This window comes from Anser cygnoides, chromosome 2, assembly GCF_040182565.1.
Source record: "Anser cygnoides isolate HZ-2024a breed goose chromosome 2, Taihu_goose_T2T_genome, whole genome shotgun sequence".
NCBI lineage: Eukaryota > Metazoa > Chordata > Aves > Anseriformes > Anatidae > Anser > Anser cygnoides.
Genome location: NC_089874.1, coordinates 145,059,868 through 145,131,956, shown reverse-complemented (window position 1 = coordinate 145,131,956; position 72,089 = coordinate 145,059,868). Strand labels below are relative to the sequence as shown.

Sequence of the window (72,089 nt, the reverse complement as noted above, 5' to 3'; positions counted from 1 at the left end):
AAATGGCAACAATAATAGAAATCAATTTTCCAGCCAAGGTGAGGTCTGCAGAATTAAACCTGAATTCACGTTAAACTATGAACAGAGTGTGGTGGTTTTACCGTGCTAGGCAGCTGAACACCACAACCGCTCTCTCACTCCCCCTCCTTAGATGAGGAGGGGAAGAAGTAAAGGAAGGAACAACTCATGGGTTGAGATAAGGATCATTTAATTAGAGGGAAGAAAAATAATTATTAAGGAAAGATTATTATTAATTAAACAATTTAACTAAACAATTAAACTAAACAATTAACAATTTAAATAAAGGGGAAAAAAAAGGAAAGGGGAAAAAGGAGGGGGAAAGGGAAAACTAAACAAAACAAATAAAGGTTATGTGGAAGTGCAGAGGAAAGAAATTACTCTCTACTTCCCACAAATGAGTGATGCTTGACCACGTCCTTGAAGCAGGGCCTCAACTCACGTAACCGGTGTTCGGGAGGAGGACAGACGTTTTCACAACGAGAGCCCACCCCTCCCCTCTTCTTCCTTTTTCCACCTTTTATTGCTGAGTGTGACATCATATGGTATGGAATATCCCTTTGGTTGGTTTAGGTCAGCTGCCCTGGTGATGTTTCTTTTCTCACATCTTTGCCCACCCCCAGGGGAATTAGGGAGAGTCCTGGTGCGGTGCCAGCACTGCTCAGCATCAGACACAACACTGGTGTGATACCACTGCTGTTCTAGCTACATGTGCAGAGCACAGCACTGCATGGGCTGCTGCAGGGAAAGTTAACATCCCAGCCCGACCCAGTACACAGAGTCACAAGATTCAAACGGTAATCCTTATGGCTCTTGGGAGGAAAGCAGTATTCCCACTGATTTTTGAAAACAGTAGATAATGTGTTTCTTTCAGATGACCATTTTACTATTCTAGTAAATTATTTTTTTACTAACAAAAATTCTACACTAGGAATTTTCAAAGTACTTCTGATTGTAAGGGTGTTCTCCAAAGACCTCATTAAACAACATTTTAACCTCATTGCAGAAATACTTATTTAGGACCATGGCTCTCTTCTGACTTCAGAACTCTTGTGATAGATGTTGACAACGTGTGAACGGTACGGATTCTCTTATGTTTTTCCAGATCCAATTAGACGGGTGGTATTTCAGCTTCTTAGTCTATGCAATATGAGGGATGTTAGCTCCAGTATATATGTACAAAAAAAAAAAAAAAAAGATGTGATCTATATGGGTATGGACATGAATCCATCATGTTAGAATGGGATCACTGAATTGAATACCAATTGTAGTCTGCTTTTCCTTTCCACTTATGTTCCTTTTACTCAGCATTGGTGAGACTGCACCTAGAACACTGTGTCCAGTTCCAGGCTCCCCCAGTACAAGAGAGACCTGGACAAACTGGAAAGAGTCCAATGTGGAGCCACCAAGATGAAGAAGGGACTGGAGAACCCCTCCCTTGAGGAGAGGCTGAGAGAGCTGGGACTGCTCAGCCTGGAGAAGAGGAGGCTCAGGGGGGGATCTCATCACTCTCTGTAAATACCTGAAAGGAGGGTGCAAAGAGGATGGAGCCAGGCTGTGTTTGGTGGTGGCACTGGGCACAAACTGGCCCCCAGGAGGCTCCCCCTGAGCACCAGGAGCCCTTCTGTGCTGTGCGGGTGACGGAGCCCTGGCACAGGCTGCCCAGAGGCTGTGGGGTCTCCTCCTTGGAGCCCTTCAGAAGCCGCCTGGACGTGGTGCTGGGCACCCTGCTCTGGGTGTCCCTGCTTGGGCACGGCTGGCACCGGGTGGCTCCAGAGGGCCCTGCCAGCCTCAGCCACTCTGTAATCCTGTAATTTGATAATATGCATATTTGAGAAGAGCCAGAAATTACATATCTGCACCCACAGTTGTATAATTTATTTAGTTGTTTCAGGATAAGTGTAAGGACAGACTTGAATTTTTGACCCTCATGGTTTATTGCTCACATTCAGGAAGACAAACTAATTTGCAATTGCTCAGGCTTGTTCCAACCCTTTTCAAAAATACAAAAATGTTTTCATGCCTAGGAAGATACAGTTGCACTAGAGCAGTAGATGTCTTCCAATTAGCTGAAAATTTTCATTAATTACATTTCAAAAGTCTAGCAAGAACAAACACTTATTATGAAATTAAAGAGAACTTTTGACATTAAATAAGTTAGAACTCATTTAATATACTTCACCTGCTTCTGGCTCCAAGGTCAGCTTTGCAGTTTTACACTTTTTTTTTTTTTAAATTATTATTATTATTTCATTTTTTAAACCTCTCAATGCACAAGAGTCAGGAAAGGGACAAGAAGACATTTGACTCATTCCCAGCCCTCATCTCTTTGGATGTGATTATACAGAGCACAGTGAAATGAAGAAAATAAACCTTTGGAAAGCAGGTTGCTCACACTCCAGCCTCTTGGTCATCCACTCACTGTTACACAGCATGTGCCATGTGGCTGTGACACAGGAGTGGAATTTCCTTGAGGAGTTAATGATCACTAAAAAATAGATGTTTTTGCCATCTGGTGCCTTCAGTGATGCTCTTGCTAAGTTAAAAACATGATCGTCATTGACCTCCTGAGTTTGCTTTAGTCTTTTTTTTTTTTTTGCTATTTTTGAAGTACTGCTAGAGAAGACTGAATCACTGGAAGAAGTACAAGGCTATGTTATTGCAGCAACTCTGGAGACAGTGATGGCAGAAAGAGCATCCTGTGTCAGAGGACAGAGTTCTGCCATCCCAATGGCTCACTGGTGGAAAGGGCCAGCCCCATGCCCTGCTGATGCTTTCCCTGCCCCAGCCTGCTCCGTGTGTGCAGCCTGGCTTTTTCCATCCCGTCCCTCCCCATCCTCTCACTGGGACTCTTGCCTGACATCTGAATAAGATGTCGAGCAGGAAAGTAATTTTTTATTTTTGGCTGAATCAGTTTTCTGTGGGCTGAGAGAGTCGAACACTTGCTGTGCAGTGAGATTCGAGATGAGAGAGGAGGCTGCAGTGCATGGTGGGGTCAGGGGGCAGCAACGGCTGGGGCTCAGCTGCACTGGGTAACTGCTGCTGAAGGAAGGATAAACTTTGTCAAAGCAGCGACTAAAGAGAGGCCAAAAGAAAGGAAGAAAAAGTTTACTTTTGCCTGATTCTTTTGTACTTAGGCAAACAAGATTTTTTTTGCATTTCTTGTGCACAGGCAGTATTACACCTAGGGAGAACTAGGATCTTGGTTCAGTTTCTTCCTCTAACAGAACAAATCTGCAGGATCCCAAATGTTTTCTGGCCTCTTGGGCTAGCAGGAAACTAAGAAAGTTTTCTGTGCTGTTTTCCTTTTCATGAAAAACTCTTTAAAACTCTTGGAGTTTTTTTTTTTTTTTTTACTCTGTTTTGTAGAGCATAGCATGGATGAATTTGTCAATGTTTCCAGGCTTTATAGCTATATGAATAAATAATAGAAGAGTGGTTCAGAAGATAAATTATCAAAATCTCAAGGAACGTATTTCTATGCTCTGGACTCTTTGCTTCAGCAAACATGAAATTGCACCCTCACTACCTCCAAAAGAAGAAAAGGATTTTTTCTTTAAATTGGTCTTTTCTTCCTTTCTTCCTTTCCTCCTTTCTTCTGTTCTTCCTTCCTTTCTCCCTTTCTTTCCTTTCTTTCCTTTCTTCCTTTTTCCTTTCTTCCTTTTTTCTTTTTTTTCTTTCCTCTTTTTTTTTTTTTTTTTTAATTGCAGCTATTTTTCATGTTTTTCGTGTTTAACTTCAATACAGATGCCTTTGAAGTTACATTTGTCTCTTTGCAAAGACCTACATGATTCTGGGTTTGGTATTAAATGTGGTGGCTCCTTCCAGCAGCTCCAATTCAGCAGGTTTGCTGTAGTTAGAGAATATGTGCATGTTCTGGAGAGGAAATACACACAGGTGGTTCCCAGCTCTCTGGGGTAGTTCACTTCCACTGCAGAGACCCAGAGCTGAGTGATCAGTTTGTAACAAACCCACCACACTTCATGCAGCTTAGTGGCACAGGTTCATTTAAATTTTACTTCACTATATTTAAAAACTGCTATTCAAGGTCCTCTATAAGATGGTCTGAACTTTTTGTTGTTTGTCCAGTGCAAAGTTAACAGATCACTCTTCTGTGCTCAGCAACAGCCTCCTCCTTCAACCTTATTGCAAGCAACAAGACTGTTGCTTAACATGACTACTGTCATGTCACAAAGCAAAGCAACATCGCAACTGCATTAGTACACACCTGAAGGATTTCTCTGGAATCAGTATGAGAGTTTGTTCATATGAATAATGGGATTTGAGGGTTTTCAGTCTGATTTCTTCTTTGGTTCTTTTTGTTGTTGCCTTTTTTTTTCTGTTGTTTTGTTTTGTGTGTGGTTTTTTATTTTATTTTTATTTTTATTTTTATTTTTATTTTTTTTTATTTTTATTTTTATTTTTTTTTATTTTTATTTTTATTTTTATTTTTATTTTTATTTTTATTTTTATTTTTATTTTTAATTTTTATTTTTAATTTTTATTTTTATTTTTATTTTTATTTTTTAATTTTTATTTTATTTTTATTTTTATTTTATTTTTATTTATTTTTATTTATTTATTTGGTTTTGGTTTTATGTTTTACCAGAAACCATTTTCATTTTACCAGAAACTACAGAGTCAATAGAAATATACAGAGATGCAGAGAGGGGGAAACTGCAAATGGAAATGGGATTAAAAAAAGACTTCTGAAGATGTGGGAATACCAAGGCTGCCCATGTTTAGGGGTGCCTGCAGAAAGGGGATCTAGCAGCCCCACCAGGTCCATCTGTCTGGAAACCTTCCCACTGTGCCTCTAAGCCAAGCAGCATAGACACGAAGGCTCGCTGTGGGAGATGCAGGCTTCCTTTTAAATGCAGCTCTTAAATGCTAAGCCTCTACACTACCTTTCTGGTTCAGCTGTCAACAGAGCTGCATTTATGAAGTCTCCCCCACCTTGCTGACAGTTATCACATGCTCACAGCCACTGTTTCTTTTTTTCTCCAAATCTCAATAAAAATGATTTCATCCAGTGGAATTTCACCAAATGAGGAATCTAAGTCCTGCACTGGCACTCCATTTTTATAATTCATCAATAAACAACAGGTCTTGCTAAATTTTTCAGCTTCCAGCCAGAAGAGTCAGAGGCCTCCTGTGGTGACAAATTTCAAGTCCCTCATCTTGCTCTTATATATGTTTCAAGTATTTGCTCATCAGCATTCAGCTCAGTATCACAGGAAGCATTGAAAAAGACATTGGAGAGGAGGGAAAGGAACAAAAATGGCAAACAGAAAAAAATAGTTTCTCAAATAAATTGTTTTTCTTCCGCTCTTACTGTGTCCTTTCATAAGAATCAAAAGAGATTGTGAGCACTGGTTTTGAACTTTTAAACAGTTTTATCTATTTTAATAATTTTCTACCATGCTTTGATAAGATGCTTCTGAAAATGAAGTAAAATAATAGTTTTTTTCTTATGAAGTGCTACTTATTCATACATACCACAAATTCCTGGTTTATATACCACATATTTTTTTCTCAGGAGGATAAGATAGACACGGTCATTATAATTTTCTGCTTCCCAGAACAGAGAAGCAGTGGCTGAAATACTGACTATTTCTTGCTTTAAGGGGAGAAGGGTGCTAATCACAAAAATGATATTTATGATAATGTCTGAAAATGTATGACTGCCCAGGACTATATCCCATTATGCCATACCAAACAGAAAATACTGATCTGCTAATCATGACACTTCTGGTCCAAATACTTATAATTTTATCATAATCATGCATCTCCCTAGATGATTACTCTAAAGAGAGCATTTATGGTAATTTGTGCATAAAGCTATTGGATAAGGCACTGGACTAAGAATTGAACCGGATCAATAAATGTTTATCCATATCATCCATCACCTAAGCAAATGATGCAGCTGGTCTGTGCCTTTGTCCCCAGCTGTAACTGGGGAAATTATGTCCTGCTTTTGGTCTGTGTTCTTTTTAGACCCCTGTCAGGCAGGGACCTTATTTTATGTTTGTAGAACACCAAGTGGGGTTCCTCTAAGAGTTAATCTAATGAATGAATAATAGACATGTGAGAAATACAAGTCTGCTAGTGAATTTTGCATTTGCTAATTGAACTATATTCTGGGGGGAGAGGAATGGACTGCATCTCTCTCTGCACTTTAAAAAAGCAAAGAGGTAGGGTAAAGCTACTCTACTCCCCTCTCTTGAAAAAAGTGATCACTTCTTTCACTCCCCATAACCTGATGCTTATTAATGTAAGTAATTTGCAAAGCAGCTATTGTTATATAGCCAGTCCCTTCTAGTCCAACTGGGTAAAGCTGTTGTCAGCTCTCAGCTGCATATGCAATGAAAGGATTTTTCACAAGGTCAAGGTAGAGACCCACATCAGGATGTATGTGTACTTTCTGTGGATGAGTACCCCCCCTGTATTTGTTGCACTGCCAGTTTTTATTGCTTCAGTGAGCTCTCCCTCCTTTAAGCTACAGCTGTGTGCAACTGATAATAAAATAAAACCTTTTCCAAAACAATTTTATGCTGCTGGCTTGCTTAGAAAAAAAATAAATAAAAAAGAAAGACTCATTTTGCATTTTTGCATTGCATATAGAGCTGCCATGAGGAGAGCAAGCAAGGCACCCCAGTGCCACCCTGCCCTGCTGGCACCTCCTAGCTCTGTCCCAGCAGGGCCAGGTGGCCTCCACCTGCTCGTTCTCCTCCCTCCAGGTGGCCAAGGCAGGTAGAAGTCTACCCGCTCCTCCTCCATGACTGGTTTCCGAAAAGTGAGGGAGTTGGGGAGCACGAGCAGCCTTCTCTTGGTGAAGACGGCCTTTAGGTTTATTCCAAATCTACAGACATATCTGACAGGTTTGCCCTGACCGGTGCTTCTTAATCTGCAGATTTCATTCTCTTCAGTTTCCATTTTCTTGGACATCTTCCCACCTCCTATCATGGCCGGTAGCAGTGGGCAATGCAGCCCTCCCTTCCTACAGATTCTGGTCGTTCTCCTGGAAACAAAACTTTGCCTCCTTCATCTCCATGGATTGAGAAGAGAGAAGTCTCTTCCAGCTCTTTAGTGGTCCATCAGCATGCCTGCAACCCAGACTGGTAGAGAAAGCAGGCCATCTTCTTTTTCTTGAGGGTAAGGAGCATAAAGAAATGATGGAAAACTGCAACAACCAGAAGGAAAGGGGTAGCAAGACATAGAAGTGGGATGTAACGAACAGCAAAGTACAGTAAATGCCCCAAACTGGCATGGCTGCTTCGTGGCACACAGGTCCTAGGTCTCTATAGCATGTGTTCAGAGCTCCTTGTGAACTGGGAAACGTCCTGGGGCCTCTTACTGGTGAGGAGTTTGGAAGGTTATTTCGCCTGTCTGCAGAAGGGACAGAGAATGATGTTTCCACCGTGCCTCCGTGCAACACCTGAGGTGCCAGTTGAGAGGGAGAGCTGCAGGGACCTCGGGTATGGGAGGGATGCTCCTCCTCCGCTGCATGGAGCAAAGCAGAGAAGGATGCAAAGCTGAATGTGCAAGACGTGGGGAATCGGAAATCCACATGGAGCTGGCACCTTTACAAATTGCTAGCACAGGCACATGTTATTCTTACTGCCTCTCAGTTTCCCAGTGGTGAAAGAAAAAATTACAAAAATCAAAATTTATCAAAATAGATTGAGTTTCATCAAAGTATTTATTAATATGTAACATACAGAAGAAATACAGAATTTATGGAAATTACACTAAGTTTTGTTAAGGTACTTATCTTTAACAGGCAAAATACAGAGTAGAGAATGCTTCCGGCTTTCCTGAATTTCCACTGATCAGCTTTGGTTTTGTACAAGACCATCCTGGGCCCTCAGTTTATTTGGCACTGCTGTTAGTGTTGCTTGCTTGACTCATCTCTTACATTTTTGGAGACTTGGAGCAGATATGTTTGCTTATATAATTCACCCAAACTTGGAGGCACAGGAGGTCGTCCACTCTCACATAAGGGTGTAGTACAGAAGGTTTCAAGTATACAAGGAAAACAAGGAAAGCTATTACAAAACCTTAACTGTTCTGTACAGGAGAGCAAAACACTGTCATGAGTTCATAATTATTACATTAATGGACTACACTTAAATCAATACATCCAACTAGCGATAGCTGAAAGCATCGTTTGACCTAACACTCATATTTCCACACGAATGCAAAACACTGTAAAATAGTCTCACACCCTGTGCAACCTGTGTGATGTGTGGAGCCCCTGGAGGCAAGCAGAGGGCACAGAGGGTCAAGAAGGTGATGAGCAGCTGAGCCAGCCTGGGTCCCGGGCTCCCATTACAGCTGCAGAACAGAAGTAACCACTCGCCCAAAGAGCGACCCCCACAAGGCGGTTTAATGAGCCTCTTACTCATCATTCTCCCAAGCTTAGAGGCTAGAAAAGGTGCACACAGGTGCATCATAGGTCAGAAGCATCCCATTATGGTTTCATGTCCCCATGAAAAACAGGACTCTTTGCCCTTCCAGTTCAGATTACTCTTTCAGTAAGCTCAGCCTCCAGTCATCAACATTGACAATTACACTTTGGAGAACATATAATGGAAAAATCACTAATATATTGGGCAGCTTTGCATCTAGAGGAAAATTTAATATTGCTTCTTGTTTTTTAATACAGCTATGCTGTACCTAAAAGTGTAACAGCTGATTACTCTTAATTTATTAAATATGTAAGGCTGCTAGGCGTTAAAATTGTTCTGCCCTTTTCAAAGTGCACCTGTAGTGTTTGAAGTAATGTTCTTCTCTACGGGTGAAGTAAGAGGTTAATTACACGCAACATGAGGAGACATTGCCTTTTATTTCTTTAAATGTGAAGGCCATCGATTTCAACACATTTTGTGGAGTGTGGGGGAGATAAATAGGAGAGAAACAAATCTATCATGCATGACATGAGAAATATTTAGCAACATCTTACATGTGCAGGAAAATACAATAGTCAGTAGCCTTGTTGCCTTGATGCAGAAACTGAATTAAATAATTTGAGACAAAATGTGGCAATAGCAGGTGTTCATGCAGGCCAGATGCGTGCTCCATCCAAGGGGCACACTTGTTGCCTAAGGATGGACTACTTTACCCTTATGCTGGACTTGAACTGCCCTGTAAAAATATACATGTCCACATTTTCCAGGTAAGTCAACTCCTGAGCAAAGCCTTTGTCCAGACAACACTTAGAAGGCATTGCAAAGGGCAACCAAAAGCAAAGAAAGTGAACAAAGACAACTTTTGATAATTCGACAGGACATTTGGTCTGACTAAGCAATCTGAACAGCCTGCTTACAGCCTGGGGAAAAATGAAAGTCCTTGCTAGAGAGGAAGACACATCTTATTTGCAGAACTTCAACGTGATCAAAAAATTCCCCTGTTCCTTCCCCTATTTTTTTTTTTTAATCAGTAGATGATGAAAGCCTCCACTCCTTTTCAATGAGCTCCGAGTGGGATGCTGCAGGACTTGCCAAAACCCCCCTGCCTGATGTACACCCAGCTCACTGGGGGCACCTGGGCATTATCTAGTGGAGTCGAAGGCAACAGGAACAAAGTCATGATCAACACACCCTCAATTAACCTGACTGTTTGCTGGTTTATTTGTTATTTATGTTTACTGCCTTTCCTTCCCCGGAGGAAATACAAACAAAAACCAAGCAGAACAGTAAATGTTTTTAATTTGTTCATGAAACACTGTGTCTAACAGACCAAACTGCTCTAATCTGAGGGTCTGCTGTCTCTAGCATCCTGCATATTTGGTTTATTTGAGCTGCCAGCTGCTGCAGCCGTCCTTCATTTCCATGTTTTTCAGAGACGTGAGGTAACACATATCCCTCAGGTTTCACATTTCACGAAAGGGTATCAAAATGTTTATCTACGTGATTAGACCAAAGAGAAAAGAGATATCAGAGGGAAGAGTCCCATCTATTGGCCAGAAAAGAAAATGAAAACTAGATCAAATATTTTCTGAATCTTAAGAATATCCTATCAAATATGAAAAATTATAAGCAAAGAAAAATTACCAGGAATAAGTAATAACTTGCAAGTGAATAAAGGATATTAGCAAAGATAGAAAATGAATCATTATTTAAGAGAGGAAATAAAAAGATAAAATCTGTTGTTTGGTAGAACTAGCAAGTGAAGAAATAGTAATTTCTTGGAGAGCAGGATGTATTAAAGGCATTTTTCCTGAAACTGTAGTTACAAAGTAAGTAAATTGACACAGAAAACATACGCTACCATTTTGAAAAAAAAAAAAAAACAAAAAAAAGCTGCTAAAAACAATATGAGTGAGCTGCTCAGCAATGCTCTGATTTGGACTAAACCACCAGTGACTCATACTAGCCAGCTGAAAGGCACAGCAGGCAAAGAAAAAATGGATTTTGTTTTGTTTTGTTTTGTTTTTCCTGCTCTAGCCAGTGGAGAGCAGCCCATGCACAGGTTCCTAGTGCTGCTTGGGACCTCCTGCGGTACCCAACTGCTACCCCAGAGGAGCACAGGGCTTCCCGCAGGTCCTGCACCACCACCCTGCCTGCCCTGTGCTGAGGGCTTCAGCACCCCAGGGCATCAGCTGGCAGCAGACATCGATGCCTGAGCAATGGCAGCAGCACGTGGCTCACAGGCAGACGCTTACATCCAGAGATCTGGAGTTGGAGCCTCTAGCCCAAAGCTGAATCCACCCTAGATAATCCCTCAGGAAAGAGGGAAGAGCAGGACTGAGTTGCTCTAGTCCCAGCTCTGTAGGTGGTAGAGGTGCAGAATTTCTCTGGATAAAATCCTGCAGCAGCTGAACTCAAATCCAGAATACTTCTGTTAGCTTCACAAACACGAGTTGTATTTAAATCTCAGTATCTATCCAGGGCTGGAAGAGAACAATATCTATGGGAACCTGGGACCTGAACTCCTGAAATGTAGGTTTCTCTAATTGTGTACTAAGAGCTGTAGCAAGGGCAGGGACGCTTATCTCATGGGGCTTCAGGAGTGCCAAATGGGGTCATACTTCTGCATTCTTCTTGCTGCTGCTGCTATCATCAATGCAGGGAGAAAGGCCATGGGTTAGTGGCAGTGACAACCAAGTCTGGTGGGGTTGTGGGGTCAGTGGGGGCCCTACCTGTACTGGGGTAATGAATGAGGGTGCTTAAGTGCTAAAGTACATCACTTCAACTTGGTGTATAGCATTGGGATTTCATGTTTTAATAACCTCAGTAGTGCTGCTCACCTCTGACTGTTCATAGCTGCTGAGAAACCCCAGTGAGTTCTGCCTAGCCCTGCTCCTCCTGTGCACCACTGGTCAGCAGGACCTTTCTCATCCAGAGATCTCAATGGTTAGACTGAAGAACAAAGGATTTTCTTTTTGAATCAAATTTTTCATTGATACGATTCAGAATAATAATTGACGAGTTCAGTCATTTTTCAACATGGTCTTTGCATATCAAAGTAAAGAAGCAAAAGCTGAGGTATTAATAGAAGACCATGCTGGTTGCCATTTCATTATGTATTCATCTGGGATTGTTTCTACAGGAAACGCTCTTTCTACAGAAACAGTCATTTTTTAACTCATTGTTTTCCTTGAGGTTTAATTTGGGAAATTTTGTTTACAGCAGAGCCACAGTTTGTTGTGTATGAGTTCTTGCACCACCTCATCACTCTAACACCCCAGTGAGTGGCCTTCAATAGCTTGTTATGTGACACAGGTAAAATCTATTAATTCAGATGATGCTTACCTCACAGAGAAACTTTTGTTTTCCATGTAAATACCTTGATATGGGAGTGAGCAAAACTCTTTTGTTGAGCAGGCTGATGCTGGGTTTAGATTAGAGCACGAATTCCCAGGGTGGGCTGTGCTGGACACCATCACCATCACCGTGGGTGACAGCAGCTTCCAGACTCCGGGCCAAGCCCATACACGGCACTTGGAAGCTGTTGTTTACCCCTCAGTCCCTTAGGATGTTGTAGTACACGATGTTTCGTGCTCCTGGCAAAAGTCCTTCCTCTGCCTCAGGCTGGCTCTCCAGAAAGTTCTCTATGTAAGAATGTACTGGATCAGTCTAAAGCCAAAAACTGACATCTAGAAAAAGCACAAAAATGGGACAAACGCACGTTATGTCCTAGGGCTCCAGCTCATTAACTTCATAAGTCACGTGGTTCCTGTGCATTTAGGGAACCCCAATGGATTTCTCTACCACGTAGCTGTCAAATCACCCCAGCTAAACTTTTAGCATCTGAAACAGCAGGTTATAAGTGGTGCACGTAAACCTCTACCTTCGGGGGGCTTATAAGAGCCAAGCTGGAAACTCTTCTACCTTTCCTAAAACTTCTGGTATTCAGTGGAGTGGGTTTAAGTGGTTGGATATCTTGAAAGCACAAGACTTGTATTCTGTAGTAGTTTTGATATTCTACTAAAAAATCCAGAGTGGAGGAATAGGTGCTTCATCTTTAGAAAGTTTTGCTTTTATTGTTGTTGTATGTTTTGTTTAGGTTTTGCTTCATGAAATGGGATTATACTAACAGGAGCAGTTCAGCACACAGGGGTTTGGACATAAAATTATTGCAGTGCTACATAGTGCCTGTGTCCTGCTCCCCCTCCGACAAGATGGAAGCCCTGGGGGTGAGTTGCAGTGCTACAGTGCAGAGAGTTCACTGCAGTTACAAAGCTCCATGCTGACATCCTCTTATTCCCCTTCCTAACCAACAAATATTCATAAAAAAAAAAGAAGCAAATATGAACCAAGTAAAACAAAACAAAATGTAGAAAGTTGTGCCTATTGTGTGAGAGAATGGAACTAGGGGGAGAAAACCAACGTCACTGAAGCTCGCTGCCTGGGCTGATGGCTGACCATCACGTTGTTCCATGTTGGGAACCATTCACATCTGTTGTGGAGGGGAAAAAGAAGGTAAAAACTCTGGACAAGCCCACTGCATATGTATCACTGTGTGCTGTAGCCTGGTCATCTTTTACAGACCGTGAACGTGGCTCTGTCTTGCAGAGGAGTGCCTGTGCAGGCACACTCCCACCAGCTGCAGAATGCACCCAGAGCTCCTGTTTTACACAAGGTATCTGTATTGCCAGGGAGCCTAGATATGTGATGTGGAGGAGAACTGGTTGTTCTTTTCTACCCATAAGTACCAGAGCAGGAAAAGGCAGAGCGTAACACTTACCCGATCAGTAAACTGATCACAAAAACACAGTAGGAATATTTTTCTTCATAAAAATTGCTCATTCACCAAAATCCGACCGTTTCATTGTGATGAAGAAAAACCCTCCAACCCCTAAAGTGGAAAAAAATTATATATATATTAAAAAAATATGAAACGGGGCTAACAGCAGCCTATTTAGTGCTGTCTGGTACAGTGATGCTCAGAACAGGAGGTTGTGCATTATGGATCTCTGACCTCTTCCTAAGCAGCAAAGAACAAAATGTTTTCAAAGGTAATGTAACAGAAATGTGTATGCAGAAGAATGCTTTTAAAGGATGTAAATATGTATGTAAACAGAGGGTTGACCTCTATTTTTCCATGAAAATTGCCACAGCTGTTTCTTCCAGAAGGCTTATTAAAATTGCATCTTTCTTGGAGAAAGATTATGTTTGCTCTTATCCTGATCATAAGATATCAGGTGACGTAAATTGATACAAAATCCAATGCTTGGATCAATACCATTATAATACTGCTCAGAGCTGAAAAAAATGGATAAAAGCATCACTCCCCGCAGAAATGTTGATTCACTGACCATCTGTCTTACTTCAGTTAAGTGCTTTGCCACTGTAGCTTGGCATTAGACAAGTCAGCTTATAAATTAAATAACTGAAGTCATACTATAATTTTTGGCTACCCTGGACTATTTTTTTAAGCTGTCAACATCTAAAATGTCACATGTATTTCTTTTCGGGTAGACAGTGAGCATGTGCCAAATCCTGCCTACTCATCTTCAGCATTAACAAAGACAAGTGGCAATAATAGCCTTGGTTTCTATTAGTCACTCAAACTGAAATAAGAACTCTTCAGAGTTTAAATATCTGCACTAAATATGTGTCTATTTATTTCCTTACCCACTTATATCTGGCTAAAGATACCTGCAATATACATACTGAAGCACAAAAAGGTGTCAGCAAGAAACGAATTCGCTAGACATGCTGTAGCCCCGTGCCTGTGCTCTGCACGCAGACAGCCACAGAAGCGAGAGAACCCATTAAGTGCTTTAAAATATCACAATAAAAGGTTCATTTTTACTGGCCATTATAATTCCATTAGTCTCATCTATTTGTTTCCAGGCTGCCCTCAGACCGAAAAGCAAACATCTAATTGGATGCTTTCATTGCAATAGAAAAAATAATAGAAATAATAGCAATGTAATTTTAACAAAGAGAAAACAGTGGATGGCTGCCCACTCAACTGGAAGGCTGAGGAGAAGCTCAGACGATGTTCATACGTGTTTCAGACAGATTTAAAGCATATGCCGCAGAGAGTGACATTTTGGATAAACAAATATCGCAGTGATGTGACCAAGGATGCATTGTTGATTTTAGAGTAATGGTAACTGTCAACATATTTTACACCCTCATTGTCAGCATAAGGAAGCTAATCCTAAATAGAGGAGAGAAAAGTGTACGGTATTTTCCTAGATGACAACGTTTCCATGTCGATCAGTTAAACAACACCAGAGAATGGCCTAAATCAGATGCCAAAACAAAAGATTAAAAGCTTGCTGCTGGAGACACCAAAGCCTGAGGCTCCAGTCCAGCAAAGAACATAAGCAGTTGATTAAAAAAAGGTCACATTTAAGCCTTCTCATCTTCAGCAAGCCTCACCAGTCTGTGCCTGGTGGGATCCAAGTGTGTTCCCGCAGTTCAGCATGAGCTTAAAGCCCTCATTTGGCAAAGCTTGGGGTGTCCCTCCCCAGGAGACTTATGTAACTTGTGCAGAAGCCTTGCTGTCAAGCCCTGAGCACTATTTTTAGCTGATGCTAGCTGGATGCTAACCAGCTACCCAAGCAACACCTGAACCTTCATGTGCCGTGCACCTGTACAATTAGGCTTAAGAGTGAGTCTGTGAGCAGATGGACAGAAGATGCTGTGTGTTATCAGAGTGCGGCTGCGGCAAGGTCCCAGAGACCAAGCAGGAGGCTAAAACAAGTTGGTGGCACATACAGGCAACAGGGACATTTACAGCTGTATGAGCCAACACTAAAGGTGTTCTGGGAAGGACAGGAGTGCTGTGTTTTACAGCTTGATCGGTCTCTTGGAAGGCTAGCGTGAAGTCTTTTGAGGGGAACAAATTTCCCTTTCTAGACTAGCCGCAGGGACGAGTTGTCCTTTGGAAGCCCTAGGACCTTGCAGCAGGCAGCCAGGAACAGCTCCGATCGTGGGCTCACTCCCGTGGTCCTGAGGGTGGGCTGAGTGCTGGGTTAGAGAAAGTGGGAGTGGGCCCAGAGGCTGAGCACTGCTCTCATTCCACAGAAATTCTGCTTGTAGGAAAAATGGGTAAAGACTTTTTTTTGGAAAAATAGTAGAACATGTCAACAGATGAGTAAGAAGATGAGGGTGAATAAGCTTTCAAAATCATATAGCAAAATAACAGGAAAAAAATCAGAAACTAACTGAGCACCTTGGAAAAAAAAATAATGAAGAATTATGGTTCAGTGTCAGGAACAAAAAGCTTGGTGGCTTACAAGTAAAAAACAGTTTAAACCCTACAATAACATGATACAGAGTCTGCATTTAACTGGTAAAAAGCATATTTCTACCTTTGATAGCTGTAATAATTCATATAGGGTTATTCCCATGTAAAGGTTTTCTGTATTTGTGCTAAAATATAAGTGCTCCAGTATTTATGCTGCAGCTCTGTCTAGAGAGCAGAAGCGATACAGAAAAGAATTATAAATAAATAAAAAATAATAAATAGGCATCCAGGTGAAGGACAAAAAGAGATGTGTTATTTCAGGATGTGTCAGATGTTACAAAACCAGCACTTGCAGATTATGACATCTCGTGGCATACCTGGGTAACTGCAAAACTCTTGTGATTTTTTTTTTTGTTTTGCTTTGTTTATTTTATTTTTAAGAAGTGCTTGGAACCAGTGGTGGTTTAAAGAACAATATTTTTACTAGAAATTGTAAATTGGGAAACTTTAAAAATAAAGGGAGTTTAAAAGTACAGCTGAATGTCACTTTGGGAAAGAAATATCAGGTAACTGCTCCCACGCTTGTAGATGCTGCACAAAATATCTTTAATTGCACTGCGAAATACTTTGATCATAAAAATCTGTAAGATAGCACATACATAGTCATAATATTTCCAAAATCCACAGGTTTTGATCATAAAATCTACATTCTGCAAATCGGAGCCTGTACGACCTTTTCTGCGCTCAGAGCATGGTATTTCAATCCTGCAGATCTCCTGGCTGCAAGCATCACACTGTATTTTGAGAGTCAGCAGGTCATTTTCTGTCCCTGTCCATGGCATTAAGGTTCTGGTTCAGGCAGGACTCCATGTCCAGCCCAACTCGGTCTGTGACAACCTACCCCCCAGGAGGAGTTCTGGTCATACAGGGACAGGAGTTCAAAACTTCTTCTCTCAAAGAGCTTTGCCAGCTTTGCCAATGCCAACCACACAGCACAGTGTATGTGACCACTGCCTTCCCACGTGGCCCAACGTAGCAGCCATACATCATGCTTATTCGTCTGAAACCCTGCATTTGGTTAGCTATAAGATGCTTTACTCCCTAAGGTTATCAAGCCATTTTTTGCCTACCGCCATCCAAACATAATCCAGTGCTCACTTTAAGCTTGTGCTTAAATACTGTAGTGAATTGGGATTTATGTTTCTTGCCCTTGAAAACGTGAAAAGAACACAAGCAATTATTGCCTCAGTGCAGCATAAACATGTTTGTTCACAATTCCTTTAATTTCTAAGAGATTTTCAGTTTTCGTTATTATTCATTGTTTTGCCAGTTTTGTCTTTATTAAGCATTCATAAAAAATACTTCATTATCATCCATAAAGCACAGTTCATTAGCATAGCTGCTCTGTGAAGTCAATTGTTTCTTCATTAGCAACAGCTCCTTGGAAATTCAGGCCTTTGATGCTTGTTTGAGTTACTTGTATCTTTTCATTTCCTTGCTTGTGTTTCTGAAAGATTTCACTTTTTCTACAGCTATTTACATTTATGAATATCCTTGCAAACTCCGCTGTTCTAATTTGTGATGTATTTTGCTTTCAACTACATTAGCTGTTCATAAAAATGCAATGCCGTAAAAAGAGTTTATTCATAGGCTCCATGCTGTACTTGTAAGTGCTAATCTATTAACTCTCTCCGTTCCTTTAAGCGGGAGTGAAAACATTTGTCCTCTAGCATGCTCCATCAAAGAAGGTGGGATTTTTTTTTAATAGCCCCTTCCTTCCATCTCCCTTAACTGGGATGACTGGTGTAACCTCTATTAAGAACTAAAAACATATGAGATGCACCGAGGATGCATTTTGCAGACAACATCAAATGGATCAAACCAAAAGATTAGAGAACGAACTTTTAAAAGGTCTTTTCTGTGCCTGAGTGTTGCTTTTCACCTTGCTGGATGGTGACCCACACAACACTTTTACTCCTAGGGCGCTGCCCTTCCCACCAGGCTGTGGTGCCTCACGGCACCTCCTGCTCCACACCTAGCTGGCGAGCAGAGGACCTCCAATGCTGTTCCCCAATTTGCTTGTTCTGCAGTTTGCCTGCCACATTTCTTTCTTAACATACCATTTGGGTACAAATTAAATTAATATTTTCCTGATTGTAAATCCCTGACCTGATGCTGACTGGAAGAAGCTTTCTTTCAAGAGCTGCCGACCTCAAGAAAAAGGCCTAAGAAATGTTTCCAACTGTATTTTTTATCCCATCGCTCTTTTGATATTTTTAAAGGCTCATTTTCTGGAATGGAGAACATTTCTTACGGGACAGATGGTTCAAAAACGTTAAGAGTTATATAAAAGAGGGAGGACAGATTTGTTGAACCTTCCCTTTGTATGCACCTCACTGTATGGAGCAGTCACAGCTCTGCACATCCTTGGGTGCGAGACTGCTTCTCCTTTCTGGATACGACAGTAGTATGCAAACTTCAACATATGCTTCGAGCCAAAGACAGACAAGGCCTTGAGATGTTACCTACGTCCTCTGCTTATTAAGAATAGCTAATAAAATATATAATTAATAGATGAAATAACATGATAAGAAAGATCTCAAAAGCTGTGATCAGTTATAACTGTGAGACAGTTTTTAATATCCAAATATAAGAGGCAAAAAAAGTAAAAACAGTGACAAGGGAGGTGTCAAAAGTAATTGTTACACCAGGCAGTGTTAGAGTGCTCAACAGGAATGTGAGAAATGAAACAATGGTAATCTGATGCTGGCACGTTTCTGTATCCGTGCTCGTTAGCTGCTATAAAAAGGACCTTCATGTGGATTTCATCTGTGCACATCCAAATGAGAGCTGCTGTGCCCAAAAATTGCAATCAGAATAGGCGGCAGAGAGGGAAAAGGGTGTAAAATATGTAAAGAGAGGTGCAGAGAGGGAAAAAAAATATGTAAAGAGAGGTGCAGAGAGAAAAAAGATGCAGCCACAATACAAATGCAGAGTTTGCACAACAGGAGAGCACTAAACTTCACCAACAGTCCTTGGGACAAGGATGTGGTAGCAGCCCTATAGTCGTCAGATGAATCCGTATCTGAAATAATCTGGGCAAAGCAAAGGGAATGAGACTTTCTGCACATTGCTGTACATGGCAGGAAGAATTCTTCCACTATGGGTTTTCTCTCTTTCTGGGGTTTTTCATGGCTACTGAAGAACAAATACTTTTTCAGGAGCTTCTACACATTGTATGTGTTATTTGCTCAGATTTTGATGGCAGAGAAACCTCTAGATAAATACATGGCCCATGCATCGGTTCAAAACCAGAAGGGCACAAAACACTAGAGCAGGATCACATTTTTATGTTCAGAAGTGGCAAAGTCAGTCCTTCAAAAGATCAAATGCAGGTTGTTGTTAACCTACTATCTTTGCCTGATATTTTCTATTAAAATAATTTCTGTTCTGGAATTCTGATATTCCGTTAATGGATCTGGGCATGCAACATCCCTCACAGAAGTGGACTAACCAGCAGGTCTAACTATCCTTTCCATCTCCTGAACTGAGGTGGTGGTATCCACGTCAGGCTTCACTTATGGCAACAAGTATTGTCTGTAATGCAAAGCCACTTGTATTTCTCAACTCACTGAGGCTGTGAAAGGCATTTCCATGTCACAACGTAAAAATTAGAAATAACATTAAAAAAAAGCATCCATTCATTTGTATGTAAATAAAGTAAATGTGACAAAGACTAGCTGGAGTTGCCATCTGTTACACAGCTTTTTCACATAGATATAGCAATTGCAGGGGGGTAATGTAATGTATTTCTTGGTGTTCCATTGTTATTTGAACTAACATCTACCTACTTTTCCAAAAGTCATTGCAGATTTGAAGCACTGTAAAACTTGCAATAATCTTTTTTCTTTCTTTCTTTCTTTCTCTTTTTTTTTTTTTTTCCCTCTTCATTATGTGGTAGCATACCAGTGAGAGCCAAGGGAGAAGAACAAGATATATGTTTGAGATCACCCTAAGTATGATAAAAACCAGGAGTTCAATGACAAGATGTATTTTATTTCTGATCCTTTCATTTTTAAATACAGCTTTTTAATATTCTCCATCTCCCATTTTGTAAAATACGAAAGGCCAGAGACTCCTTCACCAGAAAAAAAAAAAAAAAGTAAGTTCATTGTAACTGGATTGCTGATCTCTTCTTCATTTTTTTTATGGGCCTTGGGAAATTACGAGAAGGTAAAACTGCGGATTAAAGAATAACTGCCTTCCTCAGTCGCTGTGCACCTACTGATCGTCAGGAAAGAAAGTATGTGCTGCCTACCTGATACTGTTCCCCAGCTCACTCCAGACCTCCAGGTGTGAATCCCTGTGCTAAAATGAAGATAATTTTTTAAGCGTGGAGGGTGTTTTTAGTAAGAGTCTTACATTAGGAGAAGTTGAGCCTTGAGGCCTAAATCCATCATTCTCTTTCACATCATTTAAGCTAGCTGAATGCTTCTGAGTGCTCAGTAAATAGAAATGTTTTTTGCTGGATAACCAAAGCATGCTGCAAAGAAGTATTCTGCTTCAAGCACAGATTTAAAGGTTTTCCTCTGTTGAAGAGTTCATTTCTCAGGACACAGATAGTCTTTTTATTTCGCAAAATTTGAATGAAACCTGATCACTTTTCTTCCATGTTATTCACCATTTCTCTCCTGTGTGCACATTTTCTAGTTGCCCAGCTTACGCTGAGGCTGCCCTCACTTCAGCCTTTGGCTCTATATACTGCAAAAACGTTATCACATTGAGTTGTTGGTGGCTGGGTGAGGTGATGGAGGTGGTGATGGGAGCACCAGGGAAAGAGTATTGCCCCCTGCACAGCCTGAAACGTTGCCCCAGTAATAACTGGGGTTATTAACCTCTCACCTCGCACCTTCGCCCCTCTGGCTACAAAGCTCAGCCAGCCTGAGCTGCAAAAATGGTTCATTTGAACTAAAGAGGACAGAATATGATGAGATAAAACCCAGACTAAAACCTGAGATAGTTTCAGCTTCTTCAGCCAGCATTAGCTGTATCTGGAGTTAACGAACCTTAGTGAGTCACTGACCCATAGGAATAGCAGGTGTTTTCTAGCAAATGTCACAGCTGTGGGCAGGCATGTGCAACATCGCATGACTTCTACAAAAAATTAACAGTATTCACACTCTGTATGGCCATTAAAACATCACAGGCCTAAGTGTGATAGAGTCCTCTAGTCTGTATCGACTTTTTCTATTTCTGTATGCATCTTTCAATGCAATAAATATCTCGAAGAAACATCCTTAGTATTTCCTCTCTTATCAGAACAATTCTTGTTGACCGTCCCAGGGAAGAGTGCTGGGAAATATATTCAAAATCTGATTGCATTTCTCATTCTTTTTATTTTCTTTTAATTAGTAAAAGCATGATTGTAGATGCTTTAGGAGTCAAATTCTGCTTACTGTCCCTAATTCCTGAGCCGTATTATGGCATCACCTATGGACTCCAAGGACATCAGGACCTCTGTGCGCTGTGTGCTGCACAGACTGATAACTTCGGTCCTCTCTGAAGGGTGTCAACCCTTCTCTCTTGGAAATCTGTTGGAGTTTTGTCACTCATTGCAGCAATTCATAGATCCTCCCCACAACAAGCTAAGTGGACAGAGGGTCTGAAAAAGGACTACACTACCCAAGCACATTTTGAGCTTAGGCAAAAAGTCTTTTCATGATCCATCCAGTTCCATCCTCTGTCACATGGGTTTTCACCCACATTTTTAACTGTCAGCAAGGGTATGCATCACCAGCCCCTGATGCAAACTTCCTCTTTTAGAATCAGACAAAAAATAGTTTTCCTCACAGGGGTTATCTGAGGTGCCTTTTCTCTTAAGCATCTATGTAAGGAACTGCTTCAGGGTTTCCCTATACAGAATTGGAGTTTGATGAGTTACTCTCTGAGCAAGTCAGCAGACAGACATTTATCCATGCCATTTAGATTATATTTCCTTGTCCTTATTTTGTTCATTTTGCATGCAGCATTTCAGGATAATCAGCTTTATTTGTTTGTTTTTGTGGCGGTTTGTGCAGAATTCTATAAGTCACATTTCTGTGTTGGTGAAATATTGAGCAGGTGCAGATGTGGCCCATCTGCAAAATGTGTAGTTTATACTGGGCAGAGAGGAAATATAGTACTGTTTGCCTTCTTTCCAGGAGGAGGAGATGGGAATAAAGAAGAGGAAAGTTACTGATGTAGCTGAAGCTGGAAGGCATGGATTTGGGCATGCTTCATCTTGAACATGATAGTCATGTTTTGACATTCTCTGATTTTAATAAAAAAGTCAGTTTGCTATTCTCAGTGATCCTGCAGAGTGACAAAGCAACTGAAGAACGTATTGAAAACTCATTTATTTTTAGTTGCCAAGGAGAGTGAATATGCAGAGGTCTGAACTCCCAAATAACTGCCTGGATCCTGAACACCACCTTTCCTTCGGTGTGAAACAGTGAAACCAGGGCTGTGCGGCGGAGATAGCTAAGGATGGAAGTGTTTGTTACTGGTAAGAGGCCAAATGTTCGCACTGTTGCCCTCATATAGACAAAATCTGCAACTCGTTCCCAGCGAGAATGTATATGTGTGCTTTGCAGATTTTATCCCAGAACATAGATTGAAGTGGGCTTGGCGCTTCGCTCATCTGCAACTGATGTATAAGTTTATGATGTGAAGAAGCACAACGGCACTCTAGCAGATGGGACTAAAAATACCCATGCCAGAAAATCAGCATGTGAAATAAGTTTAAATAAGACAAGTATATAATTTGGAGGCAAATATGTACCTCTCAGTACTCCCTGCTTAATTAACTCTGAAAGCAAAAGATGGTGCGTAACACGTGCTCTGTCCTGAGATAGCTGATGCAATTCAGCCATTTCCAGTGTTTTCAAGATTTCTTGTAGTACAAAAAAATCCTGTTGATAAAACCCTCAGCTACGCTTTGTTTTTAACTTCAGCAAGTGTACATTCAGTTCACATTCACGTAATACTTACGTAACTTAGGCAATTCAGCAAACTTTTAACAAATTCTGGATGTTGTTCGGGTTTTGGACTTGGCTTTTTGTACCTGGCTACTAGAATAAATTAATCTAGATGCAAAAAAATCCTAAAAATTTATCTTAGGAGAGAGTTTAAGTAGTAGGTAGATTCTCAGAAGAATCTAAAACCACCTGAAGGCTGTCACTTAGAAAGGAATAAACAACTTACCCTACAGAAAATAATTTTTAGCTGTGACAAATTTGTCTTTTTGTTTGTTTGGTTGGTTTTTTTTTTCCCAAAAGAAGAAAGTCTTTATATGATAAAAATGTATTTTTCAGCCCCCAGTCCTTAACCCTGTAGCTTTTTCCTGAAGGAACATATGTAATTTCTGCTAACCATACTCAGACCTTAATTTCATGAAGAAAAATAATTTTAATGCATCAGCACATTACTTTCTTTAGCTGAAACATGTTTTACAAAGAAAATTGTTATATAGTCTTCTGAAAAAAACAAAAACAAAACAACAAAACCAACAACAACAAAAAATTTTATCTGGAAGAATAAAAAAGGAGCGCTGGAACTATCCTCAATGCCTTTTTGAAATGACAGTAAAGCATGCATTTGGATACCAACCACCAGTCTGAAGGCTTCCAGAAGAGATGTTAAGAATATTCTCCTGGCATCTATGGCAATACATATAAATCACGTCTCATATCTGACTTCGATAAAATGACTTCATTACCAATTAATTCTATTAAAGCACCATTCCATTTTTTGTCAGTGAATTACCTATTACTAATGTGAAGTCACTACATTTTTCAGGGAGAATCTATTTATAAGTACAAATAAAGCAAGATAATTGAAAATTTAATTAAATAGAGACCAGATTCTTAAACAAATGACAGATGCTTATTCCCTAGATTAAGCAAAATAAGTGGGCAACGTTTCTCATACCTTTCCCAAATAGTCCCACGTTACCATTCTCGCTGCGACGTTCCATGCTGCAGCTGCATTATCCTCTGTCAGAAAGTAATATCTCAGCCCTACATGGGGCGTTGCACCTGAGGGCACACCAGGGCTTGTGTGGCTCCTCAGGAGAGGCAGCGATATGGGGAGATGATGGCTGAGAGTGATGGAGTCAAGGAGATGTTGGCTGGGAAGCCATCCCATGGGGACACAGTGCCAGGCGGCGGTGTGCAGCAGCTCTGCCCACTTCCCAGGGCACTGTCCTCACCTCTGGCCCTCGCCTGCCTCACGGCTTTGGTGGTGTAAGGAAAGGTATTTTGTATGTTCTGGCTTTTGAGGCTTAATGTGGCAATGCTGTCCAAAACGTCATATGTACCTCTCAAATCTCCACGGAGAAAAACTTTTCTATAAATGACACAGTGATGCTGCTGAACCAGCTACTTACTCCAGAGCTGGAAGGTGAGTCCATGGACACCACGACTGCTGTCGCTGCAATGCCCCTGGCCACGATGTCACCCCACTGCCATGTCCCTGCAGAGCATCTGTGCAAAGATTACCTGGATCACTATGTGGGAGCTAAAAAGTGTCATGAGCATAATGTCACTTCACTCCAGTATAAATGACTTTCTAAATTATGCTCCTTCTGATGTTGTGTGGCATAATCTAAGATGCAGAAATAGTTGTAGCATGTCCCTGAAATGGCACCATCATCCAGAATGCCTTGTATGTTCAGCTGGTTCTCCGTTTTGTGCACATAAACTGTTGTGCATTTATGGACTTCTGTTCATATAAACTTACGGTAAACAATTCTCTTCCTCCCCAGCTAATCTGACATTAATTTCATTGACTGTCTCAGCCTGATGTGGAGCAGTACTGCAGATTTCCTCTGCATTTTAAGTGTACACAGCTCATGAGGCAGTGCTGAGTGCTCCATCCCATTCCCAGCATGGATCATAGTGCATCCTTCAGGGCATCAATTTCTGTTCCTGGCAGAGGCTGAGGCTGCAACCACACAATAAAACCAGAGTTAAGCCCACCACGTGCAACAGGGAATATGGAGCCCAGAAAAGCCAACTAAAATCTTCCTAGCCTACATGTGCCTGTTTCTTATTGATTGACTAAACTTTGTGAGGTACCTAACAGGTACAGGGAAAGAGGCTTAGAGACTGATCCTGAGCCTGCATGCACTCGGGAGCCTCTAAGCTTTTGGGGAAAAGCAGTTCCCAATGTTCCAGTACAGAACAGAGCCCTATTTCAGAGACCCCATTGAAATAAAGCTGAAAGTTTCAAAGTAATCTGTTAGTTCTCAAACGATCCACTACAGAAAAATGAACAGGTAACCCAACAATCTCTGCATTTTGCCAGAGCAACCTCTAATTCTTTTGTGACATCTTGGGATTGCCCTTTACAGTGCAGACATTGTCCCTAAAAAATGTAATGTTCCCTGCTACTGGTAGGCATCCTCTCATACCAAGACCTTGTTCTGCTTGTCACAGAAGGAAACGTAGCAGTGGAAGAAATTTTGAGTCATTGAGTGGATTTATGGAATTAGAGAAAGGTTGGATGGTAGAAGAAGTACCACTGTTTGAGCATTTCTACAGCTCAGAGTGAATGGCAGCAGCAAATGTTCAGGTTTTCATTCTGAGCTCGTTTAGAGCACCCAGTAACTGAAAAATAAAATCTTCACTGAGAAAAATATACACTTGTCACTGCTGAATTAGAAGCTGGCAATAACAACACTAGCAGTATTTTTTTTTTTTAAATACCCTTCTGTCTTCTCTGTGATTAATTTGCTACCTGAAAAAATGTCAACATGAAATTTTCTGGGTTAAAAAAAAAATAAATCACCCATTCCGATACTAAATGATAGTGTTGTCATGTCTTCTTAAGCAGAGTAACATTCTTTTTCAGATCATAGGCATAAATGTCATTGTAAAGATTACCAAGGATGATGACAATTACATCAAAATCAAAATTCGCTTGAATCATTTGTTACTTAAAAAATATCACATATGTAGATTTAGGCTGATATAACTCAATGGCTGCAGTGAAATAACTCTGAATTTATATTAATACAGAAGTGGTAGAGGTGAATTAAAATTATTCTGTTAGTCACTGATGTAGGCTTTTTTTTTAATCTTCATCTTGCCTCATTTGTCTTAATTTCACTAAATAAATTACAACTAGAAAGCTACACATCAGTAACATTGCATAAAAATCACAAAAGCGTAACCTTCAAATTATTGTATTAAATTGGTAGTGGCATTGGAATGGTCACATAACATTAAAATATGCAGGTGCACTTATTTTTCATTGGGGGGAGTAGAAAAGTGAAACAGAATGATCTTTTGTGAAATGTACTGGTGCTATCAGATGATTACAGATATGTAAGTTTAATGCAGAGATAAATGAGCAAAACGTAAGGGCATGAGCAAGGGTGGAAAGGATGTTCCTTTCTACAACATATTGATCTTATCAGCAATCACACAAATTGCATTCTTCTCTCTTTATTCATATTCTCCCCTTCTCCCAGCATCTCATTTCTGGCCAGCTGAGGTGTCTGCAGCTACCACACTTCCAGACATTGTCCTGTGCCATCAGATAAGCTCAGGTGAGACTTGGAAGGCACAGATTTTGGTACTATAGGATCACCATTGCCATAGACCCCACAGACTCCCTTCCTTTTTGTAAGCGTTAAGTGCATCTGCTAGCCATGCAGATCCAGAAAAGGTCACTTCTCTGCAGCACGTAAAGGTGCTCCTGCCTATCTGATGCATCTTCCCTAAGTGGTTTGTTTTTCTAGTGCTTTGCAACCCTGGCAATGCACATGGAGATCTTCACATCTGGCTTCTGCCTGAGCTCAGTATTCCATGTTGTGCTAGAGGGCTGTGCCTTGTTATCCATGAAAGCTGCATTGTTTTTGCCAATTGAGATTTATCATCTATGGGAAGACTGTGACAGTTAAGATAGATGTTCTGTGGGATTTATTTATTTATTTATTTTTGATTTGTCATAAGAGACCAGTGTGACAGTTTGCCAGGTGACTGAGGCTGCTAATTCCTCACAAAACAAGGTAATGTTTACTTCAATTTTAAAATTCCTTACTGCAGAATACCCAGTTAGCATTCTAAATGTCCTTGACAAGAATTTAAAAGCACAGTAATGTTTCATCCAGACAAAGTAACACGAGCAGAATTCTTTGATAGCTATTTAAAACTTCAGCTAGATTCATTCCCTTCTCCTTGGTATGATTTGGTCTTTTACTACCATAACCTACCAGGTATGTAAAAAACAATTTTCAAGCACAAGTGTTGTGTTTTTTATTTTTATTTTTTTGTCTTTTTCTGATTAAGGACATAATTTAGGATTCCTCAAGGAAAAACAGAGATCTGTGAGGAGGGTAAGAGCTCGTCCAGGCACTTGGTCACATTGGCAGGGGATGTTATTGAGGCCTCAGGCATGTCTCAGTCTCTTGCATCACTGGTTAAATGAATCTTTTGGTTTTACAGCCTCCAAATCTCCTCCAGCTATTCAAACAATGATAATCATTTTGACACACGATTACAAGGATGTTTTTACACTAAGCAAAAGAGATCTCCAGTATGAATGTGATCTTTAAAGATACTTAAATCTGTTTCCTGAAATCTCTGACATTGAAATATTTTTATCAAATGAGGGTAGGCTCTCTGGGTGGGGCTGTTTCCTAAACACGGATGTCTAATGCCATTTTAGATGTTTTAGGGTGTAACACCTGGATGTTTTTCTAGACAGTTAGAGTTTTGCTGACAGATTTGCCAGTCTGACATGGGTGTCTCAGAGGCATCCTGGTAGACATTAGGTGTCTGCATTTAGATATCTGAATGATTCATTCTGTCCTTTCTCTTAACACAATTTTTAAAGTTATTTGAACAGAACAGTAAAATTCTGCAGGTCTGTATTTCTACTCTCTTGCTCTGTATATTATTCCTTTTTACTTTCAGAATACCTCTCTGTGAAGGGTAAAAACCTGGTTGTAGTTGTCCAGTTGAATTGTAACTGGTGAATATCTAGTTTCCTTTCCTTATAGCATGCACTCTCCTTAACAGCTTAAAACACAGGTACCTCTCCTTGGAAGAAGAAATGATTCATTTTTAAATATCACAGAATTCCAATTAAAATAACTTTTTAAGTTTCCAAGAGGTTTGAAGGAATCATAACCTACCATCTAATTAAATGGTTTAACTCAACTATTTCTAACAAGTGTCTGAGAGGTTTGAAAGAATCATAGCTTAACATCTAATTAAATACATGATTATCATTCCTGGAAATTTCTACAGAAAGTTGTTTTCTGAACCCCCAGTTATTCCTCTGACTTCTTGACATCACGTTACAGACAATATCTAAAGAAGCACGGTTCAAAATGGAGAATTCAAGGAGAGTGTCTTAAAGCTTTCTTGAAGTTTATTTCTACCTTGCAAGTCTAGAAATCCAGTCCTGCCATTTATAAAGACTGAGTGCAACAGCAACTTGTCTTCAGACAATATTCACATAACACCATGGTCTCAAGATCAGCTTTTCTTAGCTGCAATTTTCCACAATAAATGAATTTATTCTCAGAATAGATAGACATCCAGAATAGACTTGAAGAGAAGAACAATGAGTCCACTTGGCTACCTCTACTTTCTAGTTATTAAGCACTGTTCTTAAAGTTAAATTCATGATCTGAAAGTCAGGCTACTTTTTTTCAGCAACTGGTGTTAGAATGGACCCTGGAGACAGAAGTTAAATTGAGCCATTTTTTGTTGCAGCCAAATTTACAAACAGAATATATTAGAATGAGCTGGCATTTGGCATTGCTTCCAGACTAGTAAAAAAGAAAGTGTTTGCATTTCTACATAAATCATCCTTGCAGTACCTGCAAGCTTAAAAAGAACAGCAATATTCATGATGTAACATTATCTGTAACAAACTACGTTCATAATTCACACTTCCCAAGAATCATTTTCAAAATTTTCTTACGTATTCTTGCCCCAAACAAGCTACAAGATGCTTACATGTTTTCAGTATATCTTGATTAAATCACCATTTGTCCATATTTATAGAAAATTTCAGAACAAGCTTCAGCGTGGCCTTGGAAATAAGTTTTACATGGTACTGGTGTATCAAAATATGTGCTCATAATTAAAAGCAGCAATTTTCAGTTTTGGTTACAGGAAAACAAAATCAAGATCTAAGGATGTAAGCAGAAAAAATATCATTAAACAGTAACGTAATTCATTACATATGAAATTTAATTTGTAGGCCCATATCCAAAAGGCCCATATCCAAAAACACGTAGGTAGAGAGAGCTTATACATATGTTGGCAGCTATACATGAGTTTGAAGACCTTCCCTGATTGGCAACATCCATTGTTTAATGTTCACATCTCCAAAACTACGTCTCTACATCTGCACACAAAATTCATGCACTCCTTTTTGTTGAAATAGCAAATAATGTAAATTTATAGTTGCATGTGACTTTGAGAGTATTGGTCACTGTTCTTATTAGCTGCCTCTGTGTTCTGCAGAATAAGGAAGTCCCTGAGGTTCAAATATGAATGATGAATAAATATAAATATAGAGAGCAAGGTAGTCAGGCAATTGCCCTCCTTTACTCGTTCATCTAGCCATCTTTTAGAGTGGGACATGATGAAGTGTATCAGGAAAACAAACCCTATATTTGCTCTAAAGAATTTATGGTCTCAACAGATGAGCAACAGGCAGTGAGTAAGACAAATCCTTGGTCAAATAAATATATTCACACTAAAAAGGTGTGGAACAGGTTTAACTCAATTATTACTTACACTCATTTCTAGGACTCTGAAAGAACTGACAAATGCCCGTTTCCCCATCAAGCTGGTCCCTTACTCAAAACAATGCTTTTTAAATACTGGATCTAAATAGACCGAGTTCAGCAGAAAGATCTGACCTGTAGCAGCTTCTCAGAGGAGAATTAAAAGCATTCCTCTTTAACGACTGCAAAGTCATATTCCACATATGAGGGAAGCATGGAAGAAGCAGGGAAGACAGTAACAGGGAAAACCAGTGAGGCTTGAGGAGGAGAAAACAAGATATGAGAAAGAGAAAAAGAAACCTCTCTGCTCCAGATCAAGCATGGATGTATTGGAGCTTACTGACAAGGAAGCAGGCTAGTACTTTCAAAACAAGATTGTTACACTGATCCCATTGAAAATCAATGACAACTGCTTGCTTAGCATGGGATTAACCTAAATGCACCTGTGTGTGACAGAGTCAACATGAGCAACCATTTCAGTCAACAGAGTTTACTGCAAGATTCACCTCATCCTAAAGAAAATGCCTACATTTGGCCAGATGAATCTCATTTTAATCTCTGTTGACTGTGTTGAGTTGATCTACCCAGCTCCAGTGGTATCAAAGACAGATGGTTCAAACGTAGACATCTATGTTGCCTATCTCCACATCTAGTCAGATGAATGCCAAATCTGACTGCATTGGATCCACTTGAATAATTGCAATTAAACAGATTACTTTTGATGTTGAGTGTTAGAGCAAGTCAGGGAAAAAAAAAAAAAAAAGACAGAAACACAGGATGAGAAATTTGGAGTAGGGAAAAGAAGAGTTGGCAGCAGTGCTCTGAACAGAATGAACATACACAAGTGGGGAGAAACATCTGGAGGCCAGAGGAACATCTTGTACTAATCCGTAGATTACATTTAACATGCTAAATAGACACAACATCATTTTTCATACTCAAATAATGTTATGAATAAAATTAGATTTTCTCCTGAACACTCATGGTCTTGATGCCTGAAGTATGTTCCTAAATTTAGACTTTGCCATAGATGTTGTACTTGTCAGGTTATTTAATTAATGGTGTTAGGGCAGAGTAAAGAAGCAACCTCATAATAACCTAAGTATGAGAGCCAAAGTCTTTTCTCCCCACACTCCAGCTTCTAACCATTTTCGGAAGCGCTTCACTCTAAGGCCAGATGTTGCCTCATGAAGCAATGTTAGCATCCCTTACTCACATTGAATCAGTTAGCACCTGTTCCCAATGGGAGACATATGTTCCCTACGCCTTTGGTTTCACACTTGCAGAGTTATCTTTTGCTTTTTTCTCTTCCACCATAAAAAAGTGTATCATTTCTGGTTAACTATAAGTTGTCTTTCTATTCCAAGATCTCAACATTTATTAAAGCACTATTAAAAGTGTTATGGAACCCATATGAGGTAGGAAAAGGACAAGATAGATTTGTAGCAATGGACAACACCCTCTCAATTTGAAGCTGATGACTTAAGTTTTAACAGACAAGAAAGATATACATTTATATGTGGATATATAAAGTTTTATCTGTTCTGAGATAAATTGAATATATTCTTTCATGGTCACAAGTACCCTTTGATTTCTCCTGTTGTCCAAAAATAGGAATGAAATTGCTCCTGATTTAAAAATGAAACAAGAAAACTGATGAAAAAGCAAATCAGTAGTTAAAAAGATGACAGTATTTCTCCAAGACTGCAAAGCAATGCAAGTCAAACAGTGCACATTCTCTTTCTTTTTCAACACTTCACAAAACAGGCAGAAAACTCGGTCTCTAGTGCAATCATGTGTTTTATTACCTTCTGATGCTCAGATACCAAAAGAGGTGATTACATTGTAAACAGAGGGATAGCCAAATTCCTATATTATGTGCACCAAAACAGAGGGATACTCATCTCCTTGTTTCCTCCTCAAAATTATCCTAATTTTTTGATTAGATGTAAAGTATCCATCATTCAGAATACACAAATATTTTAACTCCTCTGATGGCATTACCCTTTCTTGCTACCTTTGCTTAAAGAAAACAAAGTTATTCTAGAATGCTGTGGTTTAAAAAATTAACTCTATCCTACCCTAAACCAGGACACAGAATTAATAAATTAATAAAACTAACCATAAATGTTTTAAATAATCCTTTCTCATTCTAAATTTATTTTTATAAACCCATGGTATATGCTCTTTATTAATTCTTTGAAATTATAGCCATGGGTATTTTTCTCCCTGTAGAGTTATGCCTTTGAACATGAAGAAATTGTTGGTCTCTCTGTTCATTTTTTATTTTCCATGTTAATTAAAAACTTGCCCAGATGGCACAGTACAAATGTCTTTCATGAAGATTCCTGGCTTTGAAATGTAGCTACCACCTCAAAAATACAGCATTTCCGTCTGCTTGGGAAAATAGCTCTCCATGGTTCATTTTATGTATAGTATTGCAGGGAGAAGAGTATGTCACTTGGAGTAAAAGGAGGATTTGTCTCCAGATTTCATGAAAATCTCTATATAACTATCTGTGTGCATATATTTTGTACATATGTATACATATATGTATAAATGTGTATGTATATATATGTAGATGCCTCAGAAGAACAGCAGAAAAACTTGTATTAACTTATCACCTACATATAATCCTCAGCCAGGTGGTTAATGAGAGTAGAAAATAGTGGCATCAATGCATTTCACATCTCTTGAGGGACATGATTAAACCAGTTTAAATCCCCACCCAAGAAGTGCCAGAAAACCAGATGTCCTTACTAGGTCTGATTTCCCCATTCACAAGGGCTCTGAAAAAGTGTACAAGCAAATAAATCTTTGTTCAGGGAAAAGACACCAGGGTATCACACTTAGCTCGGAGCAAAAAGCAAATCCCCCTCTCAGCTCACCCACCTCCAGTTGTCCCTCATCCGAGTGAAGGCATCTCTTAGCAGGGAACCTGCAGCATGATCGAGCAAGCTGCCTGCTCAGCCTCTGGCTCCCCCAGCTCAGGGATTCCTGTGGGCTCTCGTATCACTGTGGTCCTTTCCTGGGTGAGGTAGATGTCCTGCTGTCCTGCACACCGACGCTGCAGTTTTGATTGCAGTCGAGGAGGCCTCACACTAATGTATTCCTCACCAAAGAGCGTGCTACACATCCTCGTGTCTTACACTGAAGTCCCTGTTGGTATGGAATGAGCATTCAGGGCTGTGTATTGGAGACCTGCTTGCCCAGGAACAAGGTCTTTGCCACAAGTTAAAATCACCTTTTCTTTTTCAAGAACCAACCTTCCTGCAGATCCAAACTGTCTGTGGTGTTTCCCCAGACGTTACCAGAGGTCATTATTCAATGTAAGCTAAGGCCTCTGTGGTCCTGCTTTCTGCTTTTCATCAACAGTGGGATAGAGACCTCTTTGCTTTCTTGAATGGATAGATAAACATGGATATTTAGCTATTACAAACAAATATTGATTCTCCATAAATAATGTATTACGAGCTCTTCAACTGCTCCAGTAAGCGACTGCTTTTTTTCATAGTGTGCCCACAGTTCTGTCTGCATGTAGCAGATCTTACTATCATTGCAGTTCTGTTGCATACATAACATAGTAACCAGATAAAAATGACACTGATGTGTCAAGAGCAGAAAACTCTAAAACATTTTCTCTAGCAGCATGTGACTCACAAAGAATTCTTCTGTTTGTGAAAGAGCCAACACTGCGTGCTATGCCTATTTGAATTTATGGTTTCAAAACTCGCTGCAATTAAAAGCTGTAGGAGAGTTGGTTTAATATACAGGATGATGTCATATTTCCTTCCATGAATCCCAGCTAAAGAAAAACAAAACCATCAGGCCAGGTTTCATCTTTCTTCATTGATTACAGATATCTTCATTAAGCTCAGTCTTAAGAAGAGGTGTTACTCTCCCCTCTAATTTGCTGTCAAAGGAGAATAGCAAATAGAAAGTCCTTAGGAACATGAACAGTGGCTATGTGACAAGAAAAAGAACATTAACAGCCTTAACCATATCTGATGAATTAAATGTTTACTTCTGTGTGGGTGTTTGGTCTGCAATGTCTGCCACTTATCAATAGAAGTCTTGTCTAAAAACCTCAAGCTGCATTCTCAAAATTCAGGGGGCAGGCTGGACTTTAAAGGTTTGACTGTTCAAAGAGATGAAATATTTTTCTCTCTAGTTTCACTCTGATCACACCCACTTGGAAAGCAAACAGGATCAAATCTTAGCATTGGACTTCAGAAAGGAAAACACCAATATAGATGGGCTAGCTTATACACGTGGCCTCATGAAGGATTGCTCCTTGCATTTTATTTTCTAGTACTTTCTTCCATCTGTTTTTCAATATTTGAGCGGAAAACGCTGCCCTTTAGAAAAGTCTACCAGATCTATCAGAGCCTGTATTGCTGTAATTAGTCTTGTATTTCCCCTTTTGTTCATCTAACCTATGTTGTAGGCTGTCCTATCCCACCATTTTTTTCTATTCCTTGCAGAAAACATCCTACAAGGAAATATTACTACTAGGAGATGGGGAAGGGCCATGAGAAATCCTGGTCTATTTTAAGTTGATTACAAAAATGTTAGTGATTTCAATGGGGCCAGTACAAAACACATGGGCAAGGCTTTTCTCCACATGTAAATTCAACCTGATGTTGAGCTTAAGGAGCTGGGAGAGAGGTGAAGAGAAAGATAAGGAAAGCTCTAATTTGTCCCCTCTTGAAGCTGGGATGTTCTGGAGGGTGAAGGGGCCTCGGGTGTTATTTAAGGCACAAATGTCACCGTCAGCAGCCTGCAGAGACCATAGCACTGTTCTGAGTCCCCACAGAGATACATTGCCAGCATATCTTTGATGCTATGATTTATGAGGTCAATACAGATCTATGGCTCTCTTCCTTTGTGTCAATGGCTCTCCCCCAATGGATATGTAGGTTTTAGTTCCCTCATTAGTCACCCCTTGCCCATTTCAGTTGGCTAAAAGGGGTGAAATGGGGACCAAAATTTAAGTCCCTATTTTTTCACCTTGATTTTGGTGATAATGTGTTGTCTGGCTTGTAACAAATTACACAAACTCCCCTTGTTTCAGCTTCTTCACCTATAAAATGAGAATAACGATCTCAGCTTTTTTATGTAGTTTGAAACATGTGGACATAAAGCATTGCCAAGAAGGGGTGGTTTTATTAGTCTTTTAAATTTGGTCTTCTTAATACAGACTCGTGCAATAAATTATCAGTATTGTCCTTCTAATGTGAACACATCTTCATTGTTGTTAAAAATACTCTTCAACACTTTGCTGATAATAGAGAATCTCTGTCTACTATTCCTGATAATTTCTATAAAACCTCATTCTGTCACCAGCAATACATATTTTACTGAAGACTGTGTCCTTGTCTTGTCAGAAACTGCAGCCTTCACTTTCTTCTTTCACCCATAGTTTTATGCGTACCACAACAGCTACGAGTAATTTTTGTTTTCAGATCTAGCGTAAAGAAAAATCACTGGTTTATGGGACAAGCTATTATTTCATCATATTATGTCATACTCCCCTTATTTTTCTGCACTATTGTCTGTCCTTTAAATCCCTTCCTTAAAAGTTGTTTGTCGATTTCTTTATTCCTCCCCTAAACAGCCTTTGATTTTCAGGTTGGCTTCCCTGCAGGGTAGTCTATTATCCTATTTGCTTTTACATTCCACCATTCCATAATTCCATAATACCCGTTTTGCAGTCTGTCCTGGACATGTGGTGGACTACAAGTCCCAGATCTAATGCCTGACTGCTGGAGGTGAACCACTTTTTCCTTGTAAGCGGGCAGGAGGGTGATGAGAATAACCATGCAGGAAAGCTCCTGGAAAAGGCAATGACAGGAATCAGTAGCGTGCGTGACATCTGGCACTCACGGTGGCAACAGAGCACTCAGGGTTGCAGCCTCTGATCTGTGTGGTGGCCAGGGGAGAAACATGTCCTTAGTGCCCCAGGTGTGGCCATGGTTGGAAATAAATGGAGAGTTTGGCTCTTGCAGGTGTGACTGACAGCACAGTGCCGATATTTCCCCATCAGTGGGCAGGTGCTTGCGGAGACACATTATCAGTCCTGTGCCCATGGCGGGGAGGAGCTGCTGGGGCTTCTGCCAAGGCTCCTTCACAGGACACCCCCCAGCTCAGCTCTCAGCCGTATGGAGGCATTTAGTGAGTGTAGGAGGCATCTCCACCACCTTGGCATTCAAGCGCTTAGGCACCTACAGTGGTGTCCATGTGCCCAGCAATAGGCAGGCAGTTTGCTTCGGATATAACAGGATTCAGCTCAGATACATCCCGCTGTGCAACCTGAGCCCAGACTGCTGGCAAAGAGCTGTGAAAAAGTCTGTGAGACGCTAGAAAAATGAAGGCACAGTCAAGGGGTGTTGACGCAGGGATTCTCAGTCGCTTAAGGACTCGGGAGGGAAAATGGAGGAGCATAAGCTCCTGAAGGAGGAGAGCAGGGAGGCTGCTCAGGATCGCTGTCAAAGCCTGGGGTCTGTCAGGTCACCAGCTCGAGCCATTGGCATGGGCAGCAGGGGCTCAGCGACAGCTGGATCTGGCCCTTCCCCTCCTGCTGCCCCACCAGGGGCTCCACGGGTGCCGCTCTGGGGAGCTGAGCTCAGCCTGACAGGGTGTTAAATCCTACCCGCCCTTCGTGTGTGTTAGCCCTTAAGTGATTGCTTTACACTTCTAAGTTGCGTTTCTCCTACTCACAGAGTCTCTGTGTTGGGCTGAAAATCTCCAAACAAGCTGACCCAAAAAATGGGGCTGTAACAACCAAGCCTTGTTTTCCAAATGGTCAACAGGCCTGCTCTTACACCGCTGCTCTTCCAGCTGACCCTACTCTGTCCTAACACCACGGATTAACTTCTTTTATTCGTGCTCAGGAGCTGTACTTATCCAGACTGTGGTTTCACATACCCAGACATAGGAAGCAGAAGCGTTTAGAAAGGATTTAATCTCCACTTGACAATTCTGGTGCATCATTATCACACATATTCAGTTTCTTCATTTCTCTGTAAATTTATTTACTTATTTTTTCTTTTATTAATGCACAATGGATGTGCATTATTGAAGCAAACAAAGTAGAATTAAATTGCTTTTCTATCTACTTTTGCTTTATAAATCAATAGATCTGTGACAGTAATGTGTTTTAACCGCACAAAAATGCTGGATATTTCTTTTCATAGACAGATGTCCAAATATTTGCTTGCTCTACTCAGAATACTTATATTTTCTAAGCAATACATATATATGTATATAACATCTCTTTTTTATTTTGCAATTTATATAAAAGCTTAACTTTTCCTCTTCATTCACTTCTATTACCTTTGTTATTTTTCACAGACCTGTACACAGGTCCATATATTTCCTTTATAGGTTTTAAATTTTCCTGCAGCCCTTTGTTATTGTCTTCCTAGCCAATGTATTTTATTCAGCATTAAGATCTATTCATGTGAAAATGGAAAGTTTATGCAATAGTCTCCCTAGTCTTCTCTGAATATATTGTGCTCTGAGCCACACTGGCCATAGTGCACCTTATAGAGGCTACGCAGCCTTGCAGCACTTGCATGGGGACTGCTGGAAACCCGAGGTCCTGTCACTATGTGGGATGAGCAACTGAAGATTCTGCGAACACAAGAGCACCAAAGGACTCCCCGTCCATGTTATTAGCTGAAAGTTAGGGATACAAAGGAAAAAAAGTAGATGGGGGAATGCTTCACTGAGGAACCCATCCAGCACTTGGAAATTACCTGGACTGGTAAGAGCAAGCAGAATATTTCTAAACCCATCCTTCATCACCCCATGATGGGATGCATCACTCAGAAAATTGGTTCCAGTTTTGCCTGTTTTCCCTGATTTATTCAGGGCTCATGTAGCCCTTAGCAAGGCTACAAATACAAACATGGATGGAGTGAATCAGCTTTTAGATCCTCACAAGCCTTCTTCCAGTCTTACACTGAGCACAGCTTGCCCAGAAGAGAAAAGTCATCCACCTCTAGTTCAGAGACTCATTTATAGATGGGCCAACTGGAAGAGAGCTCCCAAGCAAGTCTAGAGCATGGTTTAGATTCAGCCCCATACATCCAAACTGAGACACCTTTATCAGTCTGCTGTCACATCCCATACCATCACTGTGTTCCTACCACAGCAAAGTTCAGTTTCTGAAAAGACTTTATGATGTGGTAGGCTGCAACAGAGAGAACAAGGCTCATCAACGCTGACAGTCTATTCCAGTCTTTTATTCCTGTCTCATTGTGTGTCCATCACTCCGTTTTTTAGCTCTATGTGGCCATTTTTTTCCGTGACAAATGTTCTTACTTCCTGCCCTTGCTTGATTAATCTTTTCACCAGCTGTATTTGTGTTTGCAGAGTATGTGTTGCTATGCATTCATCTTACCACCTCCACACCTCAGAGCTTTGGCAACAATCACTTACATTCTTTAAGCAAAAATGCTGTTAACTCTTTGCATCCGAAGGAAGAAAAAGAAACGTCAGGACTATGGAGTGTGATTAGACAATGATTTTGCTACAGTCGCTGTAGGTGGCAAATGAGATACAGCATCACCTAGGAAGTTGTAAAAGACTAACCAACGTTTGGACTGACAGAGTCGTGGTTCCCTCTCCGTTTGCTCCTTACTTTGCAGAACCATAATTATTAGCAACAAATTAATATACGTGCCCAGTACAAACTGGCACACAATGGGAGGGAGAGTGGGTGGCTGCTCAGCAAGAGGTTTGTGTGGGGGTAAATAACAAATAACTGCAGTTCTAGCAAGTGCTTGAGAATAAGTGCTGTAGCTCACCGGTTTTGAAGGCTCAATGACATGGCCATTTGTTGTGCTCTGACAACAATTTCCTGCCTTTGTATCCGCTGTCGGGAAGAAACTGCCCACCCAAGGCCTTGGCAGATAGTGCTGAGGCCCAGGAGAGGTGCCTGTGTTCTTCCAGGCTGCTTTACCGGGGCCAAACACCAAGCTTTCTCCTGTCAGTTGCTTAATTAAGACTTGTCTGTCAGATGTGGCAGGTGCAGCCTGCTGTATGTTCCTGTCCTGCTGTTTCCCAAATGGAAATGTGCTGTAGCCTTAAAGAGTGTTTGATTCTGGGTTTGCTTTTGCTTTAAAGTATTTGAACAATTTGTAGATCAGCTTGTTTGTTTGTTTCTTTGAGTGGGTTTTATTTGCTTCTTTCTATTTATCTCAAAGAGGGTGTTACAAAAAGCTCCAAGGACAGTCTGCACTCTTTTCCCCATTCCATAGTTTTCTCCTTACAATTTTTCTTCAAAGAACAGATAATACAGCATTCAATGCATTGAAACTGTGCTCTGCTAATGGAAACATGGCCTGGAGCTGCTTCAAAGCCATGGTCCAAGCAAGTCCAAAGCACTGAGCTGTCTCAGACGGGCACTGCGGAAAAATTCTTCTGTGGGAGTCTCCCGTTATTGCCACGTCCTGATTGACATTCATGAGGGTTATTGCCACAAAGATTAGAATATTCTGTGCTGGGTCTTTTGAGTGTCGTCTGGATTTGTCCTCAAAACATTGGTTTCTTTCCCTAATAGAGTGTTTCAGAACTGGCAGAGTCATTACACAGAATTGTCCTGTTCCCTTGTGCTGGGACAACTCCTTGACACAGTCTGTCCTCTTTCCTGACTGGGGTGGTTTCTTCCCAGCTTGCTTTCCCACTTCTGCCCCTGCTTTCCTCCCCGGTAGCCAGGGATGCTGATGCTGCTCTCCTCCTCTTCCTATGGACCCCCTCATTTCGGCTCCACACCCAAAGTCCCTCCTTCCACACCCCCCAGAGCCCGGTCTCCTCCGATAAATCTTCATCTCGGCTCCACAGTTTATTTTCACATCCCAGTTCATCACTTCAGAGAAGGCACTGACAAGAAAAGTCAGCAAAGCTCCACGCCAACCGGCCACTATTTTTACCGTGTCTTTTGGCAGCAGGGTTTTTAATGTTCCCTTTATGCCTGCCACACAAAGCGCGTAACGGCGGGTGGCGAGCCTGATATTTCCCTGAGATTTCTCTGCAAGCCTGGCAGCGCTGAGAACGTTTCTCCAGGTCTCACCCCTCGCCACGCCGTGACCATTCGTGAAAGCATCGTTACCACCCAGCTGCTTAGCGGAACACCACCCCGTGCGTGCTGACACCCGCAGCGGGCATCCCTGAGGGATGCACACCGCTTCCTCTGGGGAACCAGGAGGGTGTGCGGAAAGGGGGGGCTGCCAGGCCAGGCCCCCCCCCGCTCCCCCCGGCTGCGGACTACAACTCCCAGCGTGCCGCAGCCGCCGCCCGCCCGCCTCCTCTGGGCTCGGCGCTGCCCGGCTCGGCTCGGCTCGGCGCTGCCGGTGGCCGCGGCGGGGTAGGTGGCGTGCGAGCCCCGGGTGTGCGTGTGCGAGCCCCGGGTGTGCGTGTGCGAGCCCCGGGTGTGCGTGTGTCCGCCGCGCCCCGCCAGCCTTGCCCCGCACGTGGGGTGCCGCGGGTGCCGCGCATCCCCCCGGCGGTGCGGGCTCGGCGCCGGGGGTGCGGGGAGTTGGGCTCCGAGGGGGGCGATAGCGAATGAATTGCGGACCGGGAGCAGTAGCCGCCCTTGAGCCCTCAGTCTTCGAGGCGGAATTGCATTCCCAAAGCTCTTCGTCAAACGGGAGATCCGCTGTAGGAAAAGCGCTGCTTTTCCCCCAGGATTATCAGATTTCCACCGGAGAATGCAGATCCTGGATTAGGGGGCTGCGTGGGATTTGCGTGTTTCTTTCTAATTAGTCTGCGTGTCTGCGGTTAAAATCCTTAATTCGGAGAGGGGAAGTTACTTGCTGCTGAAAAAAATAGATGCCTTTTTTTTTTTTTTCCCCCTGACATTTTCCGCAGTTGTTTGGGTTACCCCGTGCTCTGTGGATGACTTACTGCCTTAATTGGATATCGGTGTCAAAGGTTGATTAGGCTCCCTAATAGATTTTGGATCTGCAAGAGGATTGCAGTTTTAAGTTCGTGGTTAAAACAATTGTGTTTGTCATCTCCCCTCGAGCAGTTGGGAGGGAGACTGATGTATTATATTTGTGTTATCTGCTCTTCGGTTTATTAACGTACCATCAGGAGGTTGTCGGGCTTGGCTATGTTGTTGTTTTGTTTGTGTTTTTTTTTTTTTCCCTTTGCTATTTCATTTGCAGACTGAAAAGAAATGAACGTCAGAGGGGATTTGTTTAATCATTTAACAGCTGACACAAGCCATGTCCCTAACAAAACGTTGCTGAAAGAGTAGAAGATTTCTGGGATACGGCGGCTCCGGTACCATGAAACCGCTCCAGCGAGTCAGGGGCAGCGCCTGCTGAAGGATGCAGTAACCCAGGAGTCCAGGCTCGCCGGGACGAGGCCGATGGCTTGCATGGAGCTTCTCTACCTGGCCGAGGAGAGCAGGCAGGGGTCCCTGGGCACTGCTGCGGGCTGGAGCCTGCCTTCCTCTCCCTACGAGCAGCAGCAGCAGCATGAGGGAGGTGAGGTGGACCCCAGAGCAGCCTCTGCTGTGGCAGCCCTGCATTGCAAGCCCTCAGAGAAGGGTCCCATGGCAGAGCCCACCCGGGTTCCCTTGTCCTCTGCCTCGGGCCCCTCGCCCTGGGAGCACCCAGCACCCCCCGGCACCTCCCAGCCTTGCCACCTGCCCGAGAGCTTCCCGGGGGAAGAGGACGCGGGGAAGAAGAAAGCCTGCTGCTGTGCCCAGGAACTCGAGACGTCGTTCACCTACGTGGATGAAAATGTGAACCTGGAGCACGCAAGAAGTCCCCCTAGTCCAACAGGCTGTCGGGATGCTCCTCAGCAGCGCTCCTGCCGGGAGCTGCCGCCCGAGTGGGTGCACGATTCCCCTTCCCTGGTCTCCGAGGAGGATGACACGGCCTCGGAGGCGGCAGCTGGGAAATCCGTGGACTACGGGTTCATTAGTGCCATTTTGTTCCTCGTTAGTGGGATTTTGCTGGTGATCATTTCCTACGTGGTACCCAGAGACGTGACTGTGGATCCCAACACGGTGGCTGCCCGGGAGATGGAGAGACTGGAGAACGAGAGCGCCAGGATCGGGGCTCACTTGGACCGCTGTGTGATCGCCGGGCTGTGTCTCTTAACCCTGGGGGGAGTGGTGCTCTCCAGCCTGCTGATGATGTCCATGTGGAAAGGGGAGCTGTACCGGAGGAGCAGGTTTGCATCCTCCAAGGAGTCTGCAAAGCTCTATGGGTCTTTCAATTTCAGAATGAAGTCTGGTGCAAATGATAACATGCTCGAGCTGTCGTTAGTTGAGGAAGATGTGCTTGCCGTAGATAATTAGAGTGGTCATGAGTTTTTAAGGCAGCGTTTCTACGAGAAAACATGTTTCATTAAAGAAAACAGATGTGGCTAAAGATAGCTGGTGATGCGTTTATTTGTCTGACAAGAACGTTTTTTTCTTAAGCTCTATAATCGAATGTTAGCAGTATATGAGCACTTGTTGTAAAGGGAAAACATGCCAGAGAAAATGCAATTGATATGAAATAATGAAAACCACTGAATAAAAAGAGATTTGTGGTGAGTAGGTTCTGTAGGTGTCTCCTTTATCCTAACATAAAACATTCCTTTGGTGTCTTGCCTATATAATTTTCTTATTACTCCCATACAGAACAGGAGTGACCTTGACACCTTGGAAGCTGTTAATTGTTGCAGTCTTCAGAGGGATTATTAACAGCCTACTTGATGTCATGTTAAAAAGCAGGACCAATAATCAAATAGCAAGGCTGATGTTTAATTAAGAGAGATGCTTTTTTATCCTTTAATTTTAAGCTGATCCCTTACTTTCTATGAATGAGACCTAATGGAAAAAAAGACCACTTGTTCATGACTTACCACAAATCTCCCGTATTTTCAGACAATGGTACAATTAGTGGTGATTATTTAAAATATAAAGATAAGAGGCAAAGGGCAGGGAACCATATGGCTCATGATGGTATTGGTGGGAGACAAAAGGTTCTTTCAACTTGAGGTCAGTGGTTCCATTTCAGTTCAGATTAGCCATGATTGATAGTCATTAACTTCTGATAGCTATAGCGGCCCATATGAAAGAAGTTTAGTTCCTGGTGGACAGATGTCTTTGTATGAAAACTGCCATAACTTGAATTAACTGACCTCTTGTTTGGAGTCTCAAAAGACCCAAAGAGTAAAAAAGCATCAGGATGCAGAGGCTGAACACTTCTCCTTCAGTATGGATGCCAGAAGAAATTCAAGCTCAGCTGAAGGGCTTTGCTTATACTGGGCCTGTCTGGATCACACTAGTCCTTTTGAAACTTCATTTTTATGTCACTAGGCTGCCAGCCTTCTCATAACTGGAAAGAAAAGGTCAGGAAGGAGCTTCTGGGGCTCGTTCATTATAAACCAAATTATTTATAAAAAATAAATTGTCAGGAAATACAAAGGTTAAATATCAGACAGGTGGACTGTCTGACATGGGACTTAGTTAACACAGAGGATGATCAAGAATACATGATGCTATTTTTCACAGTTACATAGCAAGGTAGCCAAAAACCTGTACTGCTGATGGTATTTACTTTAGTATCAGCCTGTTTGTTTGGAGCATTAAAGTGGTGTTCTTGTGATGCTGGGAAAAACAATAAGGATTGTTATATGCACTGCTGTCATTTCTCAGTGAACAGTGGTTAGTATTATATATGTCCTAGACCCTGCCAAAGCCAAACATGAGTGAAGAGCTCTGTCTGTACAGACCCTGGCTGCAGAGTCATAGTAGAAACACTTGTTTCACTGTCACAGCCTTGTCAGTCATGGTTAAATCTCAAATATGGGGAATATCAAATCTTTTATGAATGAGACTTTTTCTTTCCTGCTGTGACATATCTGAGAACAATCTTAGGAAGGAGTGGCAACATGAGGTTCAGAATACAAAAAATCCTCCTGCTCAGGTGGTGCTGGGACCTGGTGTTTCTGACATCGCTTTCTCCCAATTACAACTCCCAGGGCTTCTGGGTTTCCTTCTCAGTCTAGCGTGACTGGTGGAGATCGTGAACACTGCCCTGCTCTTTTTTTGGGAGGACAGCCTGATGTGGGGGTTGGAGCACACTGGCTGGTGTGACTCAGAGCAGCAAGAGGAAAAACTGTATTTTATACCTGAATGAGACTGTTTACGGTCCCTTCCCAGTCCTCATTATGTGTGCCGGGGGACCACCTGTTTTCTGTCTTCTATGTCTTAATTGTGCCCCAAATTACTGGATATCCAAAAAATTGGATTTTTCAGTCTGCAGAAATTACACGAGTGGCAGGTGGAAATGTGGGGTCCTCATGCAGAAAAAGACCGAACACTGTTCTGCCACCTTGTTCCTCAAGCCCTCTTTGTTTGCGTCAGGAGGCACGTGCCACGCCTGTGCCTGGCACTCGCCTGTGTTCAGTCCCTCGTGCTCGCTGGTCATGGGTGCTCGTGTAGGTGCCCTCGACAGAGAGCTGGAGAACCTGTGCTGCTCCAGGTTCATGCCTTTGGTTGCTGTAAATAGCGTGATGTTGTATCAGGTTTTAACTTTGGCCCTGTGAAAGAGATGCTACTTAAATGTTATCTGTTCTAACTCCTGCTTTAGTTCAGTGTTAGCTGGCAATTAAAGGAGCAGCCTTATTCAGCAGTGCTACTGCCTAGTAGATGTTATTACCAGTTACATCATGATATAGAGCATGTCTGAGGGCAGGAACTCACAGTGGCCAGCATTTCAGCAGTCATTTTGGGAGAGCTTACGTCCCTCTGGGTGTGTCATCAGGGATTCAGGACTGAATTTCTAGGGTGAAAAAGAAGAGCTTACATATGTAAGGAGAAACCTTCAGCCCGTTGGGATCAGTGAGAATATGGAGCAAAATAGCCCAAGAATTAAGACATGGAGGAGGAAGGCTCCCCATTAGCTGCCCTTTGCCTGCTCCCGGGTATGAGGACACTGCCTGCAGGGCCTGTTAACACCACCTGAGGTGGGGTGGTGGGGTCAGCGCTGCTGCCTGCCCTGGTCCTAGGACAGGAACCGATGCTGTGACCTCCAAAAGTGCAGGGGAGGCTGTGCCAAGCAGGAGGGCAGATGGTGCCTGGCCAAGGGCAGCAGACATTGTGGGGCAGAGGATGGATGTAATGGGGGGCAAAAACCCTTTCATCGCTCCCCACCCCTAACGGGAAACGTACTTGGCAGAAGCTCTAAAACTGAGGCTGAGTTTTGAGAGCCATTATTTTTATTTTTTAATGATACATATGCATAAAATTGAAGTACATTCCAGAATTGTAGAAAGATGACAGCTAACACTGTAAGGATCACAGATTTCTTGTAGGAACCATGGCATGCCTTAATGCTGGTTATTAGCACTAGAAAAGAGCGTGTTCCCCAGACTGTCAGTATATTATTATCAAGTGAGAAGTTTTCTGACACTTTGTAAAATGCCTGTCACAGATCATAAGCCTGCAATACCTAAATGAACCCTCAAATTTTCCCTGAGCATTTTAAGGAAACGTAAGTCAACCTAATAATCTAAATATACACCACAGAGGTGTAAGGAATAATAATAATAAAGCAGAACTAATGCAGTTTCTTTATTTTGGTGTTAAAGTGTGCTACAAAAGAGGTGAAGGCAGGCCTTTAGAGGACAGAGTGCAGGAGTTCAGCAGATAAAACTCTCAGGACATTTCTCTGATCACCAAACAAACGAGAAGGCTGTGTGGGTTGGTGGTGTGATGTAAAACCTCTGGACTCTCAGGTTCTAATGATGTACAGTGCAAGAGAAACCAAAATGCTTGTTGTCTGGTGGTTGGTTGTGGGAAGTGAATGTATTAGTCTGCTGCCTGGTGGATGGGTGTCCACATTATCCCGGTCACAAATGGCAGTACCAAAGGCTGAGGCCAAGGGAGATTAATTGCCTGCTCATACACCCTAGCAATTTGATTTCCCCTTCTCAAAATGTAAATGCTTTAAGGGTACAAGTGTGAGGAAAGTTGTATTTTTCCATCACCTCGGCTAAACTTTTTGCATGGATCAATGGAGGGCTGTGAATTTTGGGGCATACCAGGTGGGTGTTAGGTACCCCTTGGAGCACCCTGGAAACAAACCATGATTCGTGCCGGGGGAGGAACAGTCTATTCCTGACTGACCCTCACAGCAAAATGTGACGTTTGCCCATTTTCTACCTCATGACGTGTCAGCGGGGGCTGCCAGCCCCTAGGGCCGGGCTCTGCCCCGGCCTCTGCCTCCCCACCGAGGGAACGCGAGGCCTTGGCCGGGGCTTCTCCCTGTACCCTGTGCTGCTGAAACAGCTCCCCGGGGACCGGTTTTCTCAGTTTCTTTTTCTCAGTCAGAAATTTGTGACAGAGGCTGGGCCATTTGGGAACTGCTGAGAGCTGTGCCGTGGGACTCTGCCACCCAGAGAGGTCCGTGGGGAGGCACCCAGCCTGGCTCCGGCCCAGCCGGCCTCGCCTCCGCCCTGCCAGCCCGAGGCCTGACCCGCAGCAGGGAAACCCGAAACTCTCTCCTAGGAAGCTATGCTGGGTTGTCGCTGGTTTTGATATGTTTACAGTTTTTTAATCTTTGTAATTCTTTTAAAAATCTGTCTGTAATGAATATCAAGTTTACTGACTGGGAAAGCAATGGCTTTAATCTTGTAAAACTCCTTTTTGACCCACGCAAGGGTGAAACATCACAGTTCATCGTGAGCTTTTCGATTGTGCGTTTGATGCCTTATTATAATAGCAACAGCGTTCTGTACAGATTAAAAAATAAAAATCTGTAAAGCTGATCTCTGGTGCCGTGGTTGTCTTTGCCCTTTACTGAGCTGCTGATCACAGTCAGATAGTGCCAAATGATGCAGGCTTTAAAACTTCACTACACAGGTGTCCCACCTAACTCTATATTTCCGAAAAATAGAGAGGAGGGGGCAGCTGGGGCTGTGCAAGCAGGTGGCTGGGGAAACTGAGGCAGTAAGTGGGTGTTGAGCCCCTGCCTGCCATACCCATGCACTATGCAACGTTGGGACCATGTCCTCGCCCCAGCCATGCCGCGGCTTGCTCCTGGCTTGTGCTTTTTGTTTTTCCCAAAAGCCCAGCGCATGCCAGCTCAGCACCTCACCCGCACTTGCCAGCCTCTGCTCCCACCCAAATGCAGTACGAGTGTGTGGCATGCAGGTCATGCCTTGCAATGTTGTTTTTCATATTCTGCGTGACAGGACCGGACCTCTCCCTGCTGCTGTCAAAGCATGCGTGGGAGCGCCGCCGGTGAGTCTGGATTCAGGTTGGAGCAGGGGCTGTCTGGATCTGTTAGGAGTTTCCAGAGTTCCTGGTGCATTAGGGCCCCTATTCCCCATTTGGGTTTCAGGCTGTTGCTGCCATAACAGTAATAAATGTGTCCCCGAGGTAACTAAATTGACTGCAGTAAATTGCACTTGTGCCAGATATAGCCTATGGTGTACAACCCATGGTTATTAAGAGGTTAAGAGAGTAGGTCTATTTATAGATATGACAATCCATCAGCTTAAAGATCTGGGAGGCTTTCTAACTGAAAGCAAACATTAAATTCTTTGTTACTTGTTTTTACAGGATTCTTTTTAATCTTATCTTTTTACACGTTGAAGGAATCATCATCATATATAGTATGTACAAGGACTTCTTTTCTCTTGAGCATAAGTCCTGGCAAGGTCAAGAATCCTGGAAACGACAAGATTGATTCTTTGATTTTTCTTACCAGCTTAAATGAAATTGTGGCTATTATACATTTGAATAAAACCAGACAAGTCAAGAATCTCTTTGAAATGTACACGGTTAATATTTGTTTGTGTTAATATCAATGTCCTACCATTTCTAGAAACTCAGCCAAATAATGCAATTGCCTATTAGATTTCAATACAAATCCAGTTAAAATACTTTTGGGAACTTGCTGTATTAAAGACGCAAAGAATTTTCTTCTCATGTGTTGAATCTTCCACCTTTACGTACGGTAAAAAGTCTGAGGTATTACCATTAACTGAGTTGCACTTTGTGTGTTTGGTCATCTTTTTAAATAAGGGCATTGCAATCTAAAACACACGTGTTTGTTCTTCACCTGCAGACCATCTCTGAAAGTGCTTCCGAGTGTATGCAGCTGCTCGAGAAGTGAGATCTCTTGTGGCATGATGCGTAATGTCTACGTAAAGCCTCCTGCACCTTGGTATCAAAGCAGTGTATGGGACACGTACTGCCCTTGTTTTACAGATGAAGTGACTCACCTCCTCTGCCGAGAGAGCCAGCTGGAGAGCTGAGAACAGACACCAAGGCATCTTAGGTCACAGCCGGTACTGCAGAAAAGAGCTCACTCATCACAAAACCCCTAAAATAAATGAAACCAAAAGGGATGGCAAGTGTATATATATATATATTTTTTTTTTTTCCTGAAAAATTCCATTAAAAATACCACTTTCTACTAGCCATTCAAGTACAAAACACTTAAAAAAATTTCCTAGCAAAGTCAACTCAACTTAAATTTTGCTAATATTTGCAGGAATTTCAGGAAGATTTTGCACATTTAAGGCATTTGATTTATTGTAAGCTTCTTTTTTATGTTTCAAAAAATCAATAGGCTTTTGTTCAAATAATAAAGCAGGTATCTTTATATCAGCACAAAAGGCTTCTCTTTTCCAATAGTAGGCTCTGTTTTGACAGATGTGTATTCAGGGAAACTTAGCTATTGTTGAATAAAACATTTCCAGAAGCAAAATTGATTAAGTCCCTTTTGTAAAGAAAAAAAATCAATTCTTCCCATTAGAAGTATCTAAAAGATGTTGATCAGGTAGAAATGTAAATAAAGTCCTTTAATCACTAGTCTCCACTGCAGTGTATCCATCCAGAGGAGATTGGTTTTTGTCTCTTTATAGCTTAAAATAAATTTGTTTCAAATATATCATGAAGCAGCTTCTGACAAAGTAGCCAGAGTAACTGCTCAAAAGTAAATGATACCAAGTAGCTATCCTGACATTTTGGTATTGCTTTTCTCAAAGATGAGCTGTTCATGCAATAAATGTATATTTGATAATATATCCAAGTTGGGAACAAAAATATATTTACTGAAAATCAACATAGTGGAAAGTACGTGGCTATTTTCAGTTTCTATATATTATCTTCTTATTTCATGTAACAAAGACAGCACTCAAGATCTCTTGATTAGTAATTGTAAAGGACTATTAAAGATCATGGAGGGCTATTAACATAAAGATGCAAAGACTCTAGCTCTGTAAGTCCCTAAGCTTCTGATTACTGAGAGAATACGCTGGTACATGCTGACCTTACACTTTGTTTTAGATACATCAGTATCTGCTGTAGGCAACTATCTGAGACAGTTTCTTGATAGATGGACCTTTGATTTGATCTTGTCTGACCTCATGTTCTCAAAACTTTGTGTTTGCCTATAGTGAGAATATCAAGTAGTTGCTTTGACATTGTGGCAAAGAAACTACAAATCAGTAAGTCACAGTCTTACCTTTTTTTCCCCCTTCTTACAGGGTTGGTAATCATGGCTGGAATAGCTCTTGAGAGGTCATTTTCCAGTCTCCTGGATCTTTGTTCACCCTCCATCAGTCCTAAAAGATAATTGCTCATGGCTATGAAATTGCGTTACCCAGTTCCCTGGGCACTCGGGTGAATTTTACAAGGTTCACATGATTTGAAAATTAATATTTTATCTATGTAACCTCTTTTTCTGCTTTCTGCTAGCCTAAGTTCTTAATAAGTTCTAAAGTCTGTGTATAGTCTGAGTTGTTTTAGACTTTTTAATGAGGTAAAGAAAAAAACTAGGCTGAAGGAATTCAGCCTTCTGAGCATCATTTTCCTCTCTTCCTCTTCACAAAGCAGAAATAGTTCATTCCCTCTTTTTTCTTCTTCTTTTTTTTTTTCTTTATAGTGTAAATATAGAGCGCTTCCTTACCACCTTTTCTTCTCTTCTAGCAAGATCTCATTTTCTCTCCTTGTCTGTTGCCCCCACAAATATTGCACAATATTTTGTACCCAATATTACCTGCCCTAATTTCCCCAGTGTGAAAATGTCTTAATTTTCAGGTCACTCTCATGATGAGCTAAACATGCTTACAATGTTTATTTTTCTTTCACATCTTCATGTTTCACATATGCTTGTGTCCTTAAGCTTTTGGTTAAGGATTTGCTAAATCTCCTGAATGCCTTTTTCCTTTAAGTTTCTCTTTCATGGGAGCACACCAGATAGTTTGTTGAATTTATCGAAGGTCTTTGTTCTTTGGGGCTCCTTGTTTCCAGGCAGAAATAATCTGCTGTACCAGCTCTATATTGTGTCCATTATTTTTATTTATTTATTTTTTTATTTTTTCTGGAACAGGTTCAGCTTGGCAAGCAGCCTGGTGACTGGGTTCCCCGTTCCAGCCCACCTCCATTCGTTCCTCACCCAGCCTTTCTTTGACGTAGGCAGCAGTGGTCTAGGATGGAGATTTTGTGGCACTCTTCCCATTTGAGCCAAACCATATTACTAAGGAAAATACAACTGGCTTACCTATAGTATCAAATGGCAGTGCACAGCTATCGAGATTGGAAGTATCTTCACTTAAACTTCACAGGATATTGAAACCAGTCTCAGCAAACAGACGAGTTAGAGACAAAAATCAATATTGGACAGTGCTGAAATGCCTCTGTTCAGCTGCTGTTTTAAGTGGCTTGTACAGACCTTTCAAATCATGTTGCCAACAAATGGAGGAAATACAGCTTTTAAAAAGTCAGAGAATTATTAATAGTGTGTTTGACCTCCGGATCTGCACAGTCTACAAAAAGAGCGTCATTTGTCATATGCCTAATGCCTTATGCCTAATTCTGCAGCCTCTGTTGGGAAGCAGTTGCTCATAGGAAGAGTAGTGTGCAGAGAGTGAGGGTCAAACCTTTGGGTCCATGGTGGACTGTGGGAGGGAAGGAGACAAGTATCTGCTCACAGTCAACCCCTGAACAAAATGGGAGGGGTACAGGAACTGCTCACCTCATCCATCATTCGCACACTAATGGTATTTCTTGTCTCTGTGTGAGAGAGAATATCGGCTGTGCTGAATTTACACTTTCAGCTGTCCAGCAGGGACAGAAAAGTATGGAGAGAAGCTAATGTGAGATATCTTCATGAGGAAACAAATGCTGCGGCCGCCGTCCTGGCGTCTGTGGAGTGATCTGGGTCCCAGCACCTCTGGCTGGGCTCCTCAGGGGACTGCTCTGTTGTGGGGCATCTGCAGCACAAAGAAGCAGCCTGAACCTCTATCAACTTTAACCACTGTCTAAGTAACCTAAAGTGACAATCCATCTCTCTAATTGCTGTTGTTAGGTCAGTTTGGGACAATGCCTCATCATCCACAGAAAAAAGAGGAGAGGTAATACAGACAGCATGTTTCTAGGTAAAATTAGTCTGTCTGAGAAGGGGAGAAAAATGCCACATATTGGGCTGAACAAATCTTTACATTGATTTCTGGAAGCAGAGTCCTTCCAGGAGCACCACAAATGCACGTCTTTATTTAGTGCTCTGATTCAAAGAGCTGTCAAACTTTCTCTTATCCAGACAACTCCCATTTGTGTTCATGTCTGGGGCAGTTCACAGTCATAAATTATTTCTGATTGTGCTATTCCTGCTTTACACTTTGATGCCGGCTCCACAGTTCTTCATAAGCTTTAAATACACTTGTCTGCATGCAGAACCACTTGAACACAACTACTGTGGTGGCACTGAGCACTGTCCAGCTGACAAAGGCACTACTGCAGCTCCATGTGTGAGCCTGGTAATGGAATATATTTCTGTTTTTATAAATAGTCTTAAACATCCTTTTAAATATCCAGAGATTTTCATGTAAGAGCCCAAATCTCGTCTATCAATGGACTTGCCTGTGGCGAGTGCTCTGCCACCCAACAAAGAACGGGTACTTCCTCTTTGGCTGTCCTACGTATTACCTGGTTCTGGGCCCATTGTGTAGGAAGAAAGGGGCAATTATTTCGCACGTCCCCTCCAGTTCAGATAAGATTAAGTCTACCTTTCAGCTAGGTGGCTGAGTTAGCCTGAGATAAAATTTGAGGCCAGTAATAAGTTGCTGCTCCTGCCCAGAGCAAGAAGAAAGGAAAGGAGTTGTGACTCAGAGAGATAAACAGCTCCTGGGGATGCTCCACAGCACAGCAGTAATAGCTCAAGGCTGTGGCTCAAAATCACAGTCTAAATCACTGTAAACAGAACAGTTATTAGTGACTTCTTTTCTTATAATGTTGAAGGTTAGAATTCAGGCCATGGAGAACTGACAAGAAAAGTTTATACAATATTTAAGAATCCTTCATTGAAAATGGCCTGCATCCCATTTAAAAGTGCTACAGCACATAACAAGAAGCTTACTTAAATAAGTACAGTCATTTATTTACACATAAGGTGAGCCAATGCATTACAGTTTAGGAGGACAGTATCCAAACACCACAGGATGCGAATCTGTCACAGCTCCAAAGGAGAGAGCATCTCCCTTTGGCTTGAGCAGAAGTTGCTGTCATTGGATACCCAAGTTAATCACTATGTTCATCCAAGATGTGAGCTGCCACTTATATAGGATGATGTTTGCTTTCATTCCCATTTTAATAAAGGTATTCTAAACACATACAGACACCTGTGCATCTTACTTTTTTATCTTGGTGAACAAAAGGGGAAAAAAATAAGAAAAATATTTTTCATGCTTCTCCTGTCAGAAGAAAGTTAGAAAGTTATGGAATTTAGACGAAATTGGGAGGGGGTGAAGGTCTTGTCAACAAGTAGGTAGAGATATGGATTTATTAATGTAAATAGCTTCAATCAATAATTATTGGGGAAATACATTTCACATTTCATATTGAACTGAATTTAGTCAGCTTGATTTATGTTGTTGTAATATTGGAGGCTAATCGAGAATGCCAGTCCAAACACATGAAAAAGAAAATCAAAGACAGGCAAAGAGAGAGCAATACAAAAACAATGGCTAATGGATGTTTTGGTCGTGGTCAACATTTTTCAAGTCACGATGTATCTATTCACTAAAACCACAGATTATTCATTCTTTAAACTAATGAACCATAAATAATAAAATCCTGATTTTAATAGCAATGTCTCCTTTCCATAAAATACGTCCTCTAGATATGCTCAATGTGTTCAAGGTCCATATTCATTTCTATTTTGGTGGAGGGGAACGTGAGTTGCCAGTGGATTCTTAGGCTACACTAGGTGGGCCCAATTTTGTTTCCAGTTATGGTAATAGCAAAAACTTCTTTCAATTTACTTGCTTTGGACAGACCTTAAATTCTCTCTTAAATCATTTTGTCATCATCTTTCAGAACGTGTTTTTTTTTTTTTTTCCAATTAATTTGAGGACACTCCATGTTCTCCATGTTCCCTAAGGACCCCAAAACCTTAGGCAGTGGCTTCAAGAGCAGCTGAACAAATCCAGCAGCTTTCTGATGCTCCAAAGGAGAGTCTGGTTTCTGCTCCTATTTCTCCACAACTGTGCGGGTGGGCACAGACAAACGTCTGCTTGAGCTGTGCAAGCTTTTGAGCTAACCAGACACAGAGCCAATTTTGTTCCTGAGAAGCGCAGAGCTGCCGTAGCATGGCACAGTGCCTGAGCAATATACTCTGCCTCTCAGCATATTAAAACAGCTACGTGGTTTGTGGAGTGGAAGAGCCTCATGCATGGTTAATCTGAGTTTGGGCAAAGAGAGCTTGACCTGACTGTGGCTGCGTCTGTAGCCCTATGTCCTTAACCTTCGTGTCAATTGTCCTCGATGCTCTGCCAGCTCCATATGTATCCTCACCGCTCTCCTCCTTCACCCTCCCCTCTCCTGCTAATTCTCCCTCTCGTATTACTCACAGTGTCTTTGCTATCATGAGCTGCATGTGAATGCTGTGTTTATTGTTCAAGATAATGCATTTCTACTATCTCGATGAAATATGTGTATTCTATTTGGTTTATTAGCTAATTAAGCTAATCTCTCAAAAACCTTCAAAATGTCTTCTGCCCTTCTGCAGTGAAGCTGATTTATTTTTTTCTGTGCCAGCAGTAGGAAAACTGTCCACATGCCTGGCAGAAAAGTTCAGTTTTCATACGCTTTTACAAGATCCAAAATATTTCAAAATAATAAACTAAAAGTCAGATTCAGATATCCAGTTGTCTTTGGCCTAATGATCTGTAGCAAAAGAAGTATATGGAAAGTATAGGCATTGCCTGATCTAATCCCTTAAGTTGACAGATAAACAGTTTGCCAAAACAGAGATGGCTTAGAAGTTAAGAAATAATGTTCTTTGCTCACAAATGTATCCTGATGGCTATTCCTGTCCTTCAAGTTGATCACTGGATGACACTCCGTGTGTAAGCCTGCTTTCAGAGTTTGGTAAAAAACTCTTGGTAAAGAAGAAACCATTTCACAGAACCACAGGGGGAGGCTGGTGTGTACCTCTGGAGGTGTTTGACCACCTGCACAATAAAAAATGTCTTTATAGTAATTGAACAAAATTTCCCTATTTCACTTTGTGCCCCTCACCTCTTGCCCTGACACTACAGAGAAGAGCCTGGCTTCATCTTCTTTATTAGTCCCTATCAGGCATTTAGACACAGGGGAAAGATCCTGAGCCTTCTCTTCTCCAGGCTGGACAGTCCCCGCTCTTGCAGCCTCTCCTCACACAGCACTTGACAGTGACAAAGCCAGACCATCATACTTTCCATCAGCCATGCACCAAGGAGCACAGACTAGGAGATCTTCAAGCAGTTATAACTTCTAACGCCTCCTGGCTGGGTCTAGAGATCCCTGCCTCTATACAGAAGAAAAGAGAAATGCTGTTCCAAGACAGATGTCTCCTAAAGAAAAAAAAAAAAAAAAGGTATTTTTTCTCTACATAAGCAAGCACTACAGGATGCTGTAGAGGAGTTTTAGTTTTTTTTGCCTCCCCCTAAATAAATAAATAAATAAATAAAATTTTGCTTAGCTTTTGTCAGTTTGAAATGAAAATACATAAAATGAGAAGCTGAAGCCTTTTGCACAAGCACGTTAAAATGATTTTTTATCATTTTTTGATTTCTTCCCTGTCCTTAGTTCATCTAAAACTAGTCATGGACTGCAGTCTTTGACAAATTTACTTCTCATCATAATGCCATTAATCATCACCATCTCAGTTCAACATCTATCTGGTGCATTTTGATCTCCTCATTTTTGTGTGGGCTTGATTCATGAACACCAGAAATAAATTGCAGATACTGGGTATTTAAACATTTTTTTCCACTGAAGAAAGCAGCTTCTAAATTAAAAGAGTCAGATATCTGAGGCATATATCAGTTCATGCTTCCCATCAGCAAAGGCATTTCATTATTTTGCCACTTGCTTAGCTCATAAATGATGTCATGCACTTTCTTATTTACTTTTTACAGTGCAGAGGGTGGCTACATGATAAAATTCTCTCACCTCCAAAGTTATGAGTACCATGGCTTTTTTTTAATTATTTTTTTATTTTTTATTTTTCCAGAGGAGACTCTCAGACTCTTTTGGATTAATAACAGTTTTCCTGACTTATGATAAAAAAGCTGTGAATAATAAAAATCTGTATCCTCCAACTGGATTGTTAGCACGAGTTGAAAATGCAAACAGCTTGTAATTAGCTGCAGTGTGTGAAGAGGTTTATTCTCTGGCCCTGAATCAACGGGAGGTTTGCCAATGGCTTTGCCCACATTCTGCAAAATTCTCTGAAAGGAAGAAATATTTCTTCCATAGCTGGTGAAAATAGACGCAGGAGAAATGAAATTTGAGGTTTCAATTGCCATTGATCTTGCCGATGCGGAGAACCAGCTCGCGCTTGCTGAGCGGGGCAGTGTTTCCCTGCACCGTGATTTCCGCCAGCACCTTCTGTTTCCTGCCTGCTCTGGCAGAGCCCGGAGAGATTTGCTGGACCAAGAAGTCCTCTGAGCACCAGCATGAAGCAAGCACAGCTTCCAGCAAATTTATGCCTCATAGCTATTAGAAGCTTATCCAAAGACGTGGTTGCTGTTTCTGCTTCTCTGCATTGTCTGGTTTCTAACAAGGCGTGAGCTGGCGCTATGCTTCTCCCTCAGCTGGAGCATTAAAGGTCCCTGTCTCCTGTTCCACTGCTAATTTTCACTGAGTGTAGCAATATATATGACATTTCCCCCACTGCCAAATTAGATAGGGATTGGTTAATGGGATCAATGTTTGTGGAAGAAAGGGTGCCGACAGACGTTCATGTGAGTATATATACACAGTGTAAGTGCATGAGCCTTATTTCATCACGTGGAAATGGCCTACCAAAAAGACACTATCGTGAGGACAAAGCAGGCTGGTTTTTGGTTTGGTTTGGTTTGGTTTCAGTTTGGTTTTATTCATGGCTCTAACAATTCTGGTTCACGATAAATAAATAAATAAAAAATAGTAACAATTCTTGGTTGCTGAATGTGATTGTAATAAGTAAGATTTGGTTTTCTATGTGCATGCTTTCAGCATTTCCCATCCTGATGGGATATTTGATTTGTTAATAAATTATGTTCAGAGGTGAAGCTACATTTTCCTAAAGCAATCACCCATTAAAATTGTACAAGTGCAGGCAGGAAGAAAGTAAAGATTAAATAAGGTCTAAACCAAAAGCACTTTGAAGACCAAGTTTCTTACATTAGTTCCTCCTGGGAAATTTATAGTCACATTAATTACTGCCTTTTGCCTCCAAGTTCTTCTGCACTGTACTGCTACATACCTCCATACAAAGACACAGAGAGCATCTCCTTATTATCTGATACCAAACGAGGAAAGCAAAGCATGCTGCTACCCATAGTTCAAGAGAAAATTATATTTTGATCTTTCCTAAGCAAAGGAAAAATGGGGGTTATGATCTGGCCTTTTGAAGCAGCACCAGCTGACAGTGAAGCAAAACAGCACCAGACCAGCTCCGGAGCTTTGTCACGACAGCGAAGCCCCATGTTCTGCGTTGTTTAACCACAGATACACACACAAGCACAGGATGTTCTCACCCCAGCCTATAAATACTTATTGGCAACCAGAAATTGATAGTAGGGGACACCTGGATTCTGCAGATGGATTTATAGCCTGTCCAGCAGCTGGCAGTTAAGCAAGTGAGAGCAATTAACCACGTGAACACTTGGCTCAGGATTCTGCCTCCCTGGAAGTTTTAAAATCAAGAAGAATGGTTTTCCTAAAAGAATAGCAGTAGTAACTACAATTTTAATTGTAATAGATACCCTGTGTGTTGTGCAGTGTGGGAGATCAGAGGTGACTACAGTCCCTTGTGACCTTAGATGCAGTAGCTGATTGTAACTGCTCTTCGCTGAAGCTTTCATGTGCTTTGCTGGCCTGAGTTAGAGCTGCTGGGCCACCTCGTGCATGTCACGTACAATACCCACTTTGCTTCTGTTCTCCACACATCACCTCACTCACCTTACTTCCCTGCTTCAGAGCCAGGAGCAGTAGGAGCATCCCTTCTCTGCTCCTGTGCACAGCCAAAGGAGGTAGCAGAGAATGCCCTTCCCTCCAACCCACCTCGTACATACCCTTGCTTCCCAGAAGGAAAGGGGAGGAGAGGGTGTTCCCCGAGGAGCTGCCTCTGGATAGCAGTGTCCACAGGTTAAGCTGGAGCCAGGACTCCCATTTATCGCACTTACGTGGGCATATGGCTAAGAAGGTAAATTAGCCTCCATGAATAAAATATCTGTCAGGCGAAACAGAGTGGCGTACATTGCCTCTGAAATGCTCGCGTGTGCGTGTGCCAAGAAAGGCGATCTCTGGGCACTGAACATGCACGGAGCGGGGTTACAAAAGGCCGATTCTTCGCGCAAGCAGGGCAGGAGAGTGCCATGTCCCATAAAACAAATTGCTACTGTTCCAGCTCCTGAGAACAGGCGGCAGGAGAGGCGGCTATTGAGCGCGCCGACTATCTTACCCTCTGCAAGGATAAATGGCTGTCATAGAAAAGGCTGCTTCAGTATTTCTGGAATGCAGCAGGATAGTACATCAGGCTAGTGGGAACAGGTAAATGGACCTGATTTACTTATGCCAGAAAGGCTCTGTATTGCTGGATTTTGTTTTCCTTCCAGTAGCTGATCAGGTTTTTATAAGGTCAAGTGGCATTTGACTCCAAGCATTCAATCCATTAGGAATGGACAGGAATGAATTAGTCTAATGTCAGCTCAGGAAAAGATGCATTCAATACAGACATATTTTATACAGAAAAAAAACATATATATATTTTAATACTGCCTCTGCTGCAGTTTCATATCAGTTATTTCTTAAATTCTTAGGAAATTCAGAGCTTGAATGACAGATGTTCTTTATTTTATTAAGCACAACTATTACACAGCATTACTTATTGCTTCTTAGTTCACTTCAGTGATTAGCATTTTCTGCACCTCTTGAAGCAATGAAATAGAAAAGAGAGCCGTAGGCAGCAGAGAAGCTCTTCCAACCTCCTTCATTCTTCTGCACAAGCATTCATTGCAAAAGCCAAACACAAAGCGTGTGTTTTCTCCATGTGCCTTTTGTAAAATGCAGAAAGGAAAAACAGAAGCTCCTGAATGAAATATACCAAAAATAGTTTATTAGATTCATCTCTCACCTGATGAACAGATGGTTCAGTTTCAAATCTAGAGCTCCAAACTGTGCAGGGTTCTTCCAAGAAACCACAAAGAGACGGGGATTCTGCTGAGCCTCTCACTCTTTTTCTGTGAGGTCTGTTCTGCTGTAGTCCCTTTCTGCCATTCTGCAACTGCATCTGCACCAAACCCAGACCTAAGTGGATGCCCACCGCACTGCCCGTCTTACCTGCTCCCAAGTAACACCAGTTCCTCTGCACAGATTAACACACACATCAAAAGGGGCCTCTACGATGCCTCTCCCTGAGCAGTAGGCTGATTCCTACCCTTGTGCATGAGTACCTTTGATGAATTTCCTTGGAGAAATGAAAGCTGAAAGGTAGTGCTTGGAGCAGCCTGAGAGATGAATTAGGAGTTGGGGATGGAAATTAGTGTAAAGGAACTCTCAGCAGACTACTAGAGAGTCACAAGATGCAGATGTCTCTTAGATGAGGAACAGTCCCACAAGGCAATTCCTGGGAGTCTCAGCACTGAAGCCACATGATATTAGATAACAGACTTATGAACTATTTTTCACAGATGGAGGGGAGAAATATAACCAAATTTGTCTTTTCAGCTCAAGTGGTTCTAACATTTTACTTCCTCTATACTCCTGGGGAACTGGTTTCACATATTAAGGATCCCAAACCGGCCAGTTGCATAACAAAGTCCTTATAAGCCCTGTTATACTGCTAGTGAGATGCAATTAGACAGAGAGCTACAGAAAGCCCTACCTAAATGCTGCCAAAAGAAAATTGAAATCACATTCTTTGCTAAGAGAACATGCATGTGTGATGGAAGGAGGTGTCGGTAGTGAGTACGGAGTTAGGTGTTAAAGCATCTCCTTATTAAATTGTTTGTTCTATGTCTAAATCACAGGTGTTTTTTTCTTGAATGTCCCCAATTAATTGTAATCCAGTCCCAGCAAAATCACTCTAACAGAACTGACTAAAGGAAACGTGCCAATAAAGCATGAATAGACATCAAAAATTAAATCTCACAGCTGGATTCATTACTCTTGCCTTTGTATCAGGTAAGGAAGAAATCAGGTTCAAAATTAACTTTAGTCTCATACTTTGAACATTGAGAATGAAACAAAACAGTGTTTTTGAAGTTTTATAGAAGGAAATCACCTAATCATGTATTCAGAAAGCAGTGATCCTGGCAATGTGAGGGAAAAAAAAAAAAAGAAAAAACAAGAAAGGAAGAAAAAAATATAGAGTAACTTGTAAAGGAGAATATTTTATGTGAACAGTGTAATTTTCCCAACTTTTCAGTTTTCCTTATGGCATATATTAATTCACAGAGTTCAGTTCATAATTTGTGCAATGCACAGATGTGCTCACACATTTCTGAAGTCAGTTATTTAGCTTCAACAATTGACTTTTGGGCCTAATAATAGAGCAAAAAACATCTTAGATTGTCCATTTTACATCCTCAAAAATGTAGGATGAATTTCTTTGATACTTTCTCTGGTGTCCAAACCATTTTTAGTGATATTGTCAGTTGCCTTACAAACCTTATGCTAGAGAGGGTTTGGTTTTGTTCTTTCCTTGGTTTATAAGTCTTGCTGAATACCTTCGTATTTTCTTCTGAGCGGTCTCTTCTCCAGTGTTGCCAATATTTTTGTAACTTATAAAAATATCTAATGACCAGATCTATAAAGAGGAGGAATCACCTGATTGTCCACTTTAATCTACAGCCCATATAATACCTGAGGAGAAAAAGACTGAGAATCCAAGAATGAGACTTTCAGAAGGCCCTATCCTGATTCCCTTAAAACTATCTTGTCTGCCATTCTCAAGATGCCACAACATTACACTTAAATTTTAAGATCTTTAGCTTGAGGTTTTATTTGGGGTGCATTGTCATCTCATCCATGTTTCATATCAGGAACCTGACATCTTTAGTCTGTGCATGCATCTATGTATCTGTGACAGGAAACTGCTGTGAGCACAGTTCAAAGCCATTCCTTCTTATCATTCACGACTACTGTGGTCAATAGCTGTCCATACTGCTGTAAAATGTCTTACACTGAAGTCAGTTCCTGAATTGTTCTATACTGAGAAGTCAATGAAGGACATTTAAGAGCCCAAGTCATGTCTATGTAGTTTCCTTTATCTTCCACTTTGATCTCTTTCCTCCTACTTTTACCTGTAGTTGATCCATTGGTTAAAGGTATTCTGTACTGTATGCCTAGGTTATATAGGATGCATGAAAGAAAAATAGATAAACAGGATGACATGTTAGAGGTAACCTTTTGAGGTTATTTTGGCCAAGATCTTCCTGAAAGTGGGGCTGACTTCAAAGTTAGATTAGGCTGCTTCTGACTGTGTTCAGCTGAGTTCTGAAGAAGGAGACTCCCTACCCTCTCTGGGCAACCCGTTCCAGTGTTTGACCACTAGACCATATATGAAGTTGTTTTTTTTTTCTTTTTTTCTTTTTTTTTTTTTCTTATATATAAGCAGAATTTCCCATGTTGCAAGTTGTGATAGCTACATCTGTTCCTTTGTCTGCCTCCTCTGTAACCACCCCTTTAGTAGCTTCTGCAGACAACAATTAGGTCCCCTTCTTTCCACAGGCTGGGCAAAGCAGCTCCTTCAGACACTGCTCTCCACCAGGTTCTCCAATCTCCTCAGCATTGTGGTGACCCTCTGATGGACTCACTCGTTTGTTGGTGTCTTTCTTGTAGTTGCTGTTTGTCCTACTGTACTTGGCACCCAACAGGCATGCAACAGGCCCAGAGTGGGAGACAAACTCACACCTCTTCTGAGCTTGGCAGGAGCTGCTCTCTCTTACAGGGGAAAGGAGTGTTTAACATATTGCCCTCTCTAAGGGGCATCATCTCCCATCCCTACTGTGAGTCTTATTCTTTGGATGAGAAAAATGGAGTCTTAATAATTTAGCCCTTATAAACAGTTCCTGGTGTTGAATGTTGGGGTCTAGCTGTTCAGTGGTGGAACTGAAAACATACCAAAAACATTTCTATGGCTATTAACCCAGCCATGACATTCTATTGTCTCATATCCCATTAAGACACAGAAGCAGCAAACTCAATAAAAATGCCTTACTGTGGTGCTTCAGAAGGTCCTGTCCCATGCCACCACCTCTAAACTTTCAATTCTTGAACATCTAATACCTATGAAGCTTGTGATATTTCTCCTCCCTGCTGTGAACTTTAGTTCTTGTCATTCACAGTTTTCATGCCACCCCACTGCTCTTCGAAAAAATAATAAAAAAAATCTACTGCTCTTGTCTTTTCTTTGTATTATCATTATTATTATTATTATTAATTTATTTATTTATTTTGTTGTGCTTTAATTACCTTAAATGAAACTAGGAGACAGTTCAGGCTGAGTGCCATTGATGCCATAGTAATAACTATGTACTTAACATATATTGCTGCATAAAGGTTTTATTTAACACAGTTTTTAACATTTCACTTGATGTTGTATCTTGTAAAATCAATTAAAGCTGTAATTATTCTTATGTAAAAAAATACTAATAATTAAATGGCATATGAAAACCAGACCAAACCAAACTAAACAAAACACTCCTCCTTGTCTAAATTCTGGCCTCCTTTCTGCCTGCAATAAGCATTCACCTAAAAAAAAGACGCTGTTGCACATTAAGAAAGAAGAAGATAAAAATGCTTAGATGCACTGAGGGGTGTTATATTAAAGACAACCCCCCAAATAAAAGCAGACAGAAACATTAAATGCATATTGCTTTCCAGATGCAGAAATCTGATGTATTGCATAGACATTGCTCCCTCTAATGGGAAGTTAGTGTTAAAGTTGCATGTAGAGTCTGCCTAATATGATCCATAAACATTTGTGGATATGGCTCACACCACTTTCTGGAGGATTTCTGGTTTTGTTTACTCACACTGGAAAAGAAGTTATCATAATTCACAGAGGGGATGAGAAGACGAATGCTGTAGCAGGGGAGAAGAGCTTGTGAAGAGCAGGATTCACTGGGCAATGGTTAAGAGAAGAGAAATGTTATATGTCATATGAACATGAGAGACAAATACAAACAGCACCCACAGGTAGAGGGAGCCTAGTGAAGAGGCCACAGAAGATGCAAAAGTCTACAGAAGTGGTTGCACAGGAGTAAAGCTAAATTTCAGAGAGCACCAAGCGATAAAAGGTGAAAGAAAGGAGTGGAACAGACCCAGAGTTTTGGAGTTTCAATCCGTGGTATCATGATAATGCACCTACTTCTGTTTATTTTCTGTTTCAAGTTGCAAATCGGTTGGGATTCTGATGTATTCATGTGAAGTCCTTGGTTATTCTTGGACTTCAGGAAAGAACATTAACTGAGGGGATTTGGTTTTGCTTTTTCCCCTAATTCTGTTTTTGCCGGGAAAGATCTTAAAGCACCATTGGATCTCACCTCTGATTCATCCTTTCCAACCTGACCTCAGAGGAGCCAGGGACCAAGACCCAGCTTGGGAACTGCAACTCTGGCCTGAAACTAACAACAATTACCACAATTACCATCCACTTCCCGCAAAGCTGGAAAAACAGAACCTCAGCTTTCTTCCATGTTGCCTTGGCTATCTTCCCTTCAATGCAGCACATCTTGTCCAGGTTTGTTGCGGGAACTTACAGGACAAAGCTCGCAGTTGGGAACATATTGGCTGCCACATTGATATTCCATCACTTAAGAAAAGGGTTAAGAAACGAACCTAGCATTGTAATTCACAAAGAAAGTGTGTTCCAAAGTCCTCTGAAGTCAGTGAAATTAAGCCCACCAACGTCACCGAGTGCTGGCTTAAGTCCTTAGTAAATACAGTATTTATAAAGGAATCATTGTACGTAGTGGGTGAAAAAAAAAGATGTCTCAATAATAAGAAACCACAACTGAGGAAGGAGTAGAGGCAAAGAATGAGGCAACTCCTCCTAGAAGAAGGTAAGTAAGTTGTCATACTCTGATGTGCCTTTTACTCCTTGAAGCACTATTGCCTCCACAAGTTTCTTTATCCTTGGTGGATATTCATTGCTTCTATTCCTGACAGCAGTTGTACTATACACACTGTTAAATTAACACCATAATTTGCATAATGTGCCCAAGAAGAGTTTCTCTAGTCCTTCCGCAGGTACAGACACATCTAAGCACACTGGCACCACAGTGTGTACCCTCCTCTTGTGCAGAGAAACAGCCTGTGGAGAGATGAGACAGCAGCACCGTGAGTGCTGGAAGTAGCATCCCCTGGATCTGACTGCTCTTGGGATTGGTTTAATAAGGTTTAATTTTAATTTTAATTTTTAATTGGTTTCTTTGTACTCTGGGGAAGTATCTAGTACACAGTGTCTTCCCATTAAGGTCTGAAGGGTGCAGCCACCACCACCTTATGTGAAACTTAGTCCAGTGGGTTGGAACAAATGTTCATAATTTTGCCTAACTGAGGACAGCATTATTAAAATGCTTAAATGTATTAAAATGTATTTTATGCTTAAATTAGACCACATAAAATGGGTTTGCATGACAGCTTGTCAAGCAAGCTCACTTCTTGTTAATGGCCTGGTCTCCTCTCTCTCCTCCCAGGGAGATCCACCATATAGGCTTTCAGATGTCAGTGGACATGCTTCAGATGCCATAAATTTAGGGAACCAAGTTCATAGTTGGTGAGAATGTTCATTGGTCATAGAAGAAACACTTCTCCTTTGCCTGCTTCTCTGCATGCACATGCTTAATATAAGAGATACACGAGGAAGAGTTTATTTGTTCACTAAATAATATAGTTCTTTATGCAGTCAGTCAACAGGAACAGCCCTGCATTTGTAGGTGTGTAAACATACAGGCTTTTACCTGAGATTGAAGAGCAGCTCCCAGGTGCTCTCTGTGCAGCTTCTCTCAGTTCTCTCTCATGCCACCAGAGAAAATCGGTGCTTGGATGAGAGGGTGCCCACTGCCATGGCTCTCTCCAGTATTGCAGAGCGGCCCTGTAGGACAGTAGGAGCTGTGGCAGTGCTGCCCATGGAGCATTCGTTTTTTGGGAGACTGCACTTGCCTGATTTGTTAATAGGTATTTACTCGTTACATCACCTTATTTTCTTAAGGAAACATCAGCAGCCAGCATAGTACTGAGAGCTTCCAGCAGGGAGCAGCATTTATTCATCTGTGAAGGAGAAGAGGCTGCAGCCTGAAAGGATCAGGCTGGGATAGACGCTCAGGAATCCCTCGCTTTAGAAAAAATGTTTGCAGATGGATGGACAGCCAGTGCTGTGAGGGGTGTAGGAGGGAGGAAAGGTTGAAGACACGGCACTCACCTCTCTTGTCCTCTTCATTGGCGTGATGCCTCTTAGAGAACAGATTGGTATTTGGGGTGAGGGATCGCTTGCTCAGAGGCAGTGCTGGCAGAGCAGCTGGATCAAAGCATTCACATGTAGGGAAATATTTTCGTCAAGAAGTTCACAGTGTTCTCTTTGGTTCAGAATGACTACTTCAAGGACTGCAGAAACAGAATAAACTCTCACTAATAATATGTGCATAATATTACCAGCACCCTAACACTATAGCATACTTTTCTCTTGGAAAACTAGCAATGTTCTTCACCCATCTAGGCACTGTCTGCTTTGAAAGTTTTTTATATCAAAAATACCTTTCTAAGGAACTCTTTCTTTCAATGAAATCTTAATTTAATTTTAAAGCCAAAGTCTCAGACAGTTCAATATCTCACAATATTACATCTTTGAATATGATATGAAGTAAATCTTTGAGCCTTCCACAGGGGCAGAGATAATCACACTGTGAACAGGTGCAAATGAAAGTATTTTAGTAGTTGGAAACTATAGCAGAAAATCCTCTTCACTATGTAAACAAATTTCTATTAAAACCAGTATTATAACATTTGCTGCCAAATGTGTGTTCATAGAATTACTTTCTGCCCATTTCTTCCCACAGCTACACATAAGACATTTTTACCTAGCCTACTTTTTAAGGCAGGCCTGTCTGAAACCTTCCCAGCAGACAGTGACAGCCACTCTTTTTCCATATTACCAAAACCACGCACCCCACTGACACCATTTGTGGTACTGATGCAACACTTCCTACCTATACTCACACCAGTCCACCCGTCTCAGCTCTACGTGGCAGCATCTTGCTGCTGCCCTCCTGAGAACTGGCTGCATCCCAGCGGTGGGATCTCAGAGCGGGTGAGCCAGTTCAAGCTGAGATAGATAACTGCTATAATCTATGTAGACGTACCCAAACAGGCTGTTTTCCATCGGGGTAGATCACAAGAGCAGTGAAGCTAAAACACCATGTGCTTGCGTGAGGGCTCTACAAGATCCTGTGGCTCTCTGTGTGTCTGATAGGTAAAGCCTGACACCTCAGGCTTTCAATCCCCAAGTTAAGTAGAGGAAAGCAAGTCTGATCCTACCTCTTACTGGAATGTTATGTAATTTTCTAGTGCCCTGGAGTTCCCTTCAATCAGAAATGTGCATAGCCACAAATTAGATTAAACTGACTTTTACAGACATATTTACTTTCATCATACTTATTCTCTTCATGTTTCTAAAAGTTTCTTTTAATAAGATTGTTATGATCATTCCATTTTCTTAAATATGCATTCCCACATCTTCATTTGCCTAAATTTATTTTTTAAGTATAAACTTTCTTTGTGTAAACTTAACTTTGCATGTTCTGGACTCATAATGCTTGGTTCTGAGATAATAACAACATTCCTGTAATATTTTTTAATCCTCAAGTTACTATATTCTTCTAGCAGTAACTCCAGATTAATGTATCTTTGTTTCCCAGTATCTCTTAAGCGTTTTTAAATAATTAAAACTGTGCGCATGTTCTCTGTATAAGAAGCCCAAATCCAGTACCAACATTGTCTTCCCACTGATTCGAAAACTGGCAGTCTTAGCACCAAATTTCTTTTACATTTTTGCTCTGAGGAGCAGAACTATCAGCACAGAAGAGCCTCACAAAACATCACCAACACAACTCCAATGGCAGCAATGCTGCAATATTGATTTTATGCAGTGGACAATGCACATTTGTAAACCTCTCTCTTAATTTGCAATTTGGAGACCAAGTACACATAGCTGAATTAATTAAGAGGCTTGTGAACAAGAAAGCTAGTATGTGACTTGAAAGTAGGTAGGTGCAAGGGGCACATACACAAAAAGTGGAGGAATAGTCTTGCTGGGTAGATGTATAGCCTAGCCCAGAGCCACATCTCCATCAGCCACCAAAAGCAAATACCTAGGTGAAGAGCACAGGAGCAGCACAAGGACCTGGCATTACATCCCTCAGCACTCTCATAGTGTCCAGCACCTTATGGCTTGGGAACTTGCTGGGGAAGAGACGTTGTCTTCATATTAGTAACCTTCAGTAAATTTTGTCTTCAACAATCAATCCAACTTCTCCTGAACTCTTGGGAGCTGTGTTCCTACAGTCTCCTGTGTCGAGGAGTCCCACAGCTCTCTCACACCCTGAGCAATAAGCTGCCTCCCTTTGTCTGTCCTGAGCCCATTACATGCTAGCTTCATTTGATATCCTGTTATTCCACCAGGAAAGGGGGCAAAATGCACACACCTACTCCATTCCACTGACCTAATAGCTCACCTTTCTTGGTGGTTTCCTTGCTGTGCTGGACACTTGGCTGTTCCTTCGTTGCAGTCACTCCCTGCAGTGACCTCTGCCACCAGGCACTAACAGTAGGACAGCCAAGAACACCAACTTAGAGCTACCAAAGCCACTAGGGCTATGAGCACGACCAGCCCCTAAGGATCTGCTGACCCTCTGCTCAGAGCAGCATCACGCCAGCAGCTCTCGAGGAACCTTTCCAGCCCTGCTGCTCAAGCTGCACAAAACCCCAAGGTTCTTTGTCTGCAGCACATGCTGCAGTGTGGTGTGCTAATAGCTGAACTCGAGTTAAATGAACCACAGCCTAGCCACAGCGGCACGGAGCTCAGCAGAGGGTAATTTACCCTGCCTCTTAGCAGGGATCCTAAAGAGTCATGACAGGTCCAAGTAATCTGTCAGAGAGCAGCCTGACAAGCCAGCAGGCTCTCTCTGGATGCTAATGCCTTACAAACAATAGACTCATTATATGCAAATTAACAGAAGAGGTGCTGATTGGCCACTACATCTACAGGGCCAACTGCTCCACGTACGAGTTAGTCGGGTCTTTGCTTGAGCTGCCCTGAAATCTGCAAGTTTAGAGAACGAAGTTCCGGCGGCCTGCACCTTTGTTGGGAAAGGACCGGGTTTAAAGCTGGAAACAGTGCTCAGCGAGTGAAGTCCGTGGGGGAAACAACACTAACAAATTGATTCAGACACTCGATTTCTGAAGCAGCCCTGGTTTTAATTAATTTTAATTCCCAACTCCATTACACATTTACTCGCTGAATGTCAGAAAATCCATCTGAATCCACGGAGTGAGTTCTGTATTTGTGGAACAGATATATTGGTTTTTTTTTTATACATTACACAGAGCCCTTTCTTACATCGGAGTCCAAGCTGAGCCGTATGAGCAGGGCTGCAGCAGGACACTGCATGAGAAACTGGAGCGGGTTCCCACCTTGGTTCAAAGCTGAACACAGAGCTGCAGTCAACTGCTTACTGTTTTCTCCAGCGATATTCGATTGTGGGAAGGTTGTGAGTCTTCTGATGCCAGTGTGCAAAGCTGATCTTAATTAAAATATTCCATTGAAAATGTTTCATAAGATAGGAATACAAGGCTGACGCCAGTCTGTCACAATTCACTAGACCACTTGAAATCTGGAAGCAGCCTGGCAGGTCAGGAGCTGCTGTTGCTGTACTGCAGCCAAGTGGAGTCCCGGACACAAGTTTTGGCTTCTTGAGGGGTGTTTTTGTCTTTTTTTTTTTTTTTTTAAAGCACACAATTTCGAATGTGTTTATAGTGTTTTTAGGTAGATAAGAAGCCTGTGGGGTCTCTATGACCCTGATCTATTCACGGTAACAACATGTAGGCTAAGTAAATATTGACTTCCACAGACGTGGCAGGAGACAGAGCAATTTTAAAATCAGATGTATAGGGGGTGCATCTAGTTACCCAAATACACACATCTATTTCTGAAAATCTCAACCAGAGCACCATTTTGTAATATGTCCTTAATTTAAACAACAACAACAAAAATCCCATCCCTCTTCCCTGGGAAAAAAATCTACATAACTGGGAGGCTCAAGGCATCTACAGCAGATGTACGCATTGGTGAATATGGGGTTCACCTGCATTACTGTTGTGTTCCCATTTTTGATTTTTTTTGCCTAAGAAAGTACTTAGCACACAGGACCTCCAGCACCAGTGCTGTTGCATCAATGATGACCATACCATACAGCGCACAGAACACTTTGCAGGCTTTTCCTAATTAAAGCTAATACTAAACAGCTATTTCAGCTGTACACATAGGATAGGGGAATGTGACTCAGCCGACATAAAAAATATTTTGCACTTACATTGTGCTCTCTTTCCAAGGATTTCAGTATGCTTTCCAAAGGAACTAATTTAGCCTCACAATATCCCTGTGTGCTTATTGAAGGAACAATTTCCCCCCACTTACTGATGGAAACATTGGCAAAGAGGCTGTAGACCTAATTTTCAGATGTTTTAAGTACAGAAATATGCATGCAAAATGTAGGCATATAGCTGAAAACAATTCTTAATTTCACTAACTAAACATGCAGATGACCAGCCAAACACATGAACGGTCACTTTAATCCACATCCAGCTGGTTTTGGCCAAGATAGGCATTTAAAAAGCATGTATATTTGTAACCCTTAATAACCTGAACTTCAAGCTTTAAGGTTGTGAAGGAAACCCGTAGGTTTATTTGGTGATGTCTTGCAGGTATCTTTGCAGATCCTGCCTCCTTTCCTACCAAAATATATGTCCTTTTAGACAAAAGCCATGAGTGTTCTTGAATCTTCTGAAGCAAGAGATCGATCACTAGAGATCTTCAGTGATGCTGTTGGTGATGAGAGCAGTGAGGATCTTTGCAGAGCACAAGAAGAATACACACTGAGAAGTCACACACTCTGGTGGACCTACCCCAAAAATTATAGGAAAGGAAGAGCTGGAAAGACAGATAGCCTTTTTCTATGCAAAGTTTTGTAAAAGAAATTGTTTTCACATAATGCAAAGGGTTCTCCTTTCCTTCTCTCTCTCCCCTCCCCTGCCCCCCTCCCCCCCCCATTTTTATTATATTCTGAGTAATTTCCCATCTAAAATTCTTTTTCTTCCCTCCACAGGCCACCATCCCCAGAAGTATCATATTCAGCCTTCCTCTGACTGGATTTTTGAATGATTATTTTGGAGTCTGGCTTTATCTCCCCTGAGTCTCATATCTAGGGATCAGCAAACTGGCTCATATAACTTAGAAACTGACCTGAACCATAATTCAGAACTAAGGAAATGTTTTGAGGTTAAAAAAATCAGTGTATATTTCACATTCATACACCTCTCTACATCCACCTCCTGGAATCAGCTAAATGCCAAATGATGCCAGGTTACCTGGTGCCTGAGGAATTTGGATACTGTTTTGAAAGCCCTGGGGGTTTACAAAACATCTCATTTCTTCGGTCCATTTTTCTACACTAAATTAACAATTGTTAGTGATTGTTGTGGAGAGTTTTTTTGTCTGTTTTGTTTTGTTTTCCCCTTTTGTCATTTTCTTTAATTCAGTTGTGCAATAACATCTAATTTGTTTCATACTTGGAACTATATGAATCAGGGGCCAGTTTCAAGAGAACAATCAGAAAGAAATAAAAAATCCAAAGAAATTAATGGAAAGGAGAACACAACATTTGTTCTCAACTTCCAAACCCACTTTCCCCTCCCTCCCTCCCCCCCCCCCCGAATATTTATATATATATATATTTTTTTTTTTTTTTCTTGCAGTTTTCACTGTGTCATTTATCCCAGATGAGAAATTTGGCATGATTATTTTGTTCTGTCCCTCCTTTTGCAAATGTGTAAAGATATGTAATCCCCTACATCTTTTATACAGATAGCACATACACATAAATCTAACCTAAAGGCTTTCTATATATCATTTCTATCTTCAACTTCACATTAGGTGGACCTAAACTTACACGGCTCCACACCTCTGAGGGGACATAGATGCCTCCCAGAATCATTGGCTGGGTTTTGCCAAACTGTCATCTGTTTTGCCTGATTTATGTGGCATCTAATCTCCACTGCTCACTTTAGAGTAAGACTGTGTAAACATGCAGGCTCCTTCTCTAAAGGGGAAGAGAGATATTGGAGAATCAGCAGAGTAGTGTTGTTAGTTCAGCAGCTACAAGGTGGCCTTTTATTTTTTATTAATTATGTTCCAGTTAGCAATGACACCACTAAAATGCTCTCGTTACACTCTGTAAGTCCTTTTCATGATACAGAGTGTTGTTCCTTGAACAAAGGACAATTGCAGACACAGTTTCATCAAGACAGAAAGAAGTACTTGATATCATAAGTTCCTGGCGTAGAACTTATTTCTGCTTTCACTGGAAGAAACAGGAATTTTGCAATTGATTTCAAGGGAAGTAGTCTCAGGTCCTCAGCTACTACAGCAGTTTTAATATCTGCTAATGTGATTTATTTATTTATTTATTTTTGAACAGAAGTTCATCTGTTTGCATCTGTGTACACCAAGTTAACAAGGCTTATTTGGAGTGCAGAGCTGGGCTGACATGATACTACTGAAATAACAGATGTTCCAGTGGTTGACTAGGCATCCAAAGTGATAAAATCAAAACTTGCACGTCAACTAGTATTTGCTTCAAACATGATAAAACATTGCCCTGTTGTCTGTCTTTCTCTGCTCATGGCTTTACAATCATATTAAAATCTGAGAGAAAAAAAATAATAATGCGCAGTGTCTACAAACTGTTCTTTAAAATATCCTTTTTGCTTTAACTATTCATTTACCAACACAGCTGCTGCTGTAACCTTTGGCTCTGTTAAAGTGTTTTGCTTTCTATCCCATCAGCCCTTAGAGTAACTGCTAAGAGAAGGCACTTAGCAACACTTTAGAATTTACAGACATTGGTCAAAACTGTTGGACATGACCTTGCCAGAAGACATATGACTAATAACAAGAGAATGCTCACCTAAATGGAGGTACTGCCATTAGCAACCTTTTTTTTTTTTCTTTAATGATTGCAGGCCCAGGATCAAGACCTATTGAATATTAATTTGATTTGACAATTTTATTAGCATTTCAGCTCCACCATTTGTAAGTGAAGCATCTTTCTTATATGTTAAAATGTACTGTTGGCTTTTGGCTTTGGCATTTGAGGAAAAATAGAGAAGTTCACAGATTTAATAGAACAACAGTAAGACTCAAGTGTTTTCCAGGGAACTCAGACACGTGTCCTCCTACATTTCAGCAGTGTTAATTCAATTAGTCTGAAACTAATTCAAATAAAGCATTATGGTCCACAATGGTGGAAGTTCTAGGGTCTTCGTTTGAAAGCATTTTTATCCCCATGAAAACTGAATGCCAAAAGCTAACTTAAATTTTCCTGCAACAGTATAAAGAGGCAGATCCAATTCCCACTGCAGCTCACAGAGTCATTTCAATTACTCCTCCAGTATGAACAATTTATTATGACAGTGTCTCACTCTTCATTGACCCCTGTTCAATTTATCTTCAGCAATAATACCCCCACTCCCAATCTCTGTGTTAAACTACTTACTACTGAACCAATTTCCCTCTCTTCACCTATTCTTATCAATTTCATGATTTGTTCTCCTTCCAACCACTTCAAATTGGCCTTCATCAGATCTCGGTGATTGATTTCATCTCAGTTTGCCAAGATGTAATTCTAAAGTTGATTGGATTTTCAGTCCTCCCAGTTTTCCTTCACCCACAATTTGAAGCCTGCTATTGTCAGCAAGGAAAACGTTGGGAACTTTAAGTTGCTGGCAAATGAAGTAGAAAAATGTGTGCAGACTTTGATTATTGGAACATTGGGAGCTTATTTTCTTGCATCTTTT

General features: G+C 41.4%; 1 protein-coding gene across 3 annotated transcripts; it reads left to right on the top strand.

Annotated features, from left to right (window-relative positions):
- The first annotated feature begins 39,299 nt into the window (after nt 1–39,299).
- TMEM74 (transmembrane protein 74) lies at nt 39,300–46,606 on the top strand. 3 transcript variants are annotated; one of them, XM_048068773.2, is made up of 2 exons: nt 39,300–39,833; nt 40,684–46,602. In XM_048068773.2, exon 2 carries the CDS (start codon nt 40,842–40,844, stop codon nt 41,778–41,780), a length of 939 nt encoding a protein of 312 aa, XP_047924730.1. In that variant the 5' UTR covers nt 39,300–39,833; nt 40,684–40,841; the 3' UTR covers nt 41,781–46,602. The 3 variants fall into 3 exon arrangements, with proteins under 3 accessions (XP_047924730.1, XP_047924729.1, XP_013035501.1); XM_048068772.2 differs by having other exon boundaries at nt 40,636–46,602; XM_013180047.3 differs by lacking the exon at nt 39,300–39,833 and having other exon boundaries at nt 39,844–41,308; nt 41,423–46,606.
- The last annotated feature ends 25,483 nt before the right edge of the window (nt 46,607–72,089 follow it).

Coding starts and splice junctions, on each gene's coding strand:
- TMEM74 (XM_048068773.2), top strand. CDS start 40,842: ATGGCTTGCATGGAGCTTCTCTACCTGGCCGAGGAGAGCAGGCAGGGG.